The 69,460-nt window shown below is 34.3% G+C and overlaps 11 protein-coding genes and 2 pseudogenes across 11 annotated transcripts in view; 7 read left to right on the top strand and 6 right to left on the bottom strand.

Annotated features, from left to right (window-relative positions):
- Positions 1-991, bottom strand: part of LOC107903167 (type IV inositol polyphosphate 5-phosphatase 11) — a 4,656-nt gene extending 3,665 nt beyond the window's left edge. The window contains exons 1-5 of the mRNA XM_016829210.2: positions 788-991; positions 570-723; positions 290-420; positions 128-204; positions 1-3 (exon numbers count right to left, since the gene is read on the bottom strand). The exon at positions 1-3 is cut by the window's left edge and continues 123 nt beyond it. Coding sequence (XP_016684699.1) covers positions 1-3; positions 128-204; positions 290-420; positions 570-723; positions 788-822 — 400 coding nt within the window. The 5' untranslated portion in view covers positions 823-991. The remainder of the gene's footprint in view (positions 4-127; positions 205-289; positions 421-569; positions 724-787) is intronic.
- Positions 992-2,317: 1,326 nt separating this feature from the next.
- LOC107902639 (F-box/FBD/LRR-repeat protein At1g13570-like) lies at positions 2,318-10,162 on the top strand (annotated as a pseudogene).
- Positions 10,163-10,642: 480 nt separating this feature from the next.
- On the top strand, positions 10,643-11,681 carry LOC107905391 (dirigent protein 1). Its single transcript, XM_016832033.2, has one exon. The coding sequence runs from the start codon at positions 10,779-10,781 to the stop codon at positions 11,328-11,330; it is 552 nt and encodes a 183-aa protein (XP_016687522.1). The 5' UTR covers positions 10,643-10,778; the 3' UTR covers positions 11,331-11,681.
- Positions 11,682-11,741: 60 nt separating this feature from the next.
- Positions 11,742-20,729, top strand: LOC107905390 (exocyst complex component SEC3A). Its single transcript, XM_016832032.2, has 25 exons — positions 11,742-12,115; positions 12,463-12,533; positions 13,879-13,959; positions 14,158-14,225; positions 14,380-14,482; positions 14,824-14,969; positions 15,393-15,510; positions 16,012-16,116; positions 16,315-16,416; positions 16,503-16,640; positions 16,798-16,926; positions 17,019-17,099; positions 17,181-17,255; positions 17,364-17,537; positions 17,631-17,784; positions 17,876-17,940; positions 18,193-18,363; positions 18,449-18,528; positions 18,786-18,867; positions 19,221-19,318; positions 19,413-19,521; positions 19,655-19,723; positions 20,009-20,074; positions 20,155-20,244; positions 20,462-20,729. Exons 1-25 carry the CDS (start codon positions 11,941-11,943, stop codon positions 20,570-20,572), a joined length of 2,661 nt encoding a protein of 886 aa, XP_016687521.1. The 5' UTR covers positions 11,742-11,940; the 3' UTR covers positions 20,573-20,729.
- A 603-nt stretch (positions 20,730-21,332) lies between these two features.
- Positions 21,333-24,324, top strand: LOC107905389 (probable E3 ubiquitin-protein ligase ARI8). The gene is made up of 2 exons (XM_016832031.2): positions 21,333-23,787; positions 24,109-24,324. The coding sequence occupies exon 1, from the start codon at positions 21,853-21,855 to the stop codon at positions 23,770-23,772; it is 1,920 nt and encodes a 639-aa protein (XP_016687520.2). The 5' UTR covers positions 21,333-21,852; the 3' UTR covers positions 23,773-23,787; positions 24,109-24,324.
- Positions 24,325-26,480: 2,156 nt separating this feature from the next.
- Positions 26,481-27,467, top strand: LOC107902637 (uncharacterized). Its single transcript, XM_016828781.1, has 3 exons — positions 26,481-26,815; positions 26,903-26,990; positions 27,231-27,467. The coding sequence occupies exons 1-3, from the start codon at positions 26,481-26,483 to the stop codon at positions 27,465-27,467; spliced, it is 660 nt and encodes a 219-aa protein (XP_016684270.1).
- Positions 27,468-28,265: 798 nt separating this feature from the next.
- LOC107905385 (octanoyltransferase LIP2p, chloroplastic) lies at positions 28,266-30,771 on the top strand. The gene is made up of 4 exons (XM_016832030.2): positions 28,266-28,971; positions 29,066-29,330; positions 29,464-29,614; positions 30,187-30,771. Exons 1-4 carry the CDS (start codon positions 28,856-28,858, stop codon positions 30,513-30,515), a joined length of 861 nt encoding a protein of 286 aa, XP_016687519.1. The 5' UTR covers positions 28,266-28,855; the 3' UTR covers positions 30,516-30,771.
- Positions 30,772-30,918: 147 nt separating this feature from the next.
- LOC107905386 (uncharacterized) lies at positions 30,919-33,231 on the bottom strand (annotated as a pseudogene).
- A 278-nt stretch (positions 33,232-33,509) lies between these two features.
- On the bottom strand, positions 33,510-37,238 carry LOC107905384 (wall-associated receptor kinase-like 14). The gene is made up of 3 exons (XM_016832028.2): positions 36,293-37,238; positions 35,189-35,266; positions 33,510-35,096 (listed from the first exon to the last, which is right to left on the bottom strand). Exons 1-3 carry the CDS (start codon positions 37,206-37,208, stop codon positions 33,811-33,813), a joined length of 2,280 nt encoding a protein of 759 aa, XP_016687517.2. The 5' UTR covers positions 37,209-37,238; the 3' UTR covers positions 33,510-33,810.
- Positions 37,239-46,300: 9,062 nt separating this feature from the next.
- LOC121217792 (protein JINGUBANG) lies at positions 46,301-48,209 on the top strand. The gene is made up of 2 exons (XM_041094112.1): positions 46,301-46,420; positions 46,575-48,209. Exon 2 carries the CDS (start codon positions 46,587-46,589, stop codon positions 47,967-47,969), a length of 1,383 nt encoding a protein of 460 aa, XP_040950046.1. The 5' UTR covers positions 46,301-46,420; positions 46,575-46,586; the 3' UTR covers positions 47,970-48,209.
- Positions 48,210-49,343: 1,134 nt separating this feature from the next.
- Positions 49,344-50,653, bottom strand: LOC107902636 (cytochrome P450 CYP82D47). Its single transcript, XM_041092665.1, has 2 exons — positions 50,063-50,653; positions 49,344-49,976 (listed from the first exon to the last, which is right to left on the bottom strand). The coding sequence occupies exons 1-2, from the start codon at positions 50,651-50,653 to the stop codon at positions 49,344-49,346; spliced, it is 1,224 nt and encodes a 407-aa protein (XP_040948599.1).
- A 9,192-nt stretch (positions 50,654-59,845) lies between these two features.
- On the bottom strand, positions 59,846-61,807 carry LOC107905383 (cytochrome P450 CYP82D47). Its single transcript, XM_016832027.2, has 2 exons — positions 60,814-61,807; positions 59,846-60,724 (listed from the first exon to the last, which is right to left on the bottom strand). The coding sequence occupies exons 1-2, from the start codon at positions 61,756-61,758 to the stop codon at positions 60,101-60,103; spliced, it is 1,569 nt and encodes a 522-aa protein (XP_016687516.2). The 5' UTR covers positions 61,759-61,807; the 3' UTR covers positions 59,846-60,100.
- A 4,753-nt stretch (positions 61,808-66,560) lies between these two features.
- On the bottom strand, positions 66,561-68,418 carry LOC107942683 (cytochrome P450 CYP82D47-like). The gene is given in 2 exon segments (NM_001327466.1): positions 66,561-67,384; positions 67,474-68,418. Coding segments are annotated over 2 exon segments (1,569 nt in total). The 3' UTR covers positions 66,561-66,760.
- Positions 68,419-69,460: the final 1,042 nt, after the last annotated feature.

A 69,460-nucleotide genomic window follows, 5' to 3' on the forward strand; every position in this document is an offset into this window, starting at 1 on the left:
GCTCTAAATTATGTTCGATTCCAGAAACAAGAATATCAATTACCCTCATCTAACATCTTATCTATCTTAATCTTGTATAACAATATAAAAATGAATGAACCTAACACCGGAAATGACAGTCTCTAACCTTTGATCAACAAGTCTGATTTCTTCGGTCCGAACACATACAGTTGCAGAGACTGCATGATTGCCTTTCCTAACAAGCTGATACATATACAGCAGCTTCAAATGTCAGTTTATTTATTGATGTGTCGATGAAAATACAACAAAAGATTTTGCATATGCTTACTCGTGTGTTTCAACTAGAGCATCCTGCAGCAATCGCGCAATATTGTTTCGAGGTACCTCTTGCAACCCGACAACAAGTATGTCAAATCTCCGGTTGCTACCAACCAGCTCCACCAGATCTTCATATGAGACCTTATAAGACGAGGATAGTATATATACTAATGAAATAGTGATTAATATCGAAATATCTGCACTTATTGATTTGATTTTGGCACCGTATATTGCTTTTTTTCCCCTTTCATTAATTAATAAGAATACACGATGTGATTCCAATTTCCAACCTGTCCATTCATGTTCCAAGTCACTATGCAAATGCAAAGGTCAGAATTTCTCGAGAATTCGCAAAGATTATCCGCCTCTACTGTCTTTATTCCTTCATGAGCTCGGTCGTTGAAAGAACCCAGAGATAGTTTTCTCTTGTACTTTGATCTTCTTCTGCAAAGCAAGGATATATCAGTAATCTCCTTTGTTTACAAATAAGAAGTTCCATTTTACGTACCCTTTTCCAGCTTGAATTGTGTTGAGATTTCCCATGTGTTGGTTAAGATTACCATCACCAGATGCAAGTACTGAAGACGATATGTGTGGACAAAAAAACTCAAAAATAAATGCGAGGGAGAGAAAGAGAGAGACAGCTATCTTGCTTATGAGATGTAATGTATAAAGACAGAAACTTTTGGCTTTTTGGCCTTGAAGATTTGGAACCCCCCCCCCCTTTCCAAAAAAAAAAAAGGTCAAAATGTCTGAAATCTTATGCATGCATGGATCTCTTATCTGAAAGGCTCAATACTTTTTTCTCTACGAGTTAGGTTGGGTGTATTTGACAATATCAGAGTTGACAACGACCGTACAACAATACCATATCTAACAAGCAACCCTCGCAAAGACATGGATTGGTTGAAAAAACATATCTTAAACGTCTATACCTAATGAGCTGAAACTAGACTTTTAACTGGTCACCCTAAAGCAGGCTCTCTGAATGCAGATTTTCTAATCGGTTTATCAACTTTCAATCTAATGAACCATTTTTTTTCTCTTGTTTGAACAATAATAGAACACAGTATAAAAAATATCACTAAGGGTTTTCTTTACGCTCATAGCTTGAATGTTCTCTTCTACCTACCAATTATCGGTTGTCATGTTTGGTATTTAAGCATGAGTCCAAGATACACCAAAAAAGAGCAGAGCCGTAATTAAAGTTGTCAAAGTTATGATTTTCTTGCCAATCGATAGTTGAAAGGAAGGAACGAAAAGTCAATTGAGAGATGGGATTAAAACTGGAATTCAAGTAAACCTTTTAGGTTAAATTAAACCTTTGAATTTTCAACTGCTTAACCCAACCCACCTGAGAATACTTTTACTAGGCTCAATTCAAACCCGTCAAAGGTTATTTTGTCTCGTATATACTGCATGTACGAGTGTACACCGCGTCGCATAGCCCGCACCTACACCCACTGGGGTTTTGAGGCTGCGGCTTCGAACTTCCCCACTCAAGTTCTAAGTTCTAACCCATCTCTTCTGTAGCTCCGAACCAAAGTAGCATCTGCTCCGACTTCCTTTTTCTTCTTGTTCTTTCCTCCATATTTATCCCATTCCCTCTTCTCATCCTCTCCTTCTCCACCTTTTTTGTTCCATACCCATTTCTTCTTTTCCCATTACAACAGCAAAGTATGAGCAACTACTTCAATTTAAGTTCCCAGAAATAAAGTACCCCTTTTTCTGTTTTTCCATGTTTTTTTTCCCTTTTAGGTTCTGTCTTGAAAAGTACCCTTTTTTTCTACTTTAAAAAATACTTCAAATACCCCGACTTCCTTTTTTTTTCAACGGCAAAGTATGATTCATGATTTTATTGACATTTAAACATTTTAGTCAAAGGATTGCTTAATTTGCGAACACGGGTTTATAGTTACTATTTAAAGTTGCAAGCTTTTTTCTGTCATGAATCATCGGAACAAATATCAGTCAAATGTACTTGTTTATATATTTTTCAGATTTCAGCTTGTAAATTATTTACAATTGAAACAAGGCCATGGCGGTTTAACCAGCGGCGAATTCAGGCCGGCATGGAAAGGTTTTTATTAAGATGTATTTATAATTTATAAATTTTAGATTAATAATAGTAAAATTGTTATTTGATCATTAAAAATGATGATTTAATTTTTTAAAAATTATAAAAATATAAAATTTAAGTAAAAACTACTATTATAAAATATATACAATTTATTCCCGCCAAAAGAAATTTCCTGGCTTCCCCTGGGTTTAACTATGCTTATTGGGGCATTGAAAGGTAAAGCTTAAAATTGGCCAAATAACTAAACATTATAAGCATTGCAAATGTAAGTGTTTTTTATTGTCAATATGTCGGCTCTTTTTCCTTATAAAATGTGTTGAACTTCCAGAAAAATGAAGTAGATTTCTCTTGCTGCTACGTTTCCATGTGTTGAACTTAGAATTTGATGCGCTTGAATAAATGAAGTAAATTTTGTGCAAGTTCTTTTACAGATATTGCATTTCTTTAAGGTGCCTAAGTATCTGTATTTAAAAAAAAAAAAAACATAAAACCACTCACGGTTGTGTTGTGCATTTGTGCTGGAGAATCCACATATGGTGACGCTGCCTATTTATGTTAGCTTGAAACTTTGGAGCACTCGATTTGCGTCCAAGATTAACAACTGAGGGAAGTGAGTATTAGCACCAGATTTACCCTCTTAAGATTTGCAATGGCTACCCTTTATAACGTCATGTGCCTCAGCTACATGACAATGTGCTTCAAAATTGTTCATCAGTTGGTTTAGTGATGTTTTCTCATTCTTGCTATCTTTAGGATATAGAGACTGCGTTTTGGTCCTATCTCTTCAAATGACTGAATTCATAACTCGAAAAATTGCAATTTGCTGTCATCACTGAGATTTAGAGGAAGCTAATTTGTTTTCTTGGCCTCTCATAGAATATATTTGCTTACGGTTGTTAATTATGTTTGTGCATGAGACTCCAATAAGTTAGAAATATTATTAACGGCTGTAAGTATTATTTTGCTAACTTGCACAGAGAGAGCCACCAAGATTGCTTAGCAAAACAGAAGCACAGCTAGATAAGATCAGCATCTTACACAGATATGTTATTGATAAAATCTTGTCGAAATTTATCAATAAGGGATGCAGTAAGGATTAGTGTTATGTCAAAGAAGTGGAGACACAAATGGGCTACGATACCGTATCTTGTGTTTGAGGATCAATGTCTTAATACATAAGGGTCCAATACACAAGTTCATACTTTCTTATCGAGACTTTTGGGAGTCACTGACACTGATAGATGGATTCTTTGTATACCAAGGAGCTGTATCAAAGATTTCATACTGGAAATATGGAAGGGCCAATGCAACAAGTCCCCATCTTGTTTATTTAATTGCCATAATTTAATTCATTTGGAGCTATCTAATTGCTCTCTAAAACCTCCATTGACATTCAAAGGTTTCAAGAATTTGAGGAGCCTTGGTCTTCAACATGTTACCATCATCTAGGATGTGTTTGAAAACCTCGTTTCTAACTGTTCCCTGCTTGAAAGATTGGCATCGATTATTGGCAATCATCCATATTTAGAAAAGTCAAAGATATGGGTATCAAAATGTTGGCACTGAAAATAAAATATTTAAGGCATTGAAAGTGAGATTAAAATTTGACATGAGATATTTGCAATTTTTGGTCCCTAATTGTATAGTAACTTTGCAAGTTGATCCCTGAATCTCAACTACAAATAGGCCTAACCATTTCTCATTTTCTATCATCTCCCACATTTGCCATTCTCTCCTTAAGGCATTGTTCCCTCTCTTTATTTGTAAATTTTCACTTGTATTTTGGAGTGAAATATATTTGTTAGTGCCCGAGGACGTAGGCAAAATTTACTGAACCTCGTTAAAATTCTTGTGTTCTTTATTGCTTATTTTGCATATTTTGTGAGTGTGATTGTAGTGATTTATTGTGCGGTTAAATTACGATAGAGGGATATTCTGGCTAGGAAAGACCTGGTACTTAAGTGATCCACCTCTCTTTCCTGGGAATTGAACTTAATGTGATTTTTCAGTACAATAATTTTACTCTTTTACACGCATCCACACAACAATTGGTATCGGAGCCAAGTTCGCATACTTGGGGAATACGACCGTTTACGATACTTTGCGTATACAATATTGCTCATCCACGACACTATTCACATCAACGGTACTGTTCACATATACAGTAGTTGGGATTGAGGAGAAAAATGGTAGAGGCATTGTCATCAGCAAAGACTACTGTGACCAATGCAAAATTTGAAGTAGAGAAATTTGATGGTACCAATAATTTTGGTATGTGGCAATGTGAGATCCTAGATGTCTTATGTCAGCAAGAGCTGGATATAGCCCTTAAAGAAAAACCTGACAAGATGGATGACAAGGAGTGGGCCAAGATCAATAGACAGGCGTGTGGTACAATCCGCCTATGTTTAGCCAAAGAGCGGAAGTACTCTGTCATAAGGGAGACATCAGCGAAAAAATTGTGGGATACACTGGAAGAAAAGTTTATAACGAAAAGTCTTGAAAATAGGCTTTATATGAAAAATAAACTTTATCGATTCATGTATGCACCTGGTATGTCGATGAATGACCATGTGAACTCATTCAATAAAATTTTAGCAGACTTGCTAAATTTGGATGATAAATTTGAAGATAAAGACAAGACATTATTGTTGTTGAATTCTCTTCCTGATTAATATGATCATCTTATCACCACATTGCTTCATGGGAAGGATACGATCACATTTGATGCAGTCTGTAGTGTATTGTATAGATCTGAGACTCGAAAGAAAGATAAAAGAGATCACAGAGATACAACTACAGAAGTCTTAACAGTAAGAAGTCGTTCGCACAGCAACAAACCTGGTAGAAGGAGTAAGTCCAAAGGGAGACCTGCCAAAGATGAATGTGCTTTTTGTCGTGAGAAAGGGCATTGGAAAAAGAATTGTCCTAAGTTAAAAAAGGGCAAGGCTATTTCTGATGCATGTGTAGCGGAGCATGATGAGGAGTCAGACTTTAGCTTGGTTGGCATAGCAATGGCATGTCATACAGATGAGTGGATTTTGGATTCGAGATGTACTTACCATATGTGTCCTAATAAGGACTAATTTTCTGGTCTTAAAGAACTAGAAGGTGGAGTTGTTTTTATGGGCAATAACAGTGCTTGTAAGACAATGGGAGTAGGTACAATCCAATTGAAGAATCACGACAATTCAATCTAAGTCTTGACAGATGTTTGCTACGTACCTAGCTTGAAGAAAAATCTCATATCATTAGGGGTTCTAAAATCTAAAAGGCTCACAATCACTTTGAAAGATGGATTACTAAAGGTAGTAATTGGGGTATTGACGGTGATGAAAGCACAAGAAGAAATAACCTATAATATTTAAATGGAAGTACAGTTATTGGATCAACATCAACAGCTTCTGCGAAAGATACAGATTCAGAAGCTACCAGGTTATGGCATATGCGATTGGGACATGCTGGTGAAAAAGCTTTGCAAAATTTGGCGAAGTAAGGCTTGTTGAAAGGTGAAAATTCTTGAAAATTGGAATTCTGTAAACATTGTGTTCTGGGCAAGCAGATGAGGGTAGATTTTGGTTGAGCAATTCACAATACGAAAGGAATTCTAGACTACATTCACAGTGATGTGTGGGGACCTACCAAAGTGGCTTCTTTGGGAGGTATGCGTTATTTTATTACTTTTGTCGATGATTATTCAAGAAAAGTATGAGTGTATCTAATGAAAAGAAAAAGTGAAGTTTTGGATGCAATTCTGAAATGGAAGAAGATTGTGGAGACTCAGACCGGTCGAAAGGTCAAACGACTTCGATCAGACAATGGTACTGAGTACAAGAATGATCTATTTCTACAAGTATGTCAAGATGAGGGCATTGTGCAACACTTCACTGTTCGGGATACACCATAGCAGAATTGGGTGGCATAACGTATGAATCAGACTATACTGGAGAAAGTTTGATGTATGTTGTCCAATACTGGATTGGGCAAGAGATTTTGGGCTGAGGTAGTTACATATGCGTGCCATCTAATTAATCGGTTGCCATCAGCTGCAATAAATGAAAAACTCCTATGGAGATGTGGACTAGTAAACCTGCTACTAATTATGATTCTTTACATGTTTTTGGTTCCACTGCATATTATCATGTAAAAGAATCTAAGTTAGACCCAAGAGCAAAGAAAACATTATTCGTAGGTATAACTGGTGGAGTAAAAGGATACCGTCTCTGGTGTCCTGATACAAGAAAGATTATTTTCAGTAGAGATGTGACTTTTGATGAATCAACCATGATGAAGAACAAAGATTCACAAAAGGATGACAAAAACCAGTAGTACATTGTAGCAGGTGGAGCTTGAAAAGGTTAATGATGATCCAACTAATATTGAAGGAACAAATGATAAAGAAGTTTCGACCCAATAACTTCTACAGCAACAAGATTCAATTGCATATAGGAGGCCAAGAAGAGAGATTTGTATGCCTACTCAATTTGATGATATAGTGGCCTATGCACTTCCAATTGCAGATGATGATGTTCCTTCTACTTACACAGAAGCAAGAAGTAACCCTGATGGTGTAAAGTGGAAACAAACTATGAATGAAGAAATGCAGTCTCTTCATAAAAATAGGACTTGGGAGTTTGTGACACTGCCCAAAAGAAAGAAGGCAATTGGATGCAAATGGGTATATGAAAAGAAGGAAGGATTTCCTGGTAAAAATAAAATTTGATCCAAGGCTAGATTGGTAGCAAAGGGTTACGCTCAGAAAGAAGGAATAAATTACAATGAAGTGTTTTCTCTAGTTGTGAAGCATTCATCTATTCTGATTTTGCTAGCCTTGGTTGCGCAATATAATCTTGAATTAGTTCAGCTCGATGTGAAGACCGCATTTTTACATGGTGATTTGGAAGAGGAAATCTATATGACTCAGCCATATGGATTCAAGGTTGCTGATAAAGAAAATTGGGTTTGCAAACTGACAAAGTCGCTTTATGGATTGAAACAATCTCTGAGGCAGTGGTACAAGCAATTTGATCAGTTTATGAAAGGGAAAAGGTACACAATAAGTAAATTTGATCATTGCGTGTATTTTTAGAAGTTACAAGAAGGAATTTTCATATATTTGCTCTTATATGTTGATGATATGTTGATAGCATCTAAGAGCAAAGTTGAAATTGAGAGATTGAAGACTCAACTCAACCTTGAGTTTGAGATGAAAGATCTAGGTGAAGCTAAAAAGATTCTTGGCATGAAAATATGTAGAGATAGAGCTCATGGCAGAGTTAGCTTGTCTCAGAAGTAATATTTGAAGAAGGTACTACAACAGTTTGGCATGAACGAGCAGACAAAACCTGTAAGTACTCCGTTGGCTTCTCATTTCAAGTTTTCTGCACAACTATCTCCTTCGACGAATACGTAACAAGAATACATGTTACAAGTTCCGTATTCTAATGTAGTAGGTAGCTTGATGTATGAAATGGTGTGTACAAGACCCGACATTTCACTGGCAATTAGTATAGTGAGCAAGTATACGCATAATCCTGGAAAAAGACATTGGCAAGATGTGAAATAGATTCTACGATATATTCAGAAGACCATGGATGTTGGATTACTATTCAAGCAGGATACTACACTTGGTAAATGTGTTATTGGGTACGTTGATTCTGACTATGTCGGTGATTTAGACAAACGAAGATCAACTACCGGTTATATGTTTACACTTGCTGGAGGACCAATAAGTTGGAAGTCTACACTGCAGTTTATAGTTGCGTTGTCAACCACAGAAGTCGAATACATGGATGTAACAAAGGCTGTAAAGGAAGCTATTTGGTTACAAGGTATGGTTAAAACCTTGGGATTAGTTCAAGAGCATATTAACGTGTATTGTGATAGTCAAAGTGCTATTCATTTAGCAAAGAATCAAGTCTATCATGCACGTATAAAGCATATCGACGTACGATTCCATTTTGTGTGAGAAATTATTGATAAGGGGAAAATTCATCTTCAGAAGATTAAGACTGTAGATAATCCTGCAGATATGATGACCAAGGTGGTAACAACAACCAAGTTCGAACATTGTTTGAACTTGGTTAATATCCTGCAAGTTTAACAGTTGAAGAAGGCACTATCAAATAGTGTTGTCAAAGGCAGAAAGAATTGTGTGAAGATAAGATTATCCTAATCAAATGTTCAAGGTGGAGATTATTGGCAATCATCCATATTTAGAAAAGTCAAAGATATGTGTATCAAAATGTTGGCACTGAATATAAGAGATTTAAGGCACTGAAAGTGAGATTGAAATTTGGCATGAGATATTTGCAATTTTTGGTCCCTAATTGTATAGTGACTTTGCAAGTTGATCCATGAATCTCAACTATAAATAGGCCTAACCATTTCTCATTTTCTATCATCCCCACATTTGCAATTCTCCCCTTAAGGCATTTTTCACTTGTATTTTGGAGTGAAATATATTTGTTAGCGCCCGAGGACGTAGGCAAAATTTGTTGAACCTCGTTAAAATTCTTGTGTTATTTATTGTTTATTTTGCATATTTTGTGAGTGTGATTGTAGTGATTACCCAGGAAAGAGAGGTGGATCACTTGGATCACTTAAGTACCAGGTCTTTCCTAGCCAGGATATCCCTCTATCGTAACTTAATCGCACAATATTGATGAACTTCATTGGTGTCACACGTCTTGATGCACCTAATCTGCAATTCTTTGGCGTTGGTTATATTTTTTAATGATGTTAGCCATTTAGCTCTGGTCTCTATTGGTTTGCATGTAAATATCAACAATGATGAGAATGACACAAGAGAGCGTTCTAGTAGACTCAAATTCTTTGTTAATCTGCCTCATGTTAGAAGGCTGAGTCTGAGTTACTTCCTAGGGTAATGGCTTATTGAACATCGCTGTTGAGTGCTAGCTTAATAGTGTCTTATTGATATCAAACAAGTTTGTTGGTGTGCTGGGATGTTTCAAATGAGTGCCACCATTGTGTTTACTTTTATCATTTAGACATCTATATGCAGTTTTACAGCCTTTATGGGATTCTACAAACACCAATGTCGACGCTTCTTTGCTGATCTCTGGGAATTTTAAAGAAACTCCATTCAAGTCCTCTAGGGTGTCCTTATGCCACCTGAATATATCTGTTTGTGGCTTTAATTTATACTGTTCTTCCTTTTCCCAATCCAGTATTTGGCTACTGGAAATGTGCCAAGCAGGTTGTCTAACCCATGTGTAGATCTGATTTATCTATCCCTTTGCATAGTTTTTGATGATTTCAGGGAAAATACAGCTGCTCTATGCCTCCTAAGAACTTGTTCAAATCTCCAAGAACTGGAAGTTTTGGTGAGTTTTTCTTTATTTACTCGCTTAGGTTTTTATGACGATCTAAGTAGTTATATCACCAGCTTTTACATCGCATTAATGATTTTAGCTTAACTGTTAAACTAAAGGTTAAATGCATGTTAAACTTCCTGATTTGGAAGTCGGTTAGCTATAATAAACATCTCATGTTTTATTTAGGCTCAACCAAAGGAGCAAATATCTGTGGAAAGATCCAATAACTTTTGGGAAGATGATCACTATGAGCTTGCTGTTTGGCCACCTGAGGTTGGCAACAGTACCAGTCATCTCTAGTGTCCAGAAATTGGATTTCATCAAGTTCTCGCTTTCAAGTTCTCTTGTGCTCAAGCGTTTGACTGTTAAACCTGCTTCCCTGGAAGGCGAAAGGGAGTTGATGAAGGAACTGCTTAGGTTCCGCCAAGCCTCAGTGTACACAGAAGTCATTTATTTGGAGCCATGATTATCTTACTCATGGCTAACGTATCAAAGAAATACCGGAACATGTAAAGTATAATGTGAATTGATGTCTTTTTGTGTATATTATACCTTGTCAGGAAGAATTCTTGCAATTTATGATTATTATGATTGAATCCTTCAGTTCAAAGTGTGAACCTCAGTTTATTCTTTATTTTAGGGGACAAATTTAGTAAAGATCATGAGCTTTTTTGGTGATGGTTAGAGTTTAAAGCATGAACCTGACGTAATTTGACCTTACCTTGATGTACTCTGACGTTGACTGTATTGCAGTTTATTGTTCATAAACCCTTTACATGTAGTTTATTGTTCATAAACCCTTCAAATGATGAAAATAGTCAAAAGGTTTTAATTTTATCTACTAAAGGTCCAACCAAAATAGTCAAAAGGTTTTAATTTTATCTACTAAAGGTCCAACCAACTCAATTGCAGGAACTTCCATTGGTTTAGGTTTTTAAAGCTGAATAAGTGAATTAGGTGGCCTAAAGCATTTAGCATTCTAGAACAGGTTTGTTTCACCATCTAGTGTATTAAAGTGATCTCAGAATATGCAACTATCGATGCAAGCAATATAGATTTGAGGCTGATTCAATTCTACAAAAATGCTACCCAGAATCATCTTTTGCTTTGCAGTTGTTATAGCCATTGCGGTGGTTGTCCTATTGGCCTTGCTCTCACCGGTAAGCCACAAAAGTTCATCAAAGAACCCTTCCAGACCTTGGCTGGCCCTCTCCATGTACATTCAACACCCACACATCTCAAGGTCTAGTGTCCAACCTGTTGCCCAGTCAGATGCCGGAGCCTTCGTCTTTCACCGTGCCCTCACGGAGGGACCGAAGAACACGTCTCGGATAGTCGGGAAAGCCCAAGGCTTCATTATTCCGATTGAACATTTCGCCGATTCCGCATTCAACATAATTTATCTCACTTTCGAAACACCCAAGTTCAATGGGAGCCTGAGTATCCAGGCCAAGAATGTGGAACACGAGGATAGGCAAGAACTAACAGTGGTTGGAGGAACAGGTTATTTTGCATTTGCACGTGGGCTTGCAGTGTTCATGCAGACTAAATCCCAATCATCTGAAGCTGATCCCACTTATCATGTAAAGCTTCAGCTTAGATTTCCCAATAGATCTCAGACCATTCCAGGGTGAGGCAGCAAAAGTAGAACCATCTGTTGGGGATGATCCTTGTTTTAAAAGATCCAAATTTTCAATGATAAATTTGGAACTGCCTAAACTAAACAAACCCAGCATAAGGAAGATGATTTCCAAGTCCAAGATCTGGTAAAAAGGACATGAACCAGGATTAAAATGCTTAATAATTGAGGAATGATTGCAGCCCGTGGAAACGGAAGTTAGGCTTTAGAGTTAATTTTATTTTATGGAATTTGAGTTTTGATACAATTAATATTTCCAGTTATTGGATTGGTTAGAGTTTGCAGTGTAATTAATACGAAATTATAGTGTTTAAATAATAAAAGAAGCAAAAGCTAATTATGTGTTTTTAAAAATGTTAAAAGAGACTTTACTTCCAACCCGGTTTATACAGAGAAATCGGGCCGAGCCTCTCGGTTTATAATTTTCGTCCATAAATAGCCGGCTCATATTACTTTCCTTTCTTTTCCTAATTTATTTTTTTATTTGGTCTGTGTCTGGTAAAGAGTTAGTCAAGCAATTTTCACATTGTATCTCTTGCTTTATTTCTATCTATCTCTTGGAGATTCGGCAACTGGGGAGCTCCCGTCGGTTGAAGGAATACGAAATGGCAAAGTCGAGCGCGGACGATGAGGAGTTAAGACGAGCTTGCGAGGCCGCAATCGAAGGCACGAAGCAGAAGATCGTGATGTCGATTCGCGTCGCTAAAAGCCGCGGGATCTGGGGTAAATCTGGCAGATTGGGTCGCAACATGGCTAAACCTAGAGTCCTTGCTCTCTCCGGTACGTCTTTTTCCACTTGCAATGTTTTCTTTACCTCAATTTAGAAAAACTGATAACCTCTTTACTTATTTTCGACTGAAAACTTGTTGATCATGCTAGAATCGTGTTAAATATGGACTACTGAACTAATCTTTACGGTTGTAGAATTGTGAAAAACTGGTAGGTCGGTTCAAGTTCTAGGAGTATTAGCTATGCTTTGGAAGGGTTTTTGAATTAAAATAACATGATTGGATTTTAAGTGGCATGTGTTCTCTTATTCGTCTTGTGGGGTTCTTGTTTAGAATAATACTGGATCCTTGTAGCCTTTTTTTGTTGCGTGTGCTTAGGAAGAACTATCATTTGTGCAGTGAAATCAAAAGGTCAGGAAACTGAAGCTTTTCTGCGAGTTTTGAAGTATTCTTCAGGAGGAGTTCTTGAGGTAATTATCTTTTGTTATGATATTTCAGAAAACGTGTGTTAGGACAGGCAAGAATAAGTACATAAACGTTGTCCTATGAGTTTGTTATTCTTTATTGAGTAAGCCTTGTAATAGTGTTACTACGTGGTAGCTTACTACAGCTGAACTTGGAATGATGGGGGCAGTCGTCATGAGGTTGCATTTGGCTTAGCTGTAATAGTTTCTTTACCTCGGCGGCTGTGCTGGCTTGTGTTACCAAAATTTGTTACCTAACCTATGAATTGAGAATTGAATTGTAAGATCCAAATCCTGGATCTTTTGCAATCTATTTCTCTAATTCTGATGATCCTTCTATTCACAAAAGAAGCATGGCATTCTAGAATAAAGAAAAAGTCAACAATGAATTGCATTTGATGAGAGGAAAAACTGGGAAGAAAAATAGTCACCAGAAAATAGCTGTAAAGTATGGATCTTAGAATCCAGACTTAAATATGTTTTGGGGCTTTTAATTTTTGTTCTCTTATAGAAGTTTAATGATATTATTTTTATTTTTGACCTTTTAAATTTTTATACCAATCTCGTAAGTTTATAGTTTTTTTAACCATGGTTATTTATTTATTTTTTACATTTATGAAAACTAATTATATTTATTAGTAATTTATATTATTTTAATTAAAGTGAACTGTATGTATTTTCTGAAAACGTTGTGTTCCAATTAATTGTACTATGTATCTGTTAAGCAAACTAAAGAAGATTACCCATATCAAATTATGTTCCAAATAAGTTATGATTTACGTTCCCGTTCTTTGTACCAGACTGATCCACATTCCTGGTATGATTGGTGCTGGCCCATTTATTTTTTGTTAGGCCTTGTTGGTACAGTTGCCTGGCCCTCTGGCTTCATTATACTAATATAGTTGATTATTATTCATCATACATCAGGTTTATATGTTACCAGAATGATATCAATGTGTGATTATTTGGCTTTTGCAGATATTAGTGTTGAATCAAGAGTCATAAGATGAAGAAAGTAGGATGTAGCGTTCTTCATTGTTCTTATGGATCATATCTTTCCTTTTCTTACTTAAGTTTGCTATTGATGAAAATGAAGATAAACATAATTTAAGCTAGCCATTTATCTACCTTTTCAAGTGAAACATAGAATAAATTTATACAATCACTTTTAGCATCACTGAGAAGAGAACATTACTGGTATAAGCTTAAAGCAAAATTTGTTAATTTTTAGTTCAAAGGGCAGGGAACTATTTGATTAAGGATGAAGTTCTTAAGTCTTAACTGGTCGGTATTCTAGATTTATTGATTTTAAGATTATATTTTGACATAAGAATTAATTGAAATTTTGCAGCCTGCAAAGTTATACAAGCTGAAGCATCTTTCAAAGGTGGAGGTTGTGACTAATGACCCTAGTGGATGCACTTTTACTTTGGTAACCCCTTTCTTGTGTTCTTTTTCTATTGGTTATTGAATTAAGATTTTGTGTTGAAAGCTGTATGTTGTTTGATCTTTGTCTATGTGATTTAGAGAAGCAACTGAGCAAAAGTAGAATATATTTGTATCTTAAACTTCTTTTATTTGCTCTCCTTGCACGGGGTATTTCTCCAACTTCTAACTGCACTTCTTATAGGGATTTGATAATCTAAGAAGCCAAAGTGTTGCTCCACCTCAGTGGACTATGCGCAACATTGATGACAGGTAATTGAAATATCTCTGGACTGAAGTTATCACCCTTTTTCTGTTGGCCGTTTCTTTTGCCCGTTCTTTGGATCCTTTCTTTTGGTACTTCAACAAAAATGTTTGTCTTCTTTTATTAATTGTTCCTTAAATTTATTCTTAAATATTTTTGCAGGAACCGCCTTTTATTATGTATCTTAAACATCTGCAAAGATGTACTGGGTTGTCTTCCCAAAGTTGTAGGTGTCGATATTGTGGAAATGGCTCTTTGGGCTAAGGTAAGCTAGATCATTTTATTCTTTCCAATTTCTTGACTCCTAAATTGATGCTAAATATTTTTTGTAAAGCAAATTAGAGGTTCTTCATGGAACTCAGAAAAGCTGTAATTATGCTGAGCGTAACATAAGCTTTTAGTTGCTGATAAAAGCTTAAGGATATTTTAACTTATTGGCTCTTGTGGATTGGTGGTCATTCTGAGGAGTATAATTTCATTCGTTAAGTCTGATTTTGCTTAGAATTTCTAGCAAATTTGTTTTCCCCTAAAATTTAAAATGCCCATGTCAATAGTTTTATCAAATCTATCTTTTCTTTATTGATTTGACTTGTATATTGTATCTAGGAAAATACACCCTCAGTCACTACTCAAAGAAATCTACAAGACGGACCAGTTGCAACTACAGTACCAGAAAGTGGCATGAAAGTGACTGTTGAAAAGGAACTCGTCTCTCAAGTAGAGGAAGAGGACATTGAGGCTCTCTTGGGCACGTATGTTCTTTTATTCTGTTCTAACGTTCTTCAGTGAATATCAAATGTCCATACCTATATGTTGCATTTACATTTAAAAATAATAATAATTATTCTTGTACCACCTGCCAAATTACTGAGATGGTTAGATCACAGCTAATGTTATAGTTCTATTTACTTCTCTAGGAGATAAGAAAAATGGGGGGGGGGGTTATCCTAGCAGTAATATCTGCCATTTCTTGGTAATGGAGCCAAAAAATTTGAATATATGGGTTGGTCCTTGTAGTGGTCATAGTTCCTAGTTAGTATATGATTCTTGATTTCTTTTTCTTCATCTGTTTCATTGCATAGTTGAAAAGGCAATATACCGTTTATTGTGTTTGGTAATTGCTGAAGCCCCTCAATCCTGTCGTAATGTTTTTTTTATCATAACATGGTACACAGCTATGTCATGGGCATTGGTGAAGCAGAAGCATTTTCTGAACGGTTGAAGCGAGAGCTTCATGCTCTGGAAGCAGCAAATGTGCATGCCATTTTGGAAAGTGAACCTCTAGTAGATGAGGTATTTCCTTCTATTTTTGCTTTTTTATTGTGTTTTTCTTCTCCTTAATTTTATTCTCAAATCTCACTTTCAGCATGCTGGGATTTTTACGAATCAATAGCCTGCATTGTTCCCTTTCTTTAGGGCTCATCTGGTCCAGGCCCACCCCCTTATGCATTAGGCATCAAACAGGCTTATCAGATATTCTATGCAGTCTTGTTTACTCCCATTTCTGATAAACTCAAGTAAACCAATTCTACTTTGATTTCTAATCATTCTTCTCCGAGAGCTCCTCATTATGTTTGCCTACTCCTGAGTAGTTCCTATGAATATGTTGCTGTGCTTGAAGAACTTTTGTTATCTTTCTTCTTTTCTTTTGACATTTTTAATTGCTTTAGGTGTTTAGGACATCCTTTGAACTTTTCGTGTGAAAAATCTTGATTAAACTTGGTGATGCTGATATTCACCTCCATTAACTATATGCTTCTTACTAAGCTAACTAATTATTATGTCAACTTTCAGGTCTTGCAAGGGCTAGAGGCAGCAACAAGTTGTGTTGATGACATGGATGACTGGTTAGGCATGTTCAATGTCAAATTACGACATATGAGAGAAGACATTGAATCGGTAGGGAAGCTTTTGTATGGTCTATTAATATGTAGGATCTGTTTTCATCCTTTCTAGTCATTATTCGATCATTCACATGCTTCTAGTTTGCTGCAAGTTTTTTCATGAAACTAAATTATAAAGATTAAACTGTATATTTTCTTGACTTCAACATTTGACCTTGAATGCTGTTGTGAACTCTATTTCACAACATACCAGATAGAGAGCCGCAACAACAAGTTAGAGATGCAATCTGTAAATAATAAATCACTCATTGAAGAACTTGATAAGCTTCTTGAACGACTGTGTGTCCCTTCTGAGGTATGTTATCCATTACTATGTTTTGTTTAGATTCAGCCTATGTATGTAGCCTGTATTTCCCTTAACAATGTTTTTATTGGTTGTAGTATGCAGCATGTCTGACAGGAGGCTCGTTTGATGAGGCTCGCATGCTTCAAAATGTTGAAGCATGTGAGTGGTTAACTGGTGCTTTGCGTGGCCTTCAAGTACCTAACTTGGATCCCAGTTATGCAAAAATGCGAGCTGTATGGACCCTCGTCTCATTCCTCCAGTTTTAAAGTTTGTAGTTAGGCAAATAATTCAGTAGATCATGTGGCACATGGTGTTGTTATTGGGCTAGGTTTCTGAAGTTCTGAAGTACCTAATTCAGATCCTACTTTTCTTTTTTTATCTTTATTTTAGGTTAAAGATAAGCGGGCAGAACTCGAAAAACTAAAAGCTACATTTGTCCGGAGAGCTTCTGAGTTTTTGAGAAACTACTTTGCCAGTTTGGTGGATTTTATGATTGGTGACAAAAGCTATTTCTCTCAGGTTTTTCCTTCATTTTATTTTCAGTTTTGATAACAAGTATAAACTGTGATACTAGGGTTCCTAACTGTTGTTCATCTGCTTGCTTTAAACAGCGGGGACAGTTGAAGAGGCCTGATCATGCTGACTTGCGGTATAAATGCAGGACGTATGCTCGCCTTCTGCAACATTTAAAGGTCAAATTGCAGATCAAGTCTAACATCTGTAAAATATTTTGTCTCAATATTTCTAATAATTTTGTCTCTGCTTATTCTCAGAGTCTTGATAAGAGCTGCTTGGGTCCTTTAAGGAAAGCTTATTGTAGCTCCCTCAACTTACTTCTGCGCCGTGAGGTTGGTAATTCAAAATAAGATTTTCAATTATTCAATAAAAAGAAATATCTTTCTCATTTGAGCTTTATGTTGGTTACAACGCTTCATAAATGGTTAAATTCTGTTTAGGCTCGTGAATTTGCCAATGAGCTCCGTGCTAGTACAAAAGCATCAAGAAATCCAACTGTATGGCTGGAGGCTTCCACAGGTGGCAGTCAAAGTGGGAATAGTGCAGACACTTCAGCGGTTTCTGATGCTTATGCCAAAATGCTGACAATTTTTATTCCCCTACTTGTAGATGAGGTAGTCCTTCCCTGCACTATTAGTACAAGAGGTTACATGCATTCCCTAGTCTTGATTTATTGAAAATTTATTCCTTCATGGCTCAAACTGCAGAGTTCTTTCTTTGCACACTTCATGTGCTTTGAAGTTCCTGCACTTGCTCCCCCTGGAGGTGTTGCTAATGGTGGTAAAAGTGGATCCTATGATGATGATACCAATGATGATGATCTGGGCATTTTGGATATTGATGACAATGATAGTAAAGCTGGTAATCATTTCCCTTGTGACTTCATAATTCGTGGTAATAAATCTCCCTTAATTTCAAACTGAAGAATGTTGTAACTATTTTATTTTGCTAGGTAAAACTTCTGCTGATCTTCAATCACTAAATGAGTCACTACAGGATTTGCTTGATGGGATTCAAGTATGTAAGCTATTGCAGTCTTTTGCAGATAGATTTTCTGTCATTCCTTATTGTTTCTGAGTTTCTGGGACCAGAATGTCTTCCCAAATTTCGGTGCTTTTTGTGCATGCTCGTTATTGTAGAGTTCTTTGCATGTTCTTTTCGTTCATTGTACTTTGTTCTCCTTGTTTATATCATTATGTCTTTATGATGTTGCTTGGTAGGCACTCTCTTGCTTGCAATCTCAATTTCTGTTTGTTTTCTGGATTACAGGAAGACTTTTATGCTGTAGTTGATTGGGCATACAAGATTGACCCTCTGCGTTGCATATCCATGCATGGTATAACAGAGCGCTATCTATCTGGCCAGAAAGCTGATGCAGCAGGATTTGTGCGTCTCCTGCTTGGTGCTCTTGAATCAAAAATTTCTATGCAGTTCAGCAAGGTATGTTTGTATGGAAACTGAAGTTTTTATGACCTTGTGCATTTAGTATGAATCTAACTGGTTTAAGCTGCAACTGGATTTGCAGTTTGTTGACGAGGCTTGTCATCAAATTGAAAGAAATGAACGCAACGTGCGACAAATGGGAGTCTTGTCGTACATCCCTCGGTAAAGTGAACCATAGCCTTTATAAGATTTCAGAGTGCACATTTGAGATCAAAGCTGATAAAAATTTTAAGAGAAAAAAGCTACAAGTAGCTGTTTCCCTTTATGGTTTGAAAATGTTTTTGCCTTTTCAGGCATATATTATCAACATGCTATCAATATTATCTCCAACATAGCTAGGTTCCACATTATTATGTGATGCTTGCTTGTCATGTTTTACTTCAGTTGGTTTTAAACAGTTCATATGTACTTATGCACAGCTTTGCAACTCTAGCCACCCGCATGGAACAGTACATTCAAGGACAATCACGGGACTTGGTTGATCAAGCATACACCAAATTTGTAAGTCCTATCTTCAGCTTGATATCCTTGTTATTTTGGATTAGTTGTAGTGTGGTTAAGTGACCTCTTGATGGATCATATTGTAGCCTTAGCATTGTGACGAGACTTAAGCATGTAAAGAGTTCTAGTGTTGCTACTATTTAGCAAATTGTTGCATGAAATAGAATGATAAGTCACTAAGCATTCTTTCAAGCTACTTATGATCTGTTTAGCTGCTTCTTTTATTCTTGCTTTCTTGATAAGATTTAATTCATATTGTGGTAACAAATCAACTCTTTTTTTCTTTTTCATGTTATTATCTTCTGAATATGCATTCCTGAAAGAATATTGTCATTGCAAATATTGTTTGGCAGGTTAGCGTTATGTTTGCTACTCTTGAAAAACTGGCACAAACGGATCCAAAATATGCTGATATATTTCTTTTAGAGAATTATGCAGCATTCCAGAATAGGTCTGCATCTTTTTCCTATGGCTAAGGGTATGGGTATTAATATTTCTTTTGTTTCTTGAGGCTAATTTTTTCCCTCTCCATGCATACTTTGCAGCTTATATGATCTGGCCAATGTTGTGCCCACCTTAGCCAAATTTTATCACCAAGCAAGTGAAGCATATGAACAAGCATGTACACGTCATATCAGCATGATAATATACTACGTAAGTAATCCACCTTGGTGGCTTTTTAGTTGCTTCACTCATTATTTTTAAGCAGTGATGTTAAATGGTTGTGGAGATACTGATTAGTGTTCCATGTTATGATTCAGTCTTTACAATTGTTTTCTCTTTGCAGCAATTTGAACGACTGTTCCAATTTGCTCGAAAGATTGAGGATTTAATGTTTACAATTTCAGCGGAAGAGGTTAGCATGCTACTGATTGTACTTTTCCAGGTTCATAATTTATGCAGGGTTTTATTAGATAGCTCCTCAAGAGCGTCTGTTCCACTTTTGACTAAATTTACATAACAAGCCATAATATGCTTTGCATTACCTTCTCATCTTTAGCAAAGTCTGAATCCCATGATAAATTGGAAAAACAAAGCCTTTTTTTTAAATAATGAAATTACTGCCAGTGGTCATCTCCAGACTTTTGCAGATTGTTATCAAATGAATGATTTGGCTGACTTTGTCCTTCACAAATTTCAGATACCTTTTCAGCTTGGATTGTCTAAAATGGATCTCCGGAAGATGTTAAAATCCAGTTTGTCTGGGGTGAGTTGATGATCAACTTTTGGAACACATTGTCCTTTGTTTCAAATGGTGGAATTTAAATCTAGATCTGTCTCTTACAGGTTGACAAATCAATTACTGCAATGTATAAGAAGTTGCAGAAGAACTTGACATCTGAGGAGCTGTTACCCTCTTTGTGGGACAAGTGCAAGGTAAGCTAACTACTTCTATTTCTAAAACCGATCAAGGCTTTAGTGTTTTTGCCAAAGTATTATGCATTGTGAATCGTTAATCAATGCTATGGGAAAGGGCATTAGAACAACCCATGTGGATTCTGAGGTTGAAGGAAGAAGGGAGGGAATTTGAGTTGGTTGGTTTGGTGATATATTGCTGGTTTCTGACTAGTTTTATTTCTTGTAAATTTGACAGAAAGAGTTTCTGGACAAGTATGATAGCTTTGCCCAACTTGTTGCCAAAATTTACCCCACGGAAACCATCCCATCGGTTAGTGAAATGAGAGACCTGCTTGCTTCCATGTAAAAGGGACAGATTTTGCCTTCTGTATAATCTTTCTTTATTTTCCATTTGGAGTGGAGAGCCGTATTAGCTGGCTCTAATTATTAAAATTGTAATATAATAGACAATCGCCCTCCAAAACCCATATTTCAATTTATTTGAAACTTGCCCATTATATTCATTCATTATCGGATAGAAGTTGCTGTTGTATCATGTTCAATGTAAAATTGTTTTATTTGTCTGTTCTACATTTCGTAAGGTTTAAAAGAGTTTTTGGTTTTCCGTTCTTTAATTCTCTCAAATCTCCCCATAGTTGGTGCGAAGAGTCGATGTTTGTTCTATTCCATTCCTCATATGCCAGCCAACGTATTAACATGATTGGTTTATGACATCATGGATTGCACTCTTGATGGACGTTGAATTTTCTTTCCTAGCTGGTTTCTTTTCTCTTAGAAGTACGCTTGCTTATCAAGGAAATGGCAACGAAGATATTCATTAGGGTCAAGCACATTGATGGATGCAACTTCCATGTTAGCTATAAAGTACTGGATCCATAAATAAACTCTCATCATCGTCCATGCATTCTATTTATCAAACGCACGCCTACCCTAATGAACTTAGGAGTCGACGTCGTGATGTGGCAAGTTGCTTTCATTGTTTGAATTGAGACCATTGAATTTGAATCTCTCTGCAGCTTATTTTTTCTTAAGAACCTTCTTCTCTCTCTCTCTCTCTCTGTGCTTCATGATAATAGTTGGATAAATTTCATATTTTAATAATTTCGCCAAAACTAATAAAAAAACTTTTATAGCTCTATTCAGAATTCATAGCAAAAAAAAGTAAAAATCTTGGGTAAAGGTTCTATGTACACTATGTCTAATTAACCAAATCACATCCAATCTGTATCGCTAAACCGTCGTTTATTATTTTATTATTCGGATTATCATTTTATTATTATTTGTGGGTGCTGTGACCATATATATATATATAAGTAGATGACTCACAGGATTCCGTTTCTTTTTCTTTCTTTTTTATATATTTTTTACTAGCGATTGCGTGAATTACTTAACCAGGAGCAGTTATACTAGGGTTTATCGCCTTATAGTGTATATATACAGAATCCCTTCCCCTTGGGATTTTATTATACAAAGCAATCAATAAATAAGTCTCATTCATTCTCAGTCTTTTCATCATATCATTGGCTTTGGCTTTGGAGTTTGCAAAACCAAAGAAGGGTTTTCAATTTTCAAGCTGCCTCCCACTTGTAATATCTTTCTCCTAGGTTTTTCAGTTTTCTTTTGTCTATGGCTGCTTCTGATTCTGACGATGTGAACCTTGCCTATGACGATACTGCTGACGACGATTACTTCTATCTCGACGATACGGATGAGGACTTACATCCACCCCAAGCCAGCGACAGCCTTGATGACGATCAACTCCAAGGCAGCGACAGCCGTAATGACGATGATGACGATCTACTCCAAAGCAGCGACAGGCATGATGACGGTGATCATGATTGTGACGACAACGATGATGGTGATGAGAATGCACTTGAAGAAGATGATCATGATTCCCCAATATCTGGCCAAAACTTTAGTGTTTTAACTGAAGCAGATATACGCCATCGTATAAAAGATAACATCGCTGAAGTCTCTTCTGTCCTGTCTATATCGAAAAACGAGGCAAGTAGCTTACTCCTTCACTATAATTGGAGTGTTAATAATATTTTTGATTCATGGTTTGCCGATGAAAAAGCGGCCCGTGAAAAGGCAGGCTTGTTTCTCGAACCCTTGATCGAGTCACCTGATCATGGCAGCAGTATTTGTGTAATCTGCTTTGAAGATTACCCTTGTGATGAGACCAAGTCCACATCTTGTGGACATCGTTATTGCAATGATTGCTGGAGTTCCTACATTAAAACAGCCATTGCTGATGGCCCTCAAAGTTTATTGCTAACGTGTCCCCATCCATCTTGCCGTGCTGCTGTGGGTGAAGACATGGTGGGTTTGTTTGCGTCGGAGAAAGAGAAAAACAAGTATTCTAGCTACATTGTTATGTCATATATTGAATCAAAAAAGATGATCAAGTGGTGTCCAGGCCCAGGCTGTGAAAACGCTATTGACTTTGTCGCCGGGAGTGAAAATCTTGATGTTTCTTGTCTTTGCTCCCATTCCTTTTGCTGGAATTGTACTCAAGATGCTCATCGTCCCGTGGACTGTGAAACCGTGACGAAATGGATGTCGAAGAACAGCTCGGAGTCTGGAAATGTGAATTACATACTAGCTTTTACCAAGCCTTGTCCCAAATGCAAAAGGCCAATTGAGAAAAACATGGGATGTTCGCATATGACATGTAGGGCGCCTTGCCTTTACGAGTTCTGCTGGCTCTGCCTTGGAGATTGGAATAACCATGGCACTTGCAATCGTTTCAAGGGGAACCCCGAGGAGGAAAAAAGAGAAAAGGCGAAGCAATATGTGATGAAATACACCCATTACTTCGAACGTTGGGCCACCAACCAGAACTCAATGAAAAAGGGTGCTGCCGACTTGCAAAAAGTGCAAACCGAACAGATTGAGGTTCTTAGTCGTATTCAAGCACAACCTTTGGCTCAAATCAGTTTCGTAACAGAGGCCTGGAAACAGATAATCGAATGTAGGAGGGTACTTGCATGGACCTATGCATATGGTTTTTATTTGCCTGAGGAATGCGAGGCTAAAAGGAACTTGTTCGAGTACTTGCAAGGTCAGGCTGAGTCTGGCTTGGAGAGGCTTCACGATTGTGCAGAAAAGGAGCTGCAATCATACCTGAAAGACAAGATCTCGGTGGAGGGATTCATAGAGTTCCGCAAAAAGCTTACATTGCTTACCAGGGTGACTAGAAATTACTTTGACAACTTGGTTGCCGCCTTGCAGAATGGACTATCTGATGTAAACTCAGGTTCGTCAAGTGTTTCAAAGAAACGAAAGTCGAATTGGGCTGCTGCTGCTGTTAATGCAGCTCCAGTCTTGGATACAAATATAAACGATAACTCTGCCACTGCCCCTGCCGCCGCTGCCAGTGCTATGGAACCATGGGCTTGTGCATATTGTTCCTACGAAAATCAGAGTTCTGCCACTAATTGTGCAATGTGTGGGCGAGGGTCTTGGACTTGTGATGTCTGCACTTATGCCAATTCCAGGACCTCGGCTACATGCGCAATGTGTACTGAAGCACCGGAACCTTAGATGACTCCAAACAGGGTGAGTTTAATTTATCTTTTCACCATTTTGCTAGTTTCAAACATTTTAGGATTTCATCCATGGAGATGATGAGGAATAGTATTTCATGTTCCAGGTTAACAAGGAATCGTATTTAAATAAAGAATATCTCTTTCTTCTATTTTATTTTCCAGATTTCATCCATAGAGATGATTTCATACATAACGCAATAGCATTTTATGTTGCAGATATGCGTACCAGTACCCCCACTTTTTATTTGCATAGTGGGATGCTTATATAAATTAATATTTTGAGTTTAATCAAGTTGGGTAAGATTCACCAAAGATTTTTCTTCTTTTTCAGGGGAAGCTAATGGATTAATAACTCCGCACTAAAGTTTAATCTTTGTTTAGAATAGATTGCATGTACCGGAGGATTACCTTAATTAAACTGGTTCACTTGTAGCTCACTTCCAAATACAATGAATTGGAAGATTTGGTATTGGTTGAGCTACCCCTTTCTTGGTTTATTAAATTCACGTGGTGCTTTTCAGGGCCCAGAAAAACCGTTCAAATCCAACCCATAATTCGGTTTGGGTTCTTTTATAATTTAGTTTACATGTTATTAATCCGGTTGAATTTTGGTTTATTTTATTGGACACTAAAATATTCAATTTTTTATAATAAAAAAACTCGAAATTAAATACATAAATCCATTTAAAACTTAAAACAAAACTCATTGTTTTTAAATTCTAAATATACTTTTTATTATATTTTTACAATTTATAATTAATTCATCTCTTTTATCCTTATGATGTATTGTCTTCTTTTTTCTCTTATTATTATTTATCTCTTTTTTCCTTATGATGTATTGTGTACTTTTTTTCTTGTTAAAAATTCTAAAATTTTTCTAAAAAAATTGAAACCCCTAAACTAGAAAAACTCTCCATATCCTTTTTCTGCATGCTTTCCTCCTATTTTCTACATAACCACACTCTTCCTTAGTGTTAGGGTCTTGAAGCACCCTTCTTATTGAAGGTTCTCTAATTTGTGTGTGTGTGTGAGCATGCAAACTCAAAAAGGAAAAAAAAAAGTGAAGAGACTTGCTCTATTTCTAATGTCTTTTAACTATTCGTCTTCTCCTCTCTTTTTAAAATCAAATTTTTTAAATTTATTTCTAAGCTCATTCAAATTCAAACCTAACACAGTACTTCAATTTTAATATTTATTTTAATTTCTTCTTTTTACAATTTATGTTACAATTTTATTTGTTAATAATCACCTAAATGATATTGTATTAATTCCAATGTCAATCTCTACTATTTATCGTTGGCACTAAAACAAACTGGAATTCTCTCATGTCACCTAATTCAACTTTAAAAATAAACCTAAAAAATTATTTAAAATTCCAATTAGATATTATTTGATTCTGGATTCAAATATTTGGTTAAAAAAACTAACAATGTTATGGTTAAATTTAATGATTTATAATGTATTAAAGTTCAAAGTTTATAGTAGTAGTGGTTAATAATAATTTCTTTCCTTATCTTTAATTTGTTGGCATATGGAAGAAATTTATATATTTTTTAATTTTTCTATATTTTTAAAGATTGAGAGGGTTAAATTTACTATTGTAACTAATTTTTTTAGAAAACTTAAACAAAAAGAAAAGTTACTAGAGGGACCAATTTTGAGCAAATAATATTGTACAAGTCTATCTTCAAATTTTAACTTTGGTCTCATCTTGAAGCTAAGGATAGACAGGCTGGCTCTTTTCCTTGGATTCTCGGGGGAGATTTTAATGTTTCTCTTTCCCTTGAGGAGAGTTCTTGCTTTGATGGTTCTCAAGGTAGTACTTCTGACATGACAGATTTCCAGGAATTTGTCCGGACTATAGGTATTGTTGACCATGCTTTTGTAGGTCCTAGATATACCTGGTCTAATCATCAGAGTGATACTTTCATGGTCAATACCAATTGGTTGCAATATTTTCATGGCTCTAAGGTTGAATTCCTCGCGCCTGGTTCATCGGCTTATTGTCCTATTGTTTAGGTTGATCAGCCTGTCTACTCTCCTCTTTCAACTTTTGGGTTAAACATAAGGACTTCATGAATATTGTTGCTGAGTCTTGGCGTAAGAAAGTTCACGGTGATCCTAACCCTATGCTTAGGCTCTTCATTAAGCTAAAAAGACTTAAAGCTCATTTGAGAGCCTTGAATGTTGCTGCTTTTGGTCAGATTCCTGAGAGGGTAAAGAAGAAGAGAGCTAAGTTAGAGGAGTTACAATTGATTGAACTTGCTGATGGTTCTTCTTCGCATTCTTTTCAACAACTTTAGCTGCTTCATGGTGAGTTTAAAGCTTTGCAGAATGCTGAGGAGCAGTTTTACAGACAAAAGGCACGGGTTTATTGGATTCGAGAGGGTTATCAATATACTAAATTTTTTCATAAGACTGTGGCTGTTAAAAGGAGCAAGTTTACCATCCGTGCTCTTGTTGAAGATGATGAGAATCGATTATAAAGTCATTATCATATTGTCAATAAGATTTCTAAGTTCTATCAGGGACTTCTTGGGGTTGCTGATAGCAAGGTTGTCGGTTGGTCTTATCAGGTTCTTAGAGAACTGCTTCCTTGTTCTCTGTCAACTGCTGCTCAAGTTGACTTGGCCCGTCCTATCTCTAATGCTGAAATTAAGACTGCCCTTTTTGAGCAATGAAATGATAAATCTCCTGGCCCTGATGGGTACACTGCCTATTTTTTTAAAGCTGCTTGGAGCATTGTTGGTGTTGATTTTCTTGCAGCAGCTCAGTTCCATCTATCAGTTATTGCCTGCCTTTAATGCTACTACAATCACTTTTGTCCCTATATGCGAACATCCTAAGCATGTTAAAGAGTTCAGGCCTATTGCTTGCTATACTACTGTTTATAAATGTCTTTCTAAAGTTTTGGTGAACAGGATTACACTTTATTTGCTTGGTCTTATTTTAAAAAGCCAGAGTGCTTTCTTCAAGGGGAGGAACATTAATGATAATATCCTGCTGGCCTATGAACTGATGAGAGGCTACAATAGGAAGCAAATCTCTCCTTAGATGTGCCCTTAAGGTTGATTTGCAGAAGGCCTTTGACTCAGTTAACTGGGAATCTCTTCCTCTGTGCTTAGGGCTTTAAATTTTCTTGATGCTTTGATTGGATGGATTGCAGCTTGTGTTACTTTTCCTAATTACTCAATTTCTATAAATGGTGGTCTGGTTTGATTGTTCAAAGGTGCAAAGGGACTGAGACAAGGGGATCCTCTCTCCCCCTATTTGTTTGTCATTGTAATGAATGTTCTCTCTCGGTTGCTAGAGATTGCAGCAAATCATGATGTCTTCAATTTTCACCTTAAATACCACAAATTCCAGCTCACTCATTTATCATTTGCGGATGACCTCCTTATCTTTGCGAAGGGTAATTCTGATTCAGTGGTTGGTATATGGTGTTTATTGTAGGAGTTCTACTTGTTTTCAGGCTTGCTACTAAATACTTCAAAGAGTGAATTATTTGCTGCTGGAGTCTTAGAAGATGAGTTGGATTCTGTGATTTCAGATCACTGGGTTCAAGGTAGCAGGTTACTGGTTCGATATCTTGGACTTCCTCCTGTTTCTAGGACGCTTTCTATTCCTGATTGCAAGGCTTTGATTGAGAAGATTGTTGCCAAATCAATCATTGGTCTTGCAATTATGTAATAATATCAGTCGAGCGATTGGTACGTGGCAGCAAGAGTTGAATTGGGTTGTTACTTTTCTCAAAGGCAAGTCCCTATTGTTTGCATTTAGAAGCTGACATGGAATTCTGATATCCGTGCTATTTGGTGTGAAAGGAATGGAGGGATTTTTGGGAAGGCTCATACCACTGCTCTGTTTATTTGTTCTTATGTACGAGTTTTGCTGCTTCTTGGGCAATAAAATTACAATTATAAAAAAATAAAAAATAAAACTGGAGATGTATGATGCAATTAACTATGTTTATTATTACTAATGCACATATTTAACTATTATATGTTCCTAACTAGAACATGTTATAATATTTACAAATAAGTTCATCTAATTTAACACAAACACACGAATTCGTTACTCGATTGCAATGGGGCTGCTAGACTTTTCTGGGTGTTTAGTGCTCAAACAAGACATTATTTTGAAGTAGACATATATCCTCTCAACACTCGAAAAGGGGAATTACAACTATTAAATTTTATGCAGAATATCTATCCTTCACAACTGTCAAAATGAATATAATGTTGATAATTAGCCCAAAACTCAAAAAAAAAAAAAAAAAAAAAAAGCTGCTTAGAAGATGGAATTGTAATTGTCAAAACAGTTCATGTGCCCAGAATGCGTGGTGAAGCGAAATTGCCATTTCATGCAAAATCAGGGTATGGAAAAAAAAATTTAGATAAACAGCCTTTTCTTGCAATGAAAGATGCGGCTCAAAAGTGCTTGAGACGCTATCATAAGGACATGCCTCAGAAAATAAAAGGTCGTTTTGAGATCATCATCGCCGCTATTTCACTGCAATTCCATCCACTCTAAATAAAAAAGGTTCCTTTTGCAACCTTCATCTTTCATTTCATTTCACAAAAATTTCCTTGGAAATCAAACAAAATATGCAATTAGAAACAGAAGTTATAGAAAATAAGTGGCAAAAGGAAGTAGCTGGTTTCTCATCATCACAAGTAATAACAAAATGATAAAAAAAAGAAGAAGAAGGCATTGATTTCTCTAGTTAATCACAACGCTGCAAATAAGACGCAGCCGAAGCAAACAGCTAGTTGAAGAACTTCAAGGTTGCATTTTTTAAAAAAAAATTTCAGTGATCATCATCAGGTAGCTTTATATATATAGTCGGTGAGGATTTGGAGGTAGGGCTTACATGGTATCACCTGAAAAGACAAAATAGCCCAGAAATTAGCAGATGAAATGTCTGACTTGACCTTAACATCCTCCAACTAAATTGCTGAGTTGCATTCGCGCATCAATTTTGGAACTTCGGTTTCTTCGCCCGCAGTGAGGAATTAGTAAATTCAGTAAAATTCCAATGTTTTACGATCATGCTTGATTACAGAGATTTGTAAGATATGATTCTCGCAACGAATCTGTGTTTCAGAACTATCCCAACAACATGCACAACCGTAAAGCAACAAAAGGATCCTCCTCACCAACTCAACCCAGTAATTCCAACAAAAACAAAGGCGTAAGTCCCTCCGCCTTTCTCAAGCATTTTCACAAACAAACTCCATTCATTCCCTTTCCCCAAAACTCAAAGCTTTTTAACTTAAATTCCATAGGTGCGAGTGTTTTGATTTGCACAAGGAGCTTATTCCATATGAAAAGGCATGGTCTTGGCAGAAACAGATTGTTAAACAGAAGAAATCATTGCTACAAGAACATGAGGATTGCCCAGATACATTAATTGTTCTTCAGCATAACCCTGTTTATACAATGGGCACTGGCAGCTCGGAAAACTATTTGAATTTTGACGTAAAGGAAGCTCCTTTTGATGTTTATCGAACTGAACGCGGCGGGGAAGTTACATACCATGGGCCTGGACAGGTATAGTTCCAAAACCTAGATGGATAAGAAATAGAATGTGAAATTAATTTGATTTCAGTGGTGATTTCTCTTTGGACTAACTTATCTTCTTCTTCTTCTTCTTCTTTTATATACTACCTGTATTTAAATGTAGCTGGTTATGTATCCTATTATTAATCTCCGGAATCACAAGATGGATCTTCATTGGTATCTTAGGACACTTGAGGAGGTGGTGATTCGTGTTCTTTCATCGACATTTTCTATCAAAGCTTCTAGGATTGAAGGGGTAACGGGTGTTTGGATTGGTAAGATTTCTTATCTTGTTTCTTTTGATGCTTGATCTGTTTCCACTTATTGAATGGCTAAGCAAACCTGTTTTTCTAAGTTTTTCAGCAATGTTTTAACAATTTGTTCCCTTTGAAATTGAATATTTACAGTAGGGGATTGCAGGCAGAGGAAATAGGCATCCCCTGCTAGTCTACATGGCTCCTTAACTCTCTCTCTCTCTCTTTTTGGTTATTTTGTTATATTGAATTAGATATCTTTTGCTGGTAACTATAACTGAAGGGGACAAAGAGGTTTTATAGATTCACCCCATTCATATTAGGCCTTCAAATAAAGATAGAGCAATCGTTGTGGTTTGATTATTTTCATAACCGATTGAGGAGGGTCATGGCATCATGGGGACCAAGTCTCGGACAGTGCAGTTTTTGTGTTGTCTAGCAGCTTGGACCTGCACATGGTGATGATTTCGCTATTGTCTACGGCAATAGCACTTATATCGATAGTACAATATCTTTTTCTAATCTAATTACATTAGAAGAAAATAAGGTTGGCCTCTTTGATTGACTTTGATCTTTTTAAAATTTTGCTACAGGAAATCAGAAATTGGCTGCAATTGGTGTAAGGGTATCCAAGTGGATAACCTACCATGGGTTGGCACTTAATGTCACCACAGACCTAACTCCCTTCAGCTGGATAGTTCCCTGTGGGTTACGTCATCGTCAAGTCGGAAGCATAAAGGGGTTGCTTCAAGAATTTCAGTCATCTACACAATATGCTGAGGCAGTTAAACCGTTTCCTGATGATTACCAGTTGATTGATATCTCCTACAAGTCCTTAATTAAGGAGTTTTCTGAAGTTTTCAATCTTGAAATCCATCAAAAGGCCATCACTGTGCCTGAATTTTGGAGAGAGGACCATTAACCAGATTGGAGAGCCTGAAAGAAGAGTAAATTGCCTTATGACAACAAGATATTTATTAATGCTTCTTTACCCTGCAAGTCATGAACAAGTTTCCTCTTCTCAGTTCTTAGAGCAGAAACGTGTAAGATTTGCTTATCCTGTAACATTATATGTCCAAATTTGCAGATTATAGAATTGAATAATTCTAGAAATTTCTATTTTTGTTTTATATGATTGAAATTCCATAAAGAAAAAGAAAAGAATGAATTGTTTGTGACGAGGATTCAATAGCTTTTTGCCTTTTTCAGTCATAAATAATGATTGCTTCTTTATTGAACTATGACAAAGGATAAAATAAATAAACAAAAATAAATGCTACCCTCAATTTCCCCTTTTATGTACTTCAGACGAACATGCCTTGGGCCCTGAAATTTCATGGATATCCAAGGAGTACACTTGGAAGATTCAAATGTCAAAATCCACAAAAACCATAGATAGCAATAATATGCCACCCTTGCAATCATCAATATTTCTCTGCAACCGGTCTAGAAGGAAAAAGCCGTTGGAGAAATGCCATCAACGACCAAAGGCAAACCACAGCTAGGACCTGGAAAGTGATTACCATCCCGGCAGTTGCACCGCCTCGCTTGAACATTTCCGGGGTTCTCTGAGAGTCTTTCATCGAGAACTGTGAAGTTCTGAATGAATTGAAGAGCTCTGGTCAACTGATACAATCTATACACCTGTAAAATCAACTGCAAAGTTGTCAATAATCTTATTTGGTCTTTAGGATGAATATGAATCCTGTAAAAAGACCAAATACCTAAAAAATGATAGGAATCAGGGGCCAACAAGATGATTGATGCTTATCAAGAATCGTCTTGAATGCATGTTGAGCGGCAGAGCCTATCAGGAAAGGAGCCACTGCAACCAAGGCTTGGAAGCCAAGCGCAGGCCAAGTTAAAAAGACGGCAAGTAAAGGAGCAACAACTTTGAAACCCATTGTGAAGAAAGATGATGATAGGTAAACCTGAGTCCTGTAATGAGACCCCACCTCTTGGCACTGAATTGCAAATAAGGCCTTTGAACATGATCAGTCACAAGAAGGAACACCCCAAGACCAAGGAAAAAGAGGACACAATTTCTGCATAGTATAACCATGCAAAACAATTACATGTTTATGTTTCCACACACACCGCAGTACCACTAATAGAATTATGACTCAATAGTTGTGAAAAGAATGTATAAAAGGAAAAGATAAAGTTGAAATAGAATACCAACGAGTGTGTCGTCCTTGAAGAAAGCCTCAATTGCAGAGCTAAAGAAAAACTGTGGAAGGATCAATGAAGAAATCAATGCAATAGGTGCCAAAACCCAGAGGAATGATCCTTTGTCTTCTTGGAAAGCAGCTGACATCAATTTGCTCTCTTCCACTAGCTGGTGAGTTAGCCCGTGAAAGGAAATTGAACCCGATTTACCATGACACGATTCCACCCCACCAAATGTATTAAAAGCCAGACCAGAGTTCTCCCTCAAAGTACCAGTATGGTTCAAACTTGAGAGTTTTGATCAGACCCAAAAGCATACACTATTCCCCAAGTGCTCAATCTCCACAATCTATACTCCACATTTAACCCTTCTACTTCAGACATAAAATACCCTGCATTATTTAAAAAAAAAAGAAAAAGGAAAACGTTCTATTTGTTGAAATAAAGCAGGAAGAATAAATGTTAATACATGCAAAAGTCCAAGACAAAAGAGCTGAAAGATGTACTCTTTGATAAATCTATACCTAATCATTGGTTGGGTAATTTTACTTGATCGGAAGTACTATTTGAAAAGTGGAAGAATTTAAATAAAAATGTAGACTCGAAAAATAAATTTAAACAAAAAAAAATTGGTCCATTTCCTAAACGGAACGAGCCTCAAGTATGATTTTTTTGGCTCAAGCTTAGCCCAAATTTGTAAAAAGAAAATTTATTATTGTTTCTACTGTTTTATTGCAATTTCACTATTAGATTTAATTATTATTATTTGAATATTGTATAACTTTTGTTTTATTATTAATTTTGCTACTACTTTAAAGACATTTGTTTGCTAAGTTGCACATCTTAGTGTTATTTATTAGTGTATTTGATATATTATATTTTTTTAAATTTATTTTTATATAAAAAAATTAATACGGACGAACCAGATTGGCCTTAAGTTTTAGTATTTTTATTCAAGTCAGATTTAGATAAAATTTTAGTTTTATTTTTTAGACCGAATCCGGATGCAAAAGATGAACCTAAAATTATATTGAGGCTGGACCATGAGTTGCATCTCCAAGCCCAACACTTCCATTTCTTAGAACGATATCGCTTGCAGGAGCTTTTAGAGTTTGAGAAAAGGAGATGAGAGTGAGATTCCGACTTCAATGAAAAAACATTTTAGAATCAAGAAAGTAACAAATTTGAGCGAAATTTAGGAGAAATATACTGACGGAATGAATAAAGAGTCTATGATAGTTGAAAATTTGAACTTTGGGACAGGAAATCCAAGGCACTCGGGTTGAAGTTCCATTTTTTTTAATGGTTATAGCAAGATGATTGAAGTTGCTGGTCGTCCGTCACCGCTTGAACCCCAAGTTCTCCGTAGGTACAACTACGAGGTGGTTTTCAGTTATTAGGCAATTAGAAAGCAACCCGACGCAAAGTTGGTCAGCTGTTGGACCCTTTCCACGGGCAAAAAGCCCCATCAATTAGTTTATTAGTTTTCTATGGATTTAATTTTAACAATATAGGCCTAACAAATTATCAGGCCTTCCTCCAATATTAACTTAAACAAGGTAAAGGCTTTGAGGAATGGAATCATGGATACATGTCAAGCTAATTATAGAAGAAATAAACTTATTTTTGACGAGAAAATAAGGTGTTGTTTATCTTACATATGACAATCCGATTCGACCTTGTACCCTGTCGTGGTATATAATTCAAAACTGTTTCCACTAAGAGGTGCACAAATGACGCTATTACTATTGGATGATAAAGTCATTGATGATAATTAGTGTATAGCATCTGCCTGTTTCTTTTAGCTATATTCTTTTCATCTGTCACTCAGGTCTTATATCCACACCCCCAAACAACATTTTTATGATACATTAAAGTGAGAAAAAGACAATGATGGAAGCATTTTCGGCTGTGTCTACAGACATATATACAATGAGTAGGAAATCTTAGAAATTATACGCATAGGGACAAAACTTTGACCGAATTGATAGAACTAAGTATTAACAGGCTGAGATGAAGTTGAAATCCAAAGAAAGACCGACTTATGGTTAATGGGTTGCATTATTCAGCAAACTGCTCGATAAAGGTGAGCTTTGTTCACTCAACCATAGGTCCTGGATTAACACTGGAGAATTATCCTCCGATTTTCCGGTCAAGTTCACGCAACCAACGGTAGTCATCTGAAACATGAATAGGCCTTTATTTTCCAGTCCATCTTTATTATTGACTGACATGCTCAGCGGTTGCTCGCTTATATTGGATGAGGAGGAGCAAGGTGATACTTCTGATGAAGCTGCACAAGTGATTTCTTCTGCAGGAACCCATCTACTTAGCCTGATTTGTTCCAATTCCACTGCTACTTCCATCATTGTGGGTCTCATCTCCCTCTGAAATGATAAGCATCTAAAAGCCAGCTCTGCCACCTTGTGGATTGTAGATAACGTCCAAGAATCACTGTATGGCTCTAGGAATGGGTCTATGATCTCATCTAAACGCCCTTTGCTGATTCTGTCAGTAGCAACAGAAACCAAATTAACTTCATTATGAGGCCTAGAAAAGTCCACTACCTTTTGTGCTGTTATGATCTCAATGAGAACGACCCCAAAACTATAAACATCGCTTTTGTCCGAAAGATGGAAATTTTGATGGTACTGAGGATCAAGGTATCCCGGAGTTCCTTGAGGAGCTGTTGAGATGTGTGATATTTCAGTAATTCCAAGTCTAGAAAGACCAAAATCTGCTACTTTGGACCTGAAATTGTAATCTAGAAGAATGTTGCTTGACTTGACGTCCCTGTGGTATATTGGGGGGTCTATAGCAGAATGCAGATGAGCAATGGCTTGTGAAGTTTCAGCAGCAATGGTAAGGCGAACTGGCCAGGCAAGTCCATCACCCCTCTCTCTTTGTAAATGCTGGCATAACGTACCATTGGGCATAAACTCATACACAAGTATTTGTTCACCATTTTCTATGGAGCAACCCAAGAGGCGAACTAAGTTTTGGTGGCTGACAGATGAAATTAGCTTGATCTCATTCACGACTTGTTCAATGCAATCAGTGTCTCCATGCTTGATCCTCTTAATAGCAACCCATGAATTGTTGTGGAGTTTCCCTGCATAGACTGTTCCAAAGGCCCCAGTTCCAAGCCGTTGTTTCTCTGAGAAACCATTTGTAGCTTTCTCTACTTCTTTGTATGTATAAATTGGGATGCTGATATGTGAAGCTTCTGATAAGAGGCGTTTCGTGCTGTGTCTGTCTTTTGAATTGGATTGCCTCTTCATACAACAGCATATCAGAACTGCACAGATCATCAAAAAAGCTCCTGTTGCAATGCCTGAGAGATATGAATACCAATATGAGTGCTGCATAGGATACCCCAACCTTATGGCAATAAAATATGAATGTTTGATGTTAAATTATGTTTACCTCCAACCATAAGAACGACTCTAGTCGTTCCTCTACATTTTCCAGAAATGAATCTTGGAAGGTTACACTTTGGAGATGCTGTTTAGTTTCACATGTCAACAAACACATAAGAACTACAATAAGACAAAAAAAGGTTTGCAGTTCCTACATAAAATACATAATTTAAACAGATAGCGACATTCTAATTAACAAAATCATGCGCAATTATACTAAGAATTTACGTTATTTGCTATCCATAAATTTTAAATGATCATTTTCTGCTATAAATTTACAAATTTCGCCCAGTCAGTCAATGCATGAAATGGACCGTTATACTTGATCACTTCCTTTTTCACCATAAAGAGATAAGCTCTCGTCTTTGCACCATCAGAAGCCAAGAGCTACCTAATACCATTGGATTCTAATGCCGTTGCTTTCTCTATCGTTTTTTCCTTGCTTGTAAATGAATTATATATAGGAAAATTAGCTTTTTACTAATATAATTTTCATTGTAATCTTGTTTCTAGCTTCGGTGATAAACTGCCCATATGTCAAATTACTAAAAAGTTTACCACTGGGTCCCTCAACGGCGTTAGGTGTAACCACCCATTTCAGGTTACTCTCTTACTACCGCATCTTGCGGTTTTTCATCGTATAAAAAAAAAAAGAAAAAGAAAAAAAAGAGTCTATATCTCTCTATGTTATCAGCGTGATATATGATGATAGAAAACTTGGTTCCTTTTGAGCCAAACAGTAAGGTTTTGGACTAGCCTTTCCTCCAACAAAATGACGACTGGCAACATAACTATATACCGAGCAAAACGGCCATTGTTCCTAATATCTTGTTCTTTTAGCCAACTCTTCGTGTTTAGAGCTTCGTTTTGCTACAATGTCAGACCATTTTAAAGTACTATTTCTAAAAGAGTTGAAAAAAACACTGCTGAAAGATATCATTTGATTATTCCTATTCTCCGAAGACTTCTATTTTGGCATTGGCAAAGGTGTGGGTTTTTACTGCAATGTTTGAATGCAGCATCAAAACAAAGAAAAATAAATAAATAAAATCAAGGTGAATAATAATTTAAAAGTAGGACTTCCAAAGAAATTAGGAATAAAAGAACTGACCTTTCCGGCAACCAGCGGCAGCACGATATCCATCACCAATGAACCCATGTTTGCAGCTGCAACGGACTCCTGGCTGTCCGTTGAACGGCGGAACGATTTCATCACAAGTAGCATTTTCAGAACAAATATCTGAGCACCGTCCTTGGAGCCACCACCCTAGCTCAACCACCTGGACCTCCAGTACGCCTGATTCATTGAAAGATTCAGCCGATATGGACGATAAAAAGGACTTGCAATTGGTGCGAGTTACGTTGCCGTAATCAACGAAGCCATTAATTATGTTCTCCGAATAACAACTTATATTGTTGGTATTAGGAGGACAAGCAATCTCCTCAAAATGAGTGTAAACCATGGTCGTTGGAATCATGCATGGCTTCGGCAAGCTGCAGTTTTGCAATAGAATTGCGTTCTGGGATGTTGGGGCGTAGTTGGGGCCATATAGACGGTGAAAGACTTGGAGTGGACGGTTGCAAGTGGCTTCAATACTGATCTTTATACGATCAGCGTTTATCGTTAGGACCCGAAAATCAGCAATAAGCTGTTGGTTATTGGAGCTGCAGTTTAGAGGGATTTGGCAGCCGGCAGAGAATCCAAATGGGAAAGGAACAAACTTGTCACCGCATGATCGATTACACTTGGATGATTGAGCTGTGATTGATGAAAGTAGAAAGATTGCTATGAAGAAAAAGACGGGATCTTTGAGAATCATGTTTTTTTGCAGATAAGAAACTTGTAAACCAAAAGAAAGAGCGTATTGATCAAACAGAGTTTTATTGAAAAACAAAAGGAAATTCTGTTTTCTTTTCTCAGAGGTCATGCACTTACCCTGGAAAGAAAGACTTTGGTTGAATAATACAAGGAATTTAATGCAGTTGCTTGTGAGACTGAAACTTTGGTGTGATCTTTTTTTTTTCATCAATGATCAACAGTTTGACTGCAAAAGGAACACATGGAACAGTGATCAACTAATCATGTCTTATTATCCTAGTTCTATAGATAAACCCAACTTTAAATATATATATTTATTTGATTGACCAGAATCCATTGAAAGTTAACTTGGCTAGGAAGCTGGGGAATAAGACCCAGAGATGCTTGGTTAGAAATACTGCCTCGTTGAACATCAAGTTCGGTACTGTTCACCTTTTTCAAAAGTTATTTTAGGTATGAAATGGAGTAATTTATTTATACTAATTGTGTGTGATTTGTTAAAAAAAATGTCTTGTTAGGGTTTATTTACCAATTTGGCTTCTATTTTATGATCATTTATTAGAACTAAAATATCCGAACATAAATATAAATATAATTTTTGAAATTGTGAAAAATTATTAAATATACGTAGTGAGAGGGGTGGGAACTGGGAAGTGCAATATTAGCGTTGTATTACGGCTTGTTACCGGCATGCAAATCATATTCTAAAATCATTAAGTAAAAAGGTGTTTTTCTCTCTTTCCCCTTGCATATAAAATGTATTTGGTCGTATAAACCTCGAAATTAGAAGAGACGGTGAAACTATTACCAAAACTTTTTGACAATCTTAGTTGATTGATGTTAATTTTGACACTGCGATTAATTATGATGTAAAGTCAAATTGGGGTACTATAATTTTAGTTTTATTTGATTTTTTTCTTAAATTTTCAAATACACGCAAATGAAAAAAATTGGGTTATCTTGCAAATTTATAAAGCGTAAAGGGTACAGAAAAGTCAAAATACAGAATTATGTTGGTTCCCCATTGTCAACTAGCTATAGTCATCAGGTTGGATTGGCTTTTTTGTGGGACCATTCCCTTTGAACGACATAACCAATTATCCAATCCAATTTGGGTCCACGGCTGCTCCTTGGTTTTATTATTATATTGAGGCCAACTCTGGATGATGCATAATCCCTATTTCGACTGTTAGCTGCTTCATAATTACTTCAATCTTCTAAAGTTTAAATGTGCAGAAGAATCAGTTTGTTTTTTCAAGGTATGTTTCAATGAAAATTTTTAAAATTTTGGATTTCTTTTAATTATTAATTCAAAGTGCTAGTTATTATAATTGTATTGTTTGGATAAATAATTATTTATGAAAAATTTAGGTTAATCAAATTTTATGAATTTAGAACATAATTATAAAATAAATAATAACTTTCTTCAAATCTATCCCATAATAAAACCCACCTTTTTTCTTGGTTTCCTTCGTTCTAATAGAATCTAATTTTGTTTCCATAAAAAAGATAACATGGAGATTATAGTTCTTCAACATGTGCTGAAGTCTTCCGATTGCTAGTGGACTCCCCAAGCCACAAACATTTCAACATAAAATCTTCATTGCTCCCAGTTGGCCTGTCCATTGGCGACTACTGATATAATTGGTTGATTCACATAATGTCATTCGTCATTATACTTGGAAGAATTTGGTTCCACAGAAACAATCGGACCAAATTTGGAAACTCTGGGGTTTTTTTCCCTCCAAATCTTAATGATAATTGTAACACTCCCAATCCGTATCCCTAGCCGGAATCGGGTTATGGAGCATTACCGAAGTTTACAAATCAAACAGACAAAAATTTCAAATATGCTATTGAAATATAAACACATACTAATATTTAATTATTACAACAACCATATCATATTTCATTTGTTTCACAAATATCTCAATTCTCATACTTGCTATATAAATAGCTTTTCACAATTTATTTCACATTTCATTATACAATTGCAATATCTATTCCATAGTCGTTTCATGAGTATATAACTCATATATTCATTATATTTACAACATATTTCACATTCTATTTTCAATTCACTATTTCACTTTCATTTCTCATACCATATCATTTCAATATAAATTATAAAACTTTATTATTCATTTACCCCTATTAACACGACTCGAACTCGAACGGATACACGGATCCAACCAAAATACACCAGTTTGGCACCTAGTGCCTCATCAGATAATTCGAAGTAATAAATTGACACCCAATATCTCATCGGTTAAACAGAAGTAAATTGGCACTCAGTGCCTCATCGAATTAATCCGAAGTAGTAAATTGACACCTAGTGTCTCATCAACTCGAAGTCGAAGAAATCCCTGAACTCTTCTAATCTTATGGCATGCCATCTATATCCGACTCAGCCCGATACAATTAATAGGGTTTAAATTTCACATTTAAAAAACAACCAATAACCAATATCAATTTTTCATATAATCTGTAATGACCCAAAATTCATGGGCATCGGAAAAGTATAATATCGGGCCTCCGTCCTAGTAAATTGAGTCCGAAAATAATTATTAGAAATATTTACGAGACTAGTAGTGTGTTTAATTAGGTTTTAATTAAGTAAATTTAGCTTAATTTAGAGTAATTAGTAAAAAGGATTAAATTGAATAAGAGTAAAAGTTTAATTATAGATTAAAGGAAAATAACAGGGACCAAATGGGCAATTAAGCCACATTTGGAAGTTGAGGCGGCATAACATTGTAAAAATCTTAGATTTTTATATTATTATTTATATAAATATATAAATTAATTATAAAGTATATTATTAAATTAATTACATTATAAATATTATATTATTATATATAAAAGAAACAAAACAGAAAAGAAACAGAATAGAAAGAACAAAGAAACAGAATAGAAGAGACGAAACAGGGGAGAAGCAGGGGAGAAAGAAGAAAAAGAAGAAAAAAGGGAAAATAGGGTTTTTGAAGCTTGAAATTTAAATTGGTAAGTCAAATTAGCCCTTTTCTCTTAATTCTAATGTTTTAAAAGCTTTAAAACAAAGTTTTGATGGAATTAAGTTGATATTTTGTAAGTTCATAGGTTTTCAAGTATAGTTTATGTTGAACAAAAGAGATGAATTAGGGATTAACTTGAAGGAATTTTAAGTTAGAATTGAAAAAGGGATTAAATTGTAAAAGAAACTATAAATTTTATGTTTTAGGGACTAAATTGAGGGAAATTCGAAATTACCAAAATATGCTGAAATTTTGATAGTTAAATTTTAGTTTGGATGAAATTTGAATAGAAATAGAGTGTGAATTGAATTAGGAAAGTAAGTGAATTTAGTTAGGATTAAATTGAGAATAAGGAAGAAATTGAATAGAAATTTAATTATTATCATAATTAGTGCTGAAATTAATAGTATAAATTATTATCATTTTCGTAGCTAGCAAAGAACCAGAAGCGTCGGCACGGAAGGGAAAAGAGAAGATTATCGAGGAGTAAACTCGAGAAAATTACGGTTTGTATTACTATAATTCAAGTTATTTATTATTAAATGTTAAATTTTAATTTATGTGTCTAGTAAATGAAATGTGAGGTAAGTATTATTATTATTATTATTATTATTATTATTATTATTATTATTATGAGTGGGAATTAAATTGAATAGTTGATATGAAATAATATTTGAATTGTTTGTTGATTGAAAGCGGGAAATGAATTTAAATCGAATAGTGACCGATATTAAATTGAATGGAAATGTATTGAGTTGTGAAAATATGTTAATTGCGGATTAATTATTGATTGAAAGGTGGAAAAATGATTGAATTGAAAGTGTGAGAAAGTGTGATTGAATTGGGATTATATGTGATTTAAATACCCTATTAACTAGTCGGGCTGAGTCGGATATAGTTGGCATGCCATAGGATTGGAAGAGTTCAGGGATACTTCGACCTCGAGTCGATGAGACACTGGGTGTCACTATATTTCTTCGGATAGATTCAATGAGGTACTGGGTACCAACTTTCTTCGGCTTTGCCGATGAGACACTGGGTGTCAACTATTGCTTCGAACTATCCGATGAGGCACTGGGTGCCATTCTGGTGTGTTTGGTTGGATCCGTGTATCCGCCAAAGTCCGAGTTTTGTTAATAGGGTAAATGATGAAATGATAAACCGAACGAGTTGGTCAAACGAGCTATTGAAATGATATGAAAAAGTTGAATTGTGAATTGAAATGTGAAATGAGATTGAGAAATGAACCTAAGGTTCGTGAATTATTCAAACTCAAATTGTGGATATACGATATTGGTTGATGAATTGCTATTGTTGAAATATTTAATTTAAATTGTATATACGATTTATGCTTTACATGTACATTATTGTTATAATTTGAATTATGGTAATACCACTGAGTATGAATTACTCAGCGTACGGTTGTTTCCGTGCGCAGGTCAATAGAAGTCAAAGGTCCCGGTTCAGCATCCAGATTAATCCCGGCTTCGGCAAAACTTGGTGATGTATTTTTCCTTTGGTAAAGGTGGCATGTACATAGATTGTGTATAAAGGTTATTATGTTTTATTATATAATGGTTAAAAATGTTAGTATTAAAAGTTTATGGATTTTAATGAAAGAAGTCTATCTATTTTATCTAATTAGTACATTGTTAAATTTTAAATTGGTATTGTGTAGATTGAGTTTGATTAGAAGTATTTAGAATAGAAAATGTGAATGTGAAATGAATTGGTTGAATTGATGATATTTGGGAACTATATGGTTTTAATTTGCAGGGGGTTTTATGTAAAAATAAGCAGAAATGCTGCCGAAATTTTTATAAAAAAAAAAATGAAGTCATTTGGTAAACAAATTAATAAATTTTATGAATTATTTTAATATATTGGTTATTTATTTAAGAATTGTTGTAAATCGTTCGATACGTCCGGTAATGCCTCGTAATTCTGTTCCGGCGACGGTTCGGGGTTAAGGGGTGTTACATAATCACATAAATTCAATTCAAATCAAATAATCAATACAATCATAATATATATATACAAATTCAATCAATTTCCATCAATTTTAATTCAATTCAATATCAAAATACCAAATACTCACCTCAACCACTTACCATAAGCATTAAATCAAAATACAATAATTAATAACTAGATTTAGATTATAGAAATACAAACCAGGAATTCCGAGCTATTCCACGTCGACTTTATTTTTTCCCTTTTTAATCGAGGATTCTAGTACGACATTAGCTACGGAATTAAAACAATTAAAATTCATCAATACAACACAATTCAATTTCATATTGCATATTTTAAATTTTGCTCAATATTTACCTAATTTTCAATTTAGTCCCTAAACCGAGACTAACTTTATTCATTTACATTTAATCCTATATTTTCATTCAATTTTCACTTTAAACTAGATTTAACTCTCTAATTTTACTTAAATCCCTAAATTTAAAAATTTTTACAATTTAGTCCCTATTACTTAAAATTTACAATTTATTCTATAATTCAATCCTCTTTCACTTCTAACTTAAAAATCTATCAATTTAATCCATAATACTAAAATTATTCAACATTAACAATATTTAAAAACTCAATAATTTCTAAAATTTTGACAAAGGTTGAGTAGTATTTAATATCGAAATTCCAAAAACATAAAAATTATAAAAAAAAAGATTAAATTGACTAACCAATTGAATTTAGAACTTTTGAAACCCTAAGACCTTTCGTCTGTTTCTTTCTCCTTTTTCTTTTTTTCGTTTTGCTTCTCTTTCGTTTCTACCTTTCTATTTCCTTTTATTTCTTTATTTATTTTGTTTGTTTTATTATTATTATAATATATAATATATATACTTATATGTTAAGTAAACTTATTTTAATATAATATATATTGAATTCACATATATTTAACTTATGCCGCCTAAAGAACAATGACAGAACTGCTTATTTAGTCCATTTTAATTTTTCTTTAATTTATAATTCAATTTTTACCCTATATGCAATTTAGTCCTTATATTTAATTACTCTTAATTTATGCAAATTCACCTAACCAAAATCTAATTAACTATACAAATAGCTTCGTAAATATTTTTAATAAATATTTATGAGTCCGATTTACGGGAAAGGAGTCCCAGGAATGCATGTTTTTAATTTGGTCCTTTTCTCTTAATTAACTACCGAAACGTTAAAATTTCTTAACGAAACTTTAATACCACCTTAATGACACTCAATAAATATTTATAAAAATATTTACGGCTTAGTTTATAAAAACAAGATCTCGATATCTCATTTTCTAAAACCACTTGAACTTAATAAATCACTTATATAACATAAATTATCAAATTAAAAATCTTTTTAAAAATCACATTTGACTTGTTGGATTTGGTGGCCTTCAAACCACAGAAAAACGAGTTGTTACAAATTATTTTCAGTATCTTCCTCGATGGACAAAAACTATCTCCATGCCCAAGTCGATCACAAGCAAAACAGAATAAAACAATATTTCATATTGAAATCTAGCATAAACTTGTGATATAAAGTTTTTTATTATTACAATATGATTACATTTGCAAAAATTATAAATATTTTTAATAATATAAAGTTTGTAATATATATTATAATTAAATAAAAATGATATTGGGTTTTTTTTTTAGTTTTATATTGTAACCATGTGTAGCAAATGAAATAAAATTATGAGAAAATTTAAAAAACAAATAATTTGACTTTCTTACAAGTTTTAAAATTCTTCAAGACTTTAACCAAAAAAATATAAATTTGCTTTTGATTAAATGAAATATTCTCTTTAAATCCCTTATCCAAAACACACTTTACATATAAATAAATAATAATATATAAAATTATAAAATTCTTTATCGAGTTTAGTGTATTTTTGACTCAATGATATCAATTTAATTGAGAATTGATAAAAAAAATTTAAAATTAATGATAAGACTTAAAAAATAAATTAATTTATATTTATTCAATACCGTTAAACTTTAGAATTTGATTAGTTATAGCAAAATGAAAAAAAGGGGAATGAGTTTAAGGGTTTAATAAAGTAGTAGTTAAAAGCAAAAATTGCCATTTTGTTACAAAATAATGAATAATAACACAATTCAGTAGCTTGATAATTTTAATGAAGATGGAGTTTTAAGAAACTAAAAACTAACAAATGTAGAATGTAGAGTCACAATATTGGGCATGTTAGGCAGGTAATAATTCAATATTATTTGCATTACTTTCTTTATCTGGTATCGGAAATGAGATAGGGACAATTTCAGGCCTTCCGCTCTGCTCTGCCCTTTTTGCCTTGGATCTTTCAAAGCAAAGGTTGAAGAAAAACGTTGTTTCCTTTTTGCCATCTCTCCTCCCCAAGTTGTCATAATGAATGAGATTATATATGTAATTTAAAGAAGCATTTTAAGAAGTAATTTAGATTATTGTCAAATATAAGGCAAGTGTAATTAAATTTCTTTAACTAAATATAAGGCTAATATTTAAATTAAGGAAAATGGTAAAATTTATTTGTGGCATTTGAATTGTCAAAACTATTATTTAATGAAAAATTCATACAATTGTGTCACATATGACTACATTTATTATAAAAAATATAAATTATATTGGAAGTGTAAAATAAAATAAATTGATATATACTAAAGTAGGAAAGTAAGCTTAATCAGTTGACAATTGGCAGCACAAAACATGGAAAATGAATATCATTAAATTCCCTTTGTTGATGTTTGTCCTTTGATTTCTCCTTCAAATAACTTCAAATAGCAGATAATATAATTTGAATATAAAATATAAATAATCAAAAATTAAAGACATATCAATTGCATAATTACGAGAAATTGTTTGATATTTACATTAATTATACTGAATACATTAAATAAAATATTTTTGCACTGACCATTCCAATTATAACATTTTCATTTTACCTATATATACCATTCCTATCTTAATAATAACATCAACACCAAATCGAGCAGCTCTTAATACCTAAAGATGCATACTTAAGTAAATTATGAGCCGGTTGGTTACTGGACCTCAACACATGCTTAACCCAGGTATAAATCACTATTTACACTCCAAGCTTCACATTGTTAAAATATTAATTTATTTTTAATTTAATATTTAACATTTTTTTATTCTTCACATCCACCTCTTCTTATAATATCGTCTCCAAAATTTAAACTTATGTTCTCCCTTTAAAATATCATGTCTTACTACCACACCCAACACTTGCTGATATATGTTTTTTAATGTTTATATTATAGTAATATGTATTATTTTACATATAATACATAAAAATAGTATAAAATAAAATAAATATTATTATGCTAAAAACGGATTTGACTTTAAAAAATATGGGTATAATTATTTTGTTCAAATACATTTATCGAGTCTAATACTTTTATCAAGTTTCTTTTAAATTCCAGATCAATAATTTTAAGTTTGGATGAATAATCTAAATAGATTTAGATACAATACAATGACTAACTCAATACAAGGATGACATGTTAGTTTCAGTAATTAAATTTCAATCTTCCCCTATCTAAAATACTTAACCAATCACTTTAGATTAGGCTAAGGTTTCGGATCTTGAAGACCTGGGCGCGAGTCCCATCATTTGCAATGTTTGGATATTTTTCCCATCATGTGCATATACGATATTTTTCGATTCTTTGTTTATTATGCATTATATTGATTGATTCTACGTACTATTATAGTTGATCAGACATATATTTATACTTATACTTCTAATTGTATTTTATTAGTAAAACTTTCAAACAAAAAATTTATCATATACTTTCATTAAATAACATGCAAAATTTTGAAAAATACTTTACCAAAAAGAATAATAAAATGAAGATGTCTAAAAGAATTGTAGTTTGCAACAAAATAGGTCTTACTCGTTTCCTTGTTTGGTAACTGGTTTGGTGAGACAATAATGGCAATATAAGATTTTTTAAGGATTATTAATTGAGATATTAATATTGATTTTTTTTCAATTTTATAAATTATTATTTTTAAATATTAATTAAAAACTAAATAATGATTCTTCATCACACTTATAAAATTAAAAAACTTCAATAATTATCCTTCATAGTTTCTCCCTTTTAGCTTTTGTATGTCATTTCAGGCAAAAGCTGTTTTATAGCCAACAAGTTAAATCCTAATTTTATAAACAAATTCTTATCATTAATCTTTTAAGTTAAAATTAAAAAAAGAATTATCCAAAACAGCAATAAATAGCAAGTTAAATCCTAAAACAACGACGCAGGAGGCTATTAGGAAACCCACGCCGGATTCCTTGGAGCATGGTTCCTGTTTCTATATACTCGGTCCAACACTTGTCAAAAATCTGACAGCTCCAAATCCGCTCTACCGTTCCTCTCCCACATTTGTAAGTGCAATATATGTATGCCCACAATGCAAATGCAACCATTTCCATTTCCTCTCTTCGTATTTGAATTAATAATTAACTAATAATCCTCTCAATCTCTTCTACGCATTTTTCTTTATTTTCTTTAGTCTTTTTTTTTTTTTTGTATTTCTAGAATTTGGGCACAATGTTCGCAGAGGCTGATAGCTTTCCGAGATCCAAGTTTGGAAACATTATGCATTCCGATCCTAACATGTCCATACCTGGTTCTGGGAGTGAAGATGATTTGTACGTGCGGTATAGCAGCGCATCCACTTCCGGCCCTGCCTACGAAGCCCATAGGACGAGTCTAGAAGGCTCGCCCATAACCATGTCACCGTGGAACCAAACCACTTCTTTCATGAAACCTTCAACTGCCATTTCCGATAATGATGTTCCAGCTAACAGCCTCATCGGCTCGCTTACACGTGAAGAGGGTCATATTTATTCCTTGGCAGCCACAAAGGATCTCCTTTACACCGGCTCCGATAGTAAGAACATTCGCGTGTGGAAGAATCTAAAAGAATTTACGGGATTCAAATCTAACAGTGGATTGGTTAAGGCCATTGTGATATCTGGCGAAAAGATTTTTACCGGCCATCAAGATGGGAAGATTCGCGTTTGGAAAATCTCTCCTAAGGACCCTAGCATTTATAAACGAGCTGGAACTTTGCCCACTCTCAAAGACGTCCTTAAAAGCTCCATTAAACCCAGCAATTATGTGGAAGTGAAGCATAAGCGGGCTCTATGGATCAAACACGCAGATGCGGTGTCGTGTTTGAGCCTGAACGTGGAACAAGGTCTTCTTTACTCTGCTTCATGGGATAGGACATTCAAAGTCTGGAGAATTTCAGATTCCAAATGCCTTGAATCGATTCGTGCACACGATGACGCTGTTAACTCTGTGGTTTCGACCATGAGTGGAATGGTTTTCACTGGCTCCGCTGATGGTACCGTTAAAGTGTGGAAAAGGGAACAACAGCGGAAAGGAGCGAAGCATGTGTTGTCCCAAACTCTTTTACAACAAGATTCTGCAGTTACGGCATTAGCAATCAACACCCAGGGTTCAGTTCTGTACTGTGGCTCCAGTGACGGTTTGGTCAATTTCTGGGAAGTTGAAAAGCAATTATCCCACGGCGGGGTCCTAAAAGGGCACAAGCAGGCGGTTCTTTGCCTTGAGGCTACTGAGAATTTGATGTTTAGCGGATCGGCTGATAAGAATATATGCGTTTGGAGGAAGGACGGCAACATCCACACATGCCTCTCGGTGCTGACGGGGCACATGGGGCCTGTCAAGTGCTTGGCTGTGGAAAAGAACCAAGAATCCAGGAGCGAGCAGCGGTGGATCGTGTACAGTGGAAGCCTTGATAATTCGGTCAAGGTATGGAGCGTTGAGGAGTTTGCCCAGATAGGAGCGACCAACAAGAACCAGCAACATGCCTGTTTCGAATTCGATTCTGAGTCTGCCCCATTCGCATCTGATGAGACCGCCTCTTCCACCAGCTCAAGCAGCCAGAGCAGGTGGCACTGACCCACAATGTTTTGATGCCACGTGTAATTCTCAGCAAAAAAACTTATTAAGATTCACCACGTGGAACATTAAGGAGATACAGGATACTGTGTATGATGCCACGTGTAGAAGAGAGATGGGAGAGATCGTTCATTTTGTGTTTTTTGTATGGGTAATAGTCTATGATCATGGATCATTAACATAAAAAATTGAAATTGAAATTTTTGTTTTGGGTTTTCAATAAAAGATCATTTTTTATTATTAAGTATTTTCAAACATTTTTAATGCAAACACAAAATTTAACTCATTAATCAACTTATATATTTACAATGCATCAGATAAAAACCAACAAAATTTTTCCTTCTTTATATATTTACAATGCCTTTATCTACTCTAGTTAAAATATTTATTTTTATTTTCCCGACATTTGACTTTCTTGAAAACCAACATGGTCTTCATTTCAATTTTAATCCTGTCAATTCAGGATACCCAACGTAAAAGTGTGCATTTTTTAATGGGATTTTTATTTAACTGCAAAAGAGAAGAAAAAGTTGGGAAGAAGATTTGTTTATAATCTTTTTAGAAATTTTGTTATTTTTAAAATTTTAAAAAGACTTAATTGATCATTTTTACTTTGTTATTAAAGTTTCTTTTACCCTTTAATCTTGTTAGTTTTCTATTTTACTTTCAAAAAAATGAGCTTAATTGAATAAATGTATAAAGATTGAGGACTAAATTTATTATTATACTTTATATATAAAACACTAAAATAAACATTTAAAAATGCCTATTTTTCAGTAAGTTATAATCTAGAAGGTTTTGCGATAATATTTCTTTTTACACTTGTACTAAAATTTGCACAGGAAGTTGCTGACTGTAATGTGATGAAAGATGGGTTTGTTATTTTGGTTGAAAGTTCTGTATTTCTTCACCTTCAAAGGCTTGCCTACCTTGCTTTTTGCACCTTTTCCAATGTTTTGGTTATTTGGGTATTCTCATTAATATTGGGTAGCAATTTTATCCCCAGAAAAAAATTATGGAATTGAAGTAAAAATTTAATTTCTTGATTCACTCATTTAATGCACCTGAATCTTTTGATTCATATCAAAGAAATTAATGAATCTTCTACTCTAACTTCCATTTTTGTTCTTTACTTTAAATTTTCTGCAGTAAAGAAAAAAAAAGAAAAACGTGTTAAGAGATTATAAGTGGGGGGAGTCAAGATTTTTATTCCACAAAAATCCATACACTAAAAATATCACAAAAATTATTTTCAAGCAGGTGGAACCACCACCAAAGCCACATACATGGCTCTAACATGGAAATATTATTATAAGACTCTTCCTATTAATAATCAAAACTCGTTTCTTTTTAAATATTAATAATCCAACATGATTAGCTGCTAGTGTCGTAAACAGAAGCAGGAAGGCGTGGAGTGATGAGGACTTCAAGTGGAGTAGCTTTGAAAATTGTCAAAGCTGGTCCTTGGCGCATATCAACCGCTTCATCTAACGGGGTTGCAAAGTCGAACTGGTGCAGCAAATTAGCAACCGTAAGGTGCAGCACTTGGAGTGCAAATGAAACCCCGGGGCACATTCTTCTTCCACTGCTAAACGGTACCAACTCGAAATTTTGCCCTTTCACATCAACATGTTTGTGGGTTGTCATGAACCTTTCGGGCCTAAACTCCTCTGGGTCTGACCATATTCCTGGGTCTCCATGAAGCTTATAAAGATTGGTAATCAGCCATGTGCCTGCCGCCACTTGGTAACCACTAACCCTACAATCCTCAGTGGCTGCATGAATCAACGAGAGTGGTGCAGCAGGGTACAAACGCATTGTTTCCTTGATGACTGCTTGAAGGTATACTAAATTTTTCATGTCGGATTCCTCCACTAGCCTATTGTTGCCGACATGGATGTCGAGTTCATTTACTACCTTGTTTAATGCATCACGGTTGTTGAGCAACAAAGATAAGACCCATGTCAATGTAACCGCTGTGGTATCCACAGCCGCCAAAATCAGAGCCTGCAAAATCAGGCAAGGCTCTTTAACGTTTGCCATAAACAATCAAAATCTAACATCAGTTATACCATAAATGATGTAAAATCTACCAGACAGGTGGCTTTGTTGATGGTATCTGTATGGTGATCCCCTTCATCTTTGAGGTTAGAAAGCATCACATCCATGAAATCTTCCCCGCCCTTGAACTGACCAGACGATTTCCTTCGCTTGTGCTCTTCTAGCCATCCCTCGGCGAATCGGTCTAGGTCTTCGCCTACCTTCTTCATGGCCCTCTTATCGCCTCCTATGTCTACCCATCTCAGAAACGGCAAAGCATCAGACACCACAAACTTCCCACCCAACACAGTAAAGTTCTTCAAGGCTGTCTTCAGCACCCGACTCTCTTCATCGTTGCCGAAACTCGGAATTCGCTTCCCTATAGTCATCCTTAGAATCACGTTAAGAGTTAAATCCCAAAACCATCTCTTCATTTTTATCAACACCTTATCAGAGCCAATAGTTTTGCTTTTGTTCCGATGCTGATACAACTCTTGCACGGACAACTTTATCTCGGATTCTCGAACGTGCTTGAGCTTATCAAGGCGGTTGTTGGAGAGGAGCTCGAGACTAACGAACTTGCGCATTCGACGCCAATGAGGTCCATGTGGGGCGAAACCAAGCATGGTGTTGTTGTAGCACATTAGAACCGAGGAAGTAAGATTCGGACGACTGACGAGTGGCAAAGGCTTTATCGTTGGTGGTAAGACACTCTTTAATTGTTCCAATATTGCTCACCACCAAAGCTCTCCGCACACCGAGCTTAATAGTGAAGATTGGTCCATTTTTGTCCGCCATGTTGGCCAGGGTAATGTGGATTGGTTGGGAACCTCCTAGAAGGTGGAGATGACTGTTATGATCGTCCCGATTAAGCAACGAACAAGTAAAAATAGTAGAAGAAATTGAGAAGATGAACACACAAATTTAACGTGGAAAAACCCCTCAAAAGAGGATAAAAAACCACGGGCAAAGATAAATTTACTATAATGGCAAAAGAATGAAGAGTACAAAAGATGGAGATAAAAACTAAACCCCGAAAACCCGAAAACAAAGAACCCTCAAACGTAAACACAAAATTCTCTGAATGTGTTATGAGTTCTAATCTAATGGGTGTCTCTCAATTCTAAGATTGTAAAGGAGCCTATTTATAGGCTAAATTAGTAAGTCAAATAAACTATACTAATAAATGCTAAATATATTATACTAATAAATACTAAATCTTCTAGAAAGAAAATATATTTTGTTTAACTTGACTTGCAAGCAATCTCTTAGAATTTGGGTCACACAATTCTAACAATCTCCACCTTGACACGAATTCTTTCAATGCCATCTTTGCCAAAACCCGCCACGGGCCTATCTTGAACTATGCAGGGAATTAACTGAGTCGAATCTATGCTTAGAAGCTGGAAGACTTCTAGCCTTCGACTTGTGCACTGCCAAATCAAAACTAACCCGGGTCTGATTTTCACGAATACAGTGCCCTAACTTTTCAAAACCTGCATCCAAAAGAGAACCTCTCTTCAACGAAACGGTCATACCTTTTTCCCTCCTATGACCAAGTTGCCTCCGCTTCAAATGAGTTGACTTTGACTCCGTAACGGACGAGGGACGTCCGATTTCACCGGTCACTGTAGAACCTTCCAGAATATAAAGACTGCCGGTCCTTTTACCTTTTAACAAAACGAGAGCTCCACGAGATACTTTAATGTCGCTCGTCTCGATGTTGATTCTGCATCCTTTCAAGTCTAAAATACTCAAGGAGATGAGATTCTTTCGTAAATCAGGTACATACCTGACATCTGAGAGTGTCCTAATCGTCCCATCGTGTATCCTAATTTTAACAGTACCAATACCGATTATTTTACTAGATGAATCGTTTCCCATGTGCACAACTCCACCTTCAACTGAACTGTATGTGGAGAACCATTCTCTATTGGGACACATGTGGAAAGAACATCCTGAATCTAGGATCCACTCAGACGTAAGCTTGGAGTTATCGCTCGTTGACACTAACAAGAAATCATCACCGCCTTCATCGACCAAATTAGCACCAGCTACATCTTCCTCGTTACTCTCAGCAGCTCTTTTATTTCGCAGTTTATAACAATCTGCTTTGACGTGACCTAACTTTTTGCAATAACGACACCTTTTGTCTCGTTTCTTTGATGCTACCAAAACGGAAGCTTGTCTATCTGCTTTGCTATTCAAATCAAACTCATTGTCGAGTTTGTCTCTACTCAACAAATGACCCTTCACATCTTCGAACGAGAGTTTGTCTCTGCCATAAATCAGGGTCTCCCTGAAAGACTTGTATGAAGAGGGTAAAGAGCACAATAATAGCATAGCTTGATCTTCATCGTCAATATGAACCTCAACGTTCTTTAAATCATTTAAAAGAGTAATGAATTGACTGATGTGATCTTTAAGAAGCTCACATTCGTTCATGCGAAACGTAAATAGACGTTGTTTCAACACTAAACGGTTAGCCAGAGACTTAGTCGCATAAAGAGTTTCTAACCTTTTCCACAAGGCGAATGAGGTCTTCTCCGTTAATACCTCCTGCAATACTGTATTCGCGAGGCACAACTGGATTGCAGACAAGGCCTTTTCATCAAGCTCTTCCCATTCTGTTTGATTTAGATTCTCAGGCTTTTTCCCTGTAACAACCTTTTTCAAGCCATTTTGAACTAGAATTGCCATCATCCGAACTTGCCACAGATTGAAATTTGTCTCACCATCGAACTTCTCAATTTCAAACCTTGTTGCTGCCATCCCTGACCGGGCTGATCTATGAAAGTTAAACTAGCTCTGATACCACTTGTTAGGATCGTCCCGATTAAGCAACGAATAAGTAAAAATAGTAGAAGAAATTGAGAAGATGAACACACAAATTTAACGTGGAAAAACCCCTCAAAAGAGGATAAAAAACCACGGGCAAAGATAAATTTACTATAATGGCAAAAGAATGAAGAGTACAAAAGATGGAGATAAAAACTAAACCCCGAAAACCCGAAAACAAATAACCCTCAAACGTAAACACAAAATTCTCTGAATGTGTTATGAGTTCTAATCTAATGGGTGTCTCTCAATTCTAAGATTGTAAAGGAGCCTATTTATAGGCTAAATTAGTAAGTCAAATAAACTATACTAATAAATGCTAAATATATTATACTAATAAATACTAAATCTTCTAGAAAGAAAATATATTTTTGTTTAACTTGACTTGCAAGCAATCTCTTAGAATTTGGGTCACACAATTCTAACAATGACCGATAACCGGCCATGCGCCGCTAGCTTCCGGTGGTTTAGGCTTTCGATTTGTGTTTCTAGAGACGACTTTGGAAATACATACAAGAGAGAGAAGAAAGAGTGGAAAGCTAAATGCTATAACAGTTGAAGTTGCTGATAATAAATGAAAAATATCCATTGTTAAGCTATAAACACTAAGATATACAATTGGATTTTACCCATGATATATTGAACTCCATCTTAAGAAGATGGAGGAAAGAGTCAAACAAAGAAAACTTACACGCCTTTCTAAAAATGAAAGGAGAACGAACAATTGTGCGAACCAGAAAAGTGTGCTGTGGCTAGTTTACCATTGTTTTTGAAAATTTAAAAACTGTTTTTGAAAATTTTGCTTTAAAATTGTGATTTAGGCTTTTTTTATTATCTTAAATTAGTAAGGATAAAATTACATTTTGACTTCTTTAAAATTATAAAAATTTAATTTAATACTTTAAAAGTCATAAAGATATAGACTATAAAAAAATTAAAATTTCATTCCGCCCTTACAATATTGTTCTAGCTTGGCCGCAACCAAATTAATACGTTTTCAGACATCATTTTAATTAATTTTTAAGTAGCCTTAAACACACATTCCAACTGCTGCCATTAATCCTTCGTTAACAATAGTGTACATACGCCATAAATACCATCTAAAGCAACCAAATTAATTTATTTTCAGACATCAAAATTTCGTGAATGAGATACACATGTAATAGAGCTTTTGGCATTCTTTTTCTATTTTCTGTAGAGACAATCTAGCAACAGAATCAATACCATTAAGATGTTTCTCAACAACCAAACAGAAAATCCAAGAGAATCAAAAAAGAAAAGAAGGCAAGCAAAAAGAGCTTAACCTGAAATTGGGGGAAAACAAAGAGAAAGTTAAAGAGGGAGTTGGAATGATAAGATGGGATTAGATGAGTAGAGAGAGAGAGAGAGAGAAAGAGAGCAAAACCCCCGTCAACATCGAAATTCCTAAAAAACCAACATATCTTAAGAAGAAATAAAAAAGGAAAAAGAAAGCACACCTTAAAAAAGAAGGGCAACTCGTCGCAAGTAATTCAAAGAAAATGAAAAAAAGCAAATAAAATGAAAGAAGAAATAACCAGATAAAAAGAAGAAGAAGAAAGTATTATTGGACGAGGGATGAAAAAGTAATTAAACACTCAAAAGTATTTTTGAGAGAAAAAAAACTAAAAATTTTAGGTTTTTTGTTTGGCCAAAATGGTTTTAAAAAGTCAAAAATTTCACAAAAAAATTATTTGTTTATCACATCTGTTCTCTCAAAAATATATTTCAAGCCAAAAGTGCTTCTGCACAATAGTACTTAACAAGCCTATGTGAGGTTACCATTAATTTGATTCTCTTATTATTTCAAAGATTTTTTACTTTTCATTTTGATTGGTTGAATTTGTTAAAAGCCCTTGTGAATCTTTTCTTTCTTAGTAGTTTGTCTTTACTTAGAAAAGTAAACTATCAAAATAATCACTTTTATTTGTCTTAGGTTACGTTTTAGTCACTTGGATTGAAATATTATGCTTTAATCAATTACTTTATCGTGTTGTAATATTTTAGTCACTGAGCATTAATTGTCGTTAACAGTGTAATGGTAAGCTGATATGACATGTTAAATCATTATTTCAAACGAAAAGTTTAGGTTAAATTATACAATTAGTCCCTATATTTTTTACGTTTTGAGTAATTTATTTTTTTCTTTTATATTCTTTGAACTTTTTTTTCTTTATTTTCTACTCTCTTTTCCTTCTGCCTCTGTTTCCCCCCTTCTCCATTTTCTTAATATAGTTTTTCAATATTTTTTATTTGTTAAAACTAGTTCCTATACTTTTTTTTTAACAATTTGATTTTCTTTTTATTTCTTTATTTTCCTTTTCATCTTCCCCTTTATTTTTCTTTCTCATATTCTTCACTGTAGAAACATAATATTTGCCAACCAAATAAACCAAGTCATTGTTTCTTTCACGTGATTCCTATATTGAATTTCACTCAAAACCGAATATCAATCATTCTTAATCAAATCTTGATTTGAATATAACCTAATTTTAAAACTAAAATTGGATCTAAGTAATCATATAAAAACCATATTTTTAATCAAATCTAAACATAAATTAAGTTCTTTATATTCAAAACAATTTTTTTCGTTTTTAAACTTCTACAAAATCGTGTAACAAAATCGTGTAGATTATTCATTTTCTTTTCTTTTTTTGACGAATAAAATTAAGCGAATGATAAAATTGATCTAAACTTTCTTTGATATTCCCAAGCAAGCTTGATTGGAAGTCGAGCATGGACGAATCGAAGAGAGAAAGGGAGTATGGAACCAAACTGGTTTGGGTAAAGTTGAGGGTAAGTTTCATATGGTGGTTGTCTTAGTCATTAAGACTGTAGAGCTCGTTTGAAGAATCCGTAAAACAATATAATTTTGAGAGGGTGAAAATATTGTAGGTAAGATAGATAAGGTGGTCGTGGGGATTGGTTAGGAGGTTAAGGGAACGAGTTCAAGAAACTTTGTTGAAAGTGGACTACCATAATTAAGTCACAACTAGCGAGGTCTTTGATTGAGGCAAGATTGTAGACTAGGTCATTGAGGAGATCCAAATTGGTTCGTTAAAGCGATGATGGATGGTGATGTTTTGTAATTGTGGGTGAGAATATGCGAAGCAAGTTTTATTTTGGTTTCAACTCTCACATTTTCTTTTTTCATAAACATAATAAAGTTTTAAAAATGAAAAACATAAAAAAAAACTATGTTAAAAGAGATGGAGGAGGAGGAAAACAAAGGGAAAAGCATAGGAGAATGGAAAATAAAGAAAAAAAAGTTAAAAGAACATAAAAGAAATAAATAAATTGTTCAAAACGTAAAAATATGGTGCCCAATTGTATAATTTAACCAAAATTTTTTGTTTGAAATGATGATTTATCGTGCCACGTCAACTTACCGTTACACCGTTAACGATAATTAACGACTCAATGACTAAAATATTATAACACATTAATGTAACTGGTTAAAATTCTATAAATATTTTGAGATCTGTTAGAATTTTTTAAATATGTTTTTTTTTAATTTTTTATATTCTTTTCATGAAGCATGAGTGGATTGTACGTGAATTATCATGTTAGTGTCTTAACTCGATTGACATTGGTATTGTTGCCAATGCAGGAGAACTGTGAGTTTGAGTGCGCCAAAACACGTTTATCCTCTTAATTAAAGGTGGGAAGGGATTATAAATAGTTGTAGTCATTGTAAAAATAAAAAAAGCTTGAGGACCAAATTGATAAAAAAAAGGGTAAGAGCTAGAACTAAATTTATTATTATGCCTTTCATTTTACTTTAGGGTAAACTATAAAAATAGTCACCCAACTATGTCTTTGGTTCTCTTTTGGTCACCAACTATTAATTATGTCAATTTAGTCATCAATTTTCAAAATTAGATATTTAAGTCACTCACCCATTAGTTGTGGTTAGATGAGTGACAAAAAGCTATTGTGGACTTCTTCATTGGTCTAATAACCAATTTAGCCATCTAATATTTAGGCATTCTATCGATTTGGTCCAAAATATAAAAAATTCAACAAATTTAGCCCTCAATGTTTACCAAATTTATCATTTTAGTTCAAATTCTAAAAAAAAATTCAAATAAATTTAGCCTTCAACATTAATTTTTTTAAAAAATTAAATACAAATGACCCTAAAAAAGGTAAAAATACCATGGAGGCCTTTGTACTAGGATCCAGATTATATTTTTTCCCCCTCTACACAAAAAATAGGTAAAGTAGTCCTTGTGCGCTTAATCAAATTGTGAATTGGTCCTTTTGTTCAATATTTCATCCGTTTCTAATGTTGAAAATTGTTCCATATACATCAGCATGAGGTACATGTGCCATATGTACCTGTTTGATTATTCCATCAACCACGATAGTTTTTAACAATACAAATTGATCAATTTGTTCTTTGATTTAACGTACAAAGACTAATTTACCTATTTTTTTATTACCTCCTAAAAATAAAGAATTCTAAAAGATTATTTTGCAACCAATGAAGCTGAGGTATGTGAAAGGAGGTTTTAACCCAAGTCTCAATTATGATCTTTTTGCTATGGTTGCTTCAATTGTTCAATTATTGCTGCGTGGCTGATTTTTTGTTGGTTTAAGAAGAAATATAAATGTAGAAAAATGGTGGGAAATCTTATTAAAAATATATATTAGTTAATTAGTGATTTACTGGTTAATTTAAGTGGGAGAAAGTTATAATTATTGTTAATAGTACAATATCGTAATTATTTTGGTCCAATCAGACCAATCTATACATACTTTTTAAGAAGACAACTATGTGTCTTAGTCATAATTTTTATTTGTCTTCCTTTCGTAAGCCTCAGATTCACTGGCAGCATCATTTGGAACATCCAACTTGATAATGGTGTTGTAGTCTTCGAACTTTGATTTTTCAACTCTTTAAGTAAAGTTGTAATCTGTCTCATTATTGCCAAAAAAAAGTATTTAAAAAATATTTTTTTTCAAATTCTAAAAAGAAATAGTAAATTTAGCCTTTTTAAGTGTCATTTTTGTTTGAATTCTAAAAATTCAATTAAATTTATCATTTTGAACTAAAATGATAAATTTTGTAAATATTAAGAGCTAAAGTTGTTTAAAATTTATATTTATGATCAAATTAATAGAATATGTAAATATTAGACCAATAAAAAAACTCAAGTCAACTTCAAGTGACTCATCTAACAACAACTACCGGGAGAATGAAAAATATTTAATTTTAAAAAAATTAGTGATTAAATCAGTTAATTGACTAAAATAAAACTTAAAACGTAGTTACATGACTATAGTTATAACTTACCATTTACTTTATAATTGCTCACGGATATTATCTTTTGTTTATGATTTCATAGGTGTTTTTTTGGATAAATAAAAAATTTACTTATCTAAATTATTAATATATATAATTTGACCTTGAACTTATTCAATTTGTATTTAATTGCTCCTTAATTTCTTTTTTGGATCTGGTTGGCCCTTGGACTTGTATTTCATCAATCAAATTGATACCTCCGCACTAACACCATTAATTGTATTGTCGTGGCACTACTAGTCAATCTGATAATACCACGTGGCAATCTCTTAGTGTGCCATGTGGCAAACATAAATTAAAAAATAAAGTATATAAATATATAAATTTTGTTTGCCACGTGATATCTCGAGAGGTTGCCATGTGATACCACTAAATTGAGTAAAAATGTCACGTTAGCACAAAAAATTATGTTAATGTGAAGGTACCAACATAATTGATAAAATACAAGTTTAATGACTAACTAAATACAAATAAACAAATTCAAGATCGTAATTATATATTATCTCTTATCTAAATAATAAAAAGTTGTAATTTTCCATTGGATCAAAATGAACTTAAGCAAAAACTTGAAATTGTTAAAAGAATAACGTTAAAGCATGGCCCAAAGAGAAATTACCAAAATTTTCAAAATTTGATTTATTTGGCTCTTTAATTTTATATAAAAAATTATTTTAGCTATTCATTTAATTTTTCATCTTTTTTAGTTTTTAAATTTGGGTGTTTTGTCAAATCATCCTAAAATGAATTAAAAAAATTAATATTTTTTAACTTTGTTGACGTTGCGTACACGTGAATGACATGTTAACATTTTATTGCTTTTTTAAAATTTGAAAAATAAAAAATACATATAAAAAATATTTATAAAAATTAAAAATCATTAAAGATATTTAAAAATTATAAAAACATAAAAAAATTTAAAAATTTTAAAAGTTAGTTAAATGTTGATGTGTCATCTATATGGCAGTCCACATATATGTTACGTCAGCAAAGTTGACAAATATTAACTTTTTCATTAACTGTGGGATAATTTGACAAAACTAAAAAAAGTGAAAAATTGAATGGAGGGTTAAAATGACTTTTTTTTGTAAAGATAGAGGGCCAAAAAAATCATTCTGTCAATTAAATATTAATAGTGCTTAACTAGTGGGATAAGAGATGTTCATGATCCAAATTCGAGGAACGGGTGATAAAAGATGTTTTTTTTCCTTTTGTCGATCAACGAGCTGATGGGAGATAAATGCCCATATAATGGAGTCTAATCGAAGTTGATGGGAGATAAATGACTAGTAAATTTTTTATTGATCGAACTTAATTTTGTTACTTTGAATCCATCGAAGTTGATGTAGCATCTCACACCTCACCAGATCGTCGGATTAGAATATGAGACACCACATTCGTTACCAAAACAACTTGAACTAGTTTCTCTTAAATAATCAACAAAAGTATCAATCAAATATTCATATGGTTTATAAATAGTTACAAGTCATTTAAAATACTGAAATTATTTTTAATTGAGCTCTAAGTGTTGACGATGATGAACATACTTCAACGGTAGAGGTTCTTGTTGTTTCCCCAATGATACGTTTGTCTCTAGCATGTGACTTCACAAAATTTACAGTTTTGAAATGGAGAAGCAAGCACAGGTGCTTAAAGCAATAAAAGAAGCTTCAAATAAAAAGGAATGGAATATATTTTTCCCAGCAAATATCATTTTTACAGGATGATATAGGTAACCCATAAAACCGCTAGGAAATTAACTTGACATTACAAAAATCCTTTATTCTATTCATGTATGAGTAATTTTATCATTATTAGTTTTGAAAAGAAGGGGATGTAACAGAGGCGAGATTGCCCCAATAAATAACACAACATCGTAAGAACCAAAATGCTTAACCTTTTCTGTTCTTCACACTCTATTATTGCAATCTTAGTTATAGAGCTCAGGAGCAAGGCGAGGTGAGACCAATGCTTCAAGCGGGGTAGATTTAATGTTGGTCAAGCCAACTGTGCCAGTCAAGTCAATCAAACCATTGGATGGTGTTGAGAAATCGAAGGCGTGCAAAAAATTAGACATGGTCAAGTATAGCATATGGAGTGCAAACGATGTTCCAGGACAACTCCTCCTACCACTGCCAAAAGGCATCAGTTCAAAATGCTGGCCCCTAACATCCACATCTTTGTGGGTTGTGAGAAACCTCTCGGGATTAAACTCTGATGGTTCTGGCCATTTTTTAGGATCCCTTTGGATCTTATGAAGGTTTATGATCAGTCGGGTGCCTTTGGGGATGTCATAGCCTCCAATAGAACAACTTTCACTGAGCTCACGAGGTGCTGACAAAGGTGCAGGTGGATACATTCTTAATGTCTCTTTAACTATGGCTTGGATGTACACTAATTCGCCGATGTCTGTCTCATTCACAAACCTGTCCCTGCCTATATAGGTGTCTAATTCTTCTTGAGCCTTTTTGAGTATATGAGGTTTGTTTAGCATGAGGGAAAGACCCCATATTAAGGTAACCGTTGTGGTGTCACTGCCTGCTAAAATCATATTCTGCAATACGTAATTTTGATAATTTTAGAACTTAAGAATTGAATAGTGGAGAGATTAGATTTGAAAAAAGAAAAAGTGAAAGGTTATACCAAGGAAGTGGCTTTGTTGATGGTGTCAGCATCATATCCGGCAAGACTTGCACCTTTAAGAACGGAGTTCATCACGTCCATGAAATCCTTCTCCTTTTTATTTTCATCCCAACGTCCACCCTTCCTATGGTCATCTAGCCATCCTCCGGAAATTTCATCCAACTCTTTAGCAGTTTTCTTCATCCACTTCTCATAACCACCAATATCCAACCATCGGAGGAAAGGGACTGCATCGCCCAACACAAACATCCCTGTCAAGTGAAAGAAATCTCGTAAAGCCTTACGATATCTCAACACCTCTTTCTGGTCTTCCTCTGCAACAACACTGTACCTCTTCCCAGCAACCGTCCTCATAATAACGTTCAAAGTCAAGTCCGAAAAGTGTTTCTTCATCTCAACCAACACCTTACCCGAGCCATCCTTTTTCTTGGCCCAAGTTTTATATAATAGTTTCATTGAGCCTTCTATTTCTGAGACAAACACTTTCTTGAGCTGATCGATCCTGTGATTGGATAGCACCTCCAACATTGTTATTTTGCGCATTTCACGCCAGTATTGTCCGTAAGGAGAAAACCCAAACATGGCATAGTTGTAACCCAAGTGTTCAGCGGCGGCAAATTCGGATCGGGAAGAAACATACATATCATTGACGGTGAAGATTTCCTTGGCTACCTCACTCGAATTCACCACCAGGGCTGGGTGAACACCAATCCGGATCATGTAGGCAGGTCCATATTTCTCACCCAAGTCTCCCAACGTTTCATGAGGGGTCTTGGGTCCGCCTAACAGCGGGAGGTGACCGATTATTGGCCATGCACCGGCTGCTACGGGTGCAGCTTTGCCGCCACTTCCTGAGCTAGACTTCTTGAGTTTGGTGTACAAAAATAGTAGCGTGATGCCTAACACTACTGCATAACCAAAAGTGGAGAAATCAAGAAGATCCATCACTGCTGTGATAAGAAAGTGTAGAGATCTTCTGAAGTAATTGATGATGGGAATGTCTTAGCCTTTTGCAATTATAAATATAGCTGGGGTGCCAAGACGCCAACGGTCAAGCTTGTCCTTGTGGAAATTGATTTTTTTTTAATTCTATTTTATTATGTCATCAATGTTTGAATGATATTCTGGTGCCATAATAAGCTAACGGAACCATGCAAGCAATTAAGACTAAAGCCGATTCCACCCTAACCATAAAGTGAGTCTATATGGATGTTATTGTTCCATCTTTTATGACCATTTGAACTAAAAGGTAAATCGGTATCAACACATTTAGCTTGATAGTTAAGTTAATCATGTGATGCGAGAGGGCTCTTCAATAATGACAACTAGATTAAGATAGTAAGGTCCTCCGTTTTCAACACATTGTATTTTTTAATACATTTGTCACTGACGGAGGTGAGACGGTTCTCGTTTGGCGGCCTTTAATAATATTTTGAGGTTTTTTCTGTTCTTTTTTGGCTGTCCCCTCCTTTCTAAAATAATATATATAGGGGATGTACTAAAAAAATTTTGGGAGGCTAAAATTAAGTTTTATATTTAATGTAATTTTATTTGTAATTTTTAAAAGATTTAATTTTTTTTTATCATTTTAGGGGTTAAGTGCAATTTTATCATAACTAATTTAAAATTTTATAAATTATTAAAAGGTTAAAAGAAAGATTTTTCATTTTAGGAGGGTCGAGGGCACCACTGGGTACAAAGGACCCTTAAAAAATTTAATTGAACTCTTATACTAAATTCGCATTCAATTCAACTTCTGCAGTTAATAAAAAAAATTTAATTAAACCCTTCCGTTAATAATTTCCATCTTTAATCGTGTTACTATTAAAATCAATTGATAAATCAATCAAATGGCGAGACGTGAAAGCTTCTGATTTAATCATATAATTTTCTCATTAAAAATCATAAAAATTTATATAAACCTATAAAACCTATAAAATTATAAAAACTTATAATAAATTATACAAATAGTAAAAAATAAAACATATTATAAATATTTATCAATTATAAATATTATAAAAAATCTAAAAATCTAATAATTATCAATAATTATAAAACTTATTAAAAATTCGAAACAAGTTCTAAGAAATCATGAAAAATTGTAATTTTTAAAAAAATTATATGTTACCAATATATAAAAGTTTATTTATTTGTTCCTCGTTTTATAAATTAAACCCCTGAAATTAAAATCAACACGCGACATTAAATCAACTTTTGGATAATGAGAATAGTCATTAGAATATTTTATGTTGACATATATTAATATTTACAACCGTTGGATAATAATTTTGGTTTTATAATATCTAACTATACCAAAAAAACTTTATATCATACGATAAACATTTTTCAAACTTTTGGAGTTCCAAACTATTGTATTGTACTTTAAAAACTAAAGATAAAAAATTAAAAATTAAAAACAATAAGTTATCAATAAAAAGGAAAGAGCCTCATAATTATCATTATTTTATTTGTGGAAGATCGATAATATTTCATTCAACACGAAAATGATTTTAACGATCTGACTATTATTCTTATTATTCGATAGTTGATCTGATACGATGTGTTTGTTATGATTTTAGGGTTTAACTACCTCTTTATAATTTCTAATGTTTTCTAATTTTTAATAATTTTATAAGTTTTTATAAAATTTAATAGAAATTTTTATAAGTTTATTATTTTTATAAATTTTTTAAGATTAAATAAAAAACTGTCAGGTATTGTTCAAAAAATATTAAGAGAAGTACTTGATTAAAAATTTTTATTAATTGGGTTTAATTTCGTCGAAAGTAGGTAGACTTGTTGGCTGCTTGTCGTCACTCGTCGCCCAGGGTGGCTTGAATATCATTTTGTCGCCATTGAAGATTCAGCGTCCACTGTTCTCAAGTAACGTAGACTTTGTTTTTTCTTCTTCTTTTTTTGAAGTATATAATATGATATTAATATATAAGGACACCAAATTTGAAGAAAGTTTACTTCAAGTTAATAAAAATGTATCCTGGGAAATATTTTAACCCATCAAATTACTCATATTCTTCATTGACATGTTTAATATAATACAGAACATCAAAATTGAAGAAAGTTTAATTTAATCCAACTTCAAGTTTATTAAAATGTATCTTACCATTTTTCTTTAACCCATCAATGTTATGTTAATATAAATAATATTTGTTACATTTTCAATAGAGGTTTTAGATACGGTAAGTAAGTAGGGTCAGTATTTTATAAAAATATAATAAAATGTTTTTATAAAATAAAAAATACATGATCCACCAAAATTGAAGAAAGTATAATTTTGTAAGATCCACTTCAAGTTTATTAAAATTCATCTTGGAAATTTTTTTAACCGATAAATTATTTTATCAAATGATTCTGATTAAATGAAGTTATTTGGAGAGGGATGATTGTTTAGTATATATATAAAGCTTGGAAAGGCCTGCTTCACCACTGCCGTCTGAAAATATTGAAAGAGCCACCAAGACGGTGAATGACAAAGACAATAATGAGCTGGATCCTAGGGATCAGGTGATGGAGGACTCTCATGGTTGGAGGAGACTGTTTTACTTGATCACGATGAGTTTGAGCTGTTGGATGATGATAATAATGCAGCCTTCGCCAATACCCTAAAATATATATTTTTTCCAACGGTTTATAATAGTTGAATTTTTAGTGGTATAAAAAATATGATTTTAGAATTGTATTTCTATAAATCAGATTAGTAAATAATAAATATTAAAATTTAAGAGAATGTATAAAAATATATTTAAGATTAGCTTAACAATTTTGTTAATTATATAGTTAATTAAGGTTTAGAGACTAAATTGTAAAATTTCAATCGTTATAAATTTTTAATTGATTGAAGATTTAAATGACAATTAATCAATGACCAAATTGATAAATAAATCATTTTGTAATATAAGATAGTAGATGATGTTGTTGTTTTCCAACTGTAATTAAAGTAAACCAATTAAGGATTAGGTTAACTAATGTTTAATTAAGGTATAAAAGTTAAATTTAGTGGAGGAGAATTTGTCATCTTCCTCATTTGCTCTTCTTGTCGTCCATGGAAGAAAAACCTAATGAAAAATACTAAAGACATTCTGCCATTGATTTTAAGGTAAATTCCAGTCATTTTATTAAAATTTTTATGAATTTAGAGTTATAGGAGCTTGATTTGGCTAGTCTATGTACCAATTTATAAAACTGTTAAAGTTTTAGAAAGTTGCATTTTGTTGATTTCTTGACGAATTAGGCTTGAAATTGATAGATTTTAAGCTTAAAAAATAAAAAGAACTAGATTGTAAAGTTAATTTAGCTTATTTGTTAATTTTGTTATATTAGGAACCAAATTAAATAGATATAAAATTTATCATGAAATTATGTTAGAAATAGAAAGTAAAAGGTTCAAAATAAAAATATATGAAATTGGATTTTAATTCGAAGCTAAGAATTGGAAGTTATGGCTATCCCGAGTATAGGTTCATGCATATCATAGAATAGTATGGAGATACTTGGTATTGATTAATGATATAAATGATTGTTTAAATCAAGAATCGGATTGAAGAGAAGTTGATCAGGGAAAAACTAAAATTGCGAATTAGCCCCTAAAGTATCCACTTTGCATATTTTGAACAAATAAGTTCAAACGAAACTTATCACTGTATTTTATTTTATGTATATATTAATTATGTTTGAATTTATCCATATGCTAGAATTTAGTTAATTTGGCACATATGACTTAAAATGGACTAAATTGAAAAGTCATGTGAATATTAATTATTATGAAATAGTACAGGGTGCAAATATGAATGTTGATTTATTACAGGACTCATAAATGAAATATGTTATCATGTATATATTGGATTCGGTGACTTAAGTGTAGTATATTCGTTTATACAATTGTAATTTTTTCAAATAAATTGGTTAATAAATTATTCGTGAATTACAATAATACCATTTGTATATTGTCCTCACGTGATTTTTGCACATTAAACAAATATTAGCTCAATGGTTATCTAATGTTTAAATAATACTAAACGGTAATACAGATAGACAACTAATATTAGTAGACAACTTATAAAATAACAGGTTATTTTCGATTAGACTAAAGACAATGTTAGATTCGCCTACTAATATAAATTGTCTTTCTGTATTATGATCCGACCACATAATACCACTTAGTATTAGTTTAAACATTAGATAACCAGTAAACCAATAATTGTTTCTATTTTGCTTTGCATGCAAAAACCACATAATTAGAACATTGTACAAAGTATATTAATGTAATCCATAAATTATTTTATTAACCAATCTATTTGAAAAAAAATACAAATTTACAAACCAATATACTACACTTAAAATATCAGATCTAACAAAGATAAATAATTATTATAGATATATGATGGTTGAATTAATTAATATTTATGTGTTTAATTAAAAGCATGATAAAATTTGTGTTATGTAAAATAGCATTATTTGAATAGCGAATATTTATGCTATGCCTTTGAACTTATTTACTTTTCCTTGATAAATTTTTTGTAATATTGAAACCTTGAACCAAAATTTCATAAATTCACATATCTCAAAATGCTGACTCCCAACTCTTTAACATAGTCGTGCAGGGTGATGCTAGCATATTAGACACGACCAGTAGAAACGCATAGCAGAAAAAAAAAATATTGAACTTAAATTTGAGAGCAAAGAATTTTCATGTTTACCATATAAACAATATTAAATCTAGATGTTTTATCTAACAAATATTTGTTTATTTATTAATTTTACCATTATTGATTCCAAAAAGAGAAAAAAGAAGAGGGAGGAGTGAGGAGTGAGGAGTGAGGAGTGTAATAGATACAGACATACTCAAATTAAATAATAATACAACAATAAAATCAAAATGCTTAAGCATTATTGTTCTTCACACCTGATTATTGCTATCTTCATCTAAATTTTAATTATAAAGCTCAGGAGCAAGGCGAGGTGAGACCAAGGCTTCAAGCGGTGTAGATTTAATGTTAGTCAATCCAGCAGTGCCGGTCAAGTCAATCAAACCATTGGATGGTGTTGAGAAATCGAAGGCGTGCAAAAAATTAGACATGGTCAAGAACAACATATGGAGTGCAAACGAGGTTCCAGGACAACTCCTCCTACCGCTGCCAAAGGGCATTAGTTCAAAATGTTGACCCCTAACATCCACATCTTTGTGGGTAGTGAGAAACCTCTCGGGCTTAAACTCCGATGGTTCTGGCCATTTTTTAGGATCCCTTTGAATCTTGTGAAGGTTTATGATCAACCGAGTGCCTTTGGGGATGTCGTAGCCTCCAATGGAGCAAGTTTCACTGAGCTCACGAGGTGCTGACAGAGGTGCAGGTGGATACAATCTTAATGTCTCTTTAACTATGGCTTGAATGTACACCAATTTGCCGATGTCTGTTTCATTCACAAACCTATCCTTGCCTATATGGGTGTCTAGTTCTTCTTGAGCCTTTTTGAGTATATGAGGTTTGTTCAACATTAGGGAAAGACCCCATATTAAGGTAACCGTTGTGGTGTCACTGCCTGCTAAAATCATATTCTGCAATACGTAATTTTGATAATTTTAGAACTTAAGAATTGAATAGTGGAGAGATTAGATTTGAAAAAAGAAAAAGTGAAAGGTTATACCAAGGAAGTGGCTTTGTTGATGGTGTCAGCATCATATCCGGCAAGACTTGCACCTTTAAGAACGGAGTTCATCACATCCATGAAATCCTTCTCCTTTTTATTTTCATCCCAGCGTCCACCCTTCCTATGGTCATCTAGCCATCCCCCGGAAATTTCATCCAACTCTTTAGCAGTTATCTTCATCCGCTTCTCATAACCACCAATATCCAACCATCGAAGGAAAGGGACTGCATCTCCCAACACAAACATCCCTGTCAAGTGAAAGAAATCCCGTAAAGCCTTTCGATACCTCAACACCTCTTTCTGGTCTTCCTCTGCAACAACACTGTACCTCTTACCAGCCACCGTCCTCATAATAACGTTCAAAGTCAAGTCCGAAAAGTGTTTTTTCATCTCAACCAACACCTTACCCGAGCCATCCTTTTTCTGGGCCCAAGTTTTATATAATAGTTTCATTGAGCCTTCTATTTCCGAGACAAAAACCTTCTTGAGCTGATCGATCCTGTGATTAGATAGCACCTCCAACATTGTTATTTTGCGCATTTCACGCCAGTATTGTCCGTAAGGAGAGAACCCAAACATGGCATAGTTGTAACCCAAGTGTTCAGCGGCCGCAAATTCGGAACGGGAGGAAACATGCATATCATTGACGGTGAAGATTTCCTTGGCTACCTCACTCGAATTCACCACCAAGGCTGGATGAACACCGATCCGGATCATGTAGGCAGGTCCATATTTCTCTTCCAAGTCTCCCAACGCTTCATGAGGGGCCTTGGGTCCGCCTAACAGCGGAAGGTGACCGATTATTGGCCATGCACCGGCAGCTACAGGTGGAGCTTTGCCGCCACTTCCTGAGCTAGGCTTTTTGAGCTTGGTGTACAGAAAGAGTAGCGTGATGCATAAGACTACTGCATAACCAAAAGTGGAGAGATAAAGAGGATCCATCTCTGCTTATTTTGATGGGAAAGTGCAGAGATCTTCTGAAGAAGTTGTTGATGGGAATGAATTGCTTTTCACACATATAAATATAGCTGGGAGGTGTGTAGTCGGGGGGAAATTGAAGATTCTGTTATTATATTTTATTAATTAAATAATGCTTCCGTCTTCCACTGTAATAAAAAAATACAACAAATTTATTTGTGGAAACTGTAAGGATAGGGATTTTTACTAAAATTTTATAAAAAAATAAAAAAATACCTAAATATTATAAACTTTTTTTATTTACCAAAATAATACAAAAAAAAAACAGAACAGTAGAAAATCAGATGCCACAGGCTGCACCAAAGGTGCCTGTGGCAGAGGCGGCACCAAATGTGCCTTTCCCAGAGGCGGCACCACTCGTGTTATAAACCCAAGATCCGTCCAGCTGAAGGAGAAAAATAAGAAGAAGAAGAAGAGAAAGAGGAGGTGCTGCCAGAAAAAGAGAGAAAAAGAGAGAAAGAGAAGAGAAAAAAAAAGTATTTTTTTAAAAATAATTGATTATCTTGTTGTTATGTTTTTTTGTATAATTTTTATTATTTTTTGTTGTTACTTTAGTTATTATTGTTAGTTATTAAGATTAATAAAAACTCAAATTGATAGTTTTAGTTAGTATTATTATGTTTTTAGGGTTTAGATGTTACTTAGATTTTTTTGAGATTTTGTTTATTTTTTGACAAATTGAATATTGAAGATGGATGATAAGTTTTTTGTATGCGTTTATTTCGATGGAGTCATCTTGACAACAAGTGTTGGATGTATATTTGAATGTCGGCAATAAATAGCAATGAGATTTAATAGAAATATCTCGTTGGATGAAATGAAGGCAATGATTAATGCAAAAATTCTTAGACGTTGTGGTAGAAGGATATCAAAAATTTTCTACAAGTTTCCAGTTTCGATAAATCCGGTCAAATTCAGTGAAATGGAACTTGTAGAAGACGAAGACGTGAAGACAATGACCGCTCTTTACTGTAGGAATGGGAGTGACAAGAATCACCAATTCACT

This window comes from Gossypium hirsutum, chromosome D05 (assembly GCF_007990345.1).
Source record: "Gossypium hirsutum isolate 1008001.06 chromosome D05, Gossypium_hirsutum_v2.1, whole genome shotgun sequence".
Classification (NCBI taxonomy): Eukaryota; Viridiplantae; Streptophyta; class Magnoliopsida; order Malvales; family Malvaceae; genus Gossypium; species Gossypium hirsutum.

What these genes read in the sequence shown, in the direction of transcription:
- LOC107905391 (XM_016832033.2), top strand. Translation starts at nt 10,779, where the DNA reads ATGCTACCCAGAATCATCTTTTGCTTTGCAGTTGTTATAGCCATTGCG.
- LOC107905390 (XM_016832032.2), top strand. Translation starts at nt 11,941, where the DNA reads ATGGCAAAGTCGAGCGCGGACGATGAGGAGTTAAGACGAGCTTGCGAG. An exon ending in GTGGATGCACTTTTACTTTG is followed by an intron (nt 13,960 to 14,157) that starts GTAACCCCTTTC and finishes CACTTCTTATAG; the next exon opens with GGATTTGATAATCTAAGAAG. An exon ending in ATTTGCTTGATGGGATTCAA is followed by an intron (nt 17,941 to 18,192) that starts GTATGTAAGCTA and finishes TCTGGATTACAG; the next exon opens with GAAGACTTTTATGCTGTAGT.
- LOC107905389 (XM_016832031.2), top strand. Translation starts at nt 21,853, where the DNA reads ATGGCTGCTTCTGATTCTGACGATGTGAACCTTGCCTATGACGATACT.
- LOC107902637 (XM_016828781.1), top strand. Translation starts at nt 26,481, where the DNA reads ATGGGTACACTGCCTATTTTTTTAAAGCTGCTTGGAGCATTGTTGGTG. An exon ending in ATGAGAGGCTACAATAGGAA is followed by an intron (nt 26,816 to 26,902) that starts GCAAATCTCTCC and finishes CTCTGTGCTTAG; the next exon opens with GGCTTTAAATTTTCTTGATG. An exon ending in TTTCTATAAATGGTGGTCTG is followed by an intron (nt 26,991 to 27,230) that starts GTTTGATTGTTC and finishes TGTTTATTGTAG; the next exon opens with GAGTTCTACTTGTTTTCAGG.
- LOC107905385 (XM_016832030.2), top strand. Translation starts at nt 28,856, where the DNA reads ATGATTCTCGCAACGAATCTGTGTTTCAGAACTATCCCAACAACATGC. An exon ending in CATACCATGGGCCTGGACAG is followed by an intron (nt 29,331 to 29,463) that starts GTATAGTTCCAA and finishes ATTTAAATGTAG; the next exon opens with CTGGTTATGTATCCTATTAT. An exon ending in GGTAACGGGTGTTTGGATTG is followed by an intron (nt 29,615 to 30,186) that starts GTAAGATTTCTT and finishes ATTTTGCTACAG; the next exon opens with GAAATCAGAAATTGGCTGCA.
- LOC107905384 (XM_016832028.2), bottom strand. Translation starts at nt 37,208, where the DNA reads ATGAAAAAAAAAAGATCACACCAAAGTTTCAGTCTCACAAGCAACTGC. An exon ending in TGCCGCTGGTTGCCGGAAAG is followed by an intron (nt 35,267 to 36,292) that starts GTCAGTTCTTTT and finishes GAAACTAAACAG; the next exon opens with CATCTCCAAAGTGTAACCTT. An exon ending in AGTCGTTCTTATGGTTGGAG is followed by an intron (nt 35,097 to 35,188) that starts GTAAACATAATT and finishes CATATCTCTCAG; the next exon opens with GCATTGCAACAGGAGCTTTT.
- LOC121217792 (XM_041094112.1), top strand. Translation starts at nt 46,587, where the DNA reads ATGTTCGCAGAGGCTGATAGCTTTCCGAGATCCAAGTTTGGAAACATT.
- LOC107902636 (XM_041092665.1), bottom strand. Translation starts at nt 50,653, where the DNA reads ATGTGCTACAACAACACCATGCTTGGTTTCGCCCCACATGGACCTCAT. An exon ending in TCAACAAAGCCACCTGTCTG is followed by an intron (nt 49,977 to 50,062) that starts GTAGATTTTACA and finishes CTGATTTTGCAG; the next exon opens with GCTCTGATTTTGGCGGCTGT.
- LOC107905383 (XM_016832027.2), bottom strand. Translation starts at nt 61,758, where the DNA reads ATGGATCTTCTTGATTTCTCCACTTTTGGTTATGCAGTAGTGTTAGGC. An exon ending in TCAACAAAGCCACTTCCTTG is followed by an intron (nt 60,725 to 60,813) that starts GTATAACCTTTC and finishes TACGTATTGCAG; the next exon opens with AATATGATTTTAGCAGGCAG.